This window comes from Malania oleifera, chromosome 10 (genome assembly GCF_029873635.1).
Source record: "Malania oleifera isolate guangnan ecotype guangnan chromosome 10, ASM2987363v1, whole genome shotgun sequence".
Lineage (NCBI taxonomy): Eukaryota > Viridiplantae > Streptophyta > Magnoliopsida > Santalales > Ximeniaceae > Malania > Malania oleifera.
This window is the reverse complement of record NC_080426.1, coordinates 56,855,924-56,928,012: the sequence shown is the minus strand read 5'-3', so window position 1 is coordinate 56,928,012 and position 72,089 is coordinate 56,855,924. Positions and strand designations below refer to the sequence as shown.

General features: G+C 34.1%; 1 protein-coding gene across 2 annotated transcripts; it reads left to right on the top strand.

The window, feature by feature from the left end:
• The first annotated feature begins 33,006 nt into the window (after positions 1 to 33,006).
• LOC131165240 (uncharacterized protein At4g00950) lies at positions 33,007 to 49,544 on the top strand. 2 transcript variants are annotated; one of them, XM_058122846.1, is made up of 2 exons: positions 33,007 to 33,841; positions 49,208 to 49,544. In XM_058122846.1, exons 1-2 carry the CDS (start codon positions 33,206 to 33,208, stop codon positions 49,214 to 49,216), a joined length of 645 nt encoding a protein of 214 aa, XP_057978829.1. In that variant the 5' UTR covers positions 33,007 to 33,205; the 3' UTR covers positions 49,217 to 49,544. The 2 variants fall into 2 exon arrangements, with proteins under 2 accessions (XP_057978829.1, XP_057978828.1); XM_058122845.1 differs by lacking the exon at positions 49,208 to 49,544 and adding an exon at positions 37,356 to 37,701.
• The last annotated feature ends 22,545 nt before the right edge of the window (positions 49,545 to 72,089 follow it).

Genomic DNA, 72,089 nt, shown 5'->3' with positions numbered 1-72,089 from the left:
AAGCAGACTTTGAAATACAGTATGAATATTCTCAAAATCAGTTTAGGGTTTCAAAGATGCTACCAAGATGATTCAAAAAACCACAATAATATGTTTTTAATATACTAAGTACAGGAGATGTTTGAATACAAGCTTAAAGAATATTTTGGCACACCAAAAACTATAGGCTAATGTATCTTGCAATATCAACGCAAGAACCTACAAGCCACTAAGTTTTTCCACACAAGATTTATTAGATAAAATTAGTGGGAGAACTTGAGCTTAACTCTCACTATCAAAATCAATCAACAAGTACAACAAACGAGAGTACTAACCAAAGTGGAATGAAGCACAAGCACTCTTAACACACTCACAACACTTGGATAATCAAAGAAATTGAAGCTTTTGAATTTATGGGAGTAGTATAAGCAAAAATAAGATTTGAAAATTTGAGAGTGTTTTGGCCTTAATGATCTTGCTAAATCCCTCTAATTTTTGCAAATGAACTTGTATATATAGGCAAGGGCAATTTTATGACCGCTGGGGACTTAATGGGCATTATTAAAAAGATTTTAAGTGAGCTTAATAAATTAACCCATTTTAACCCCTAATTAAGGAGGTAAAAATAAAAACAACTAGAGAGTTTTGGGTGCTCGAGTCCAAGTTCAGTCGACCGAATAGACACAGCAAGAAAAGTTATTTTCATGGTTCGTATGCCTGAAATAATGTTTGATTTGCTGAATGAGGCGATTCCTCAAAAAGACCGCATTTCAGGTGCCCGGTTTGAAGTTCGTTTGCCGAACTCAGAAGTTCGGATGCCCAAGGCTATTTTGAATGTGATGTTTGGGCTGCCGAGTTGGTGGGAAAGTTCCTCACACAAGTTCGGTCGACCATGGACGATACGTATATTTTAGTTCGATTTTTTGAACTCAGGTCAAGATGTTGACCGATCCATGGTTCGGGCGCCCGAGGTGTCTTGAACACCAAGGGTTTGGTCGCTCAACCACTCACAATTTTTACCCTTTCAGTTCAATTATACTCTAATTAATTCCCCTGATAAATTATGTGATATTTGGGACTTAGTGCACTATGTGTAGGAACCTAAAGTCCAATTAAGGTCATGTTTGAGCATATCTACTGACCATGCATGATGCAGATTATTACAAGCCATATTAAGGTACAATCCATAATTAAATTACAGCCCAGAATGAAAAATATAAAAATAATTACAAATACAATACAATTTTCTTCATTCTTCTGCATGATCACCATACGCCATCATGATGTAACTTTCTGTTCAAATACATGCGTAGGGTGAACCTGCAAGCAAGCCTTAGTGCAAACATCAGTACCATGTGTATTTGTCATTATCAAAATATGATATGACCACCTAGGTTAGCAATATCCCCATTTTCGATGATGACAAATACTTTATGTAAAAATGGATATAGCCGAGAAAGGCTCCCCTTGAATATATGTATGAAGAGAATTAAAGCTCAATTTAAATTTATTAATGTTCCCAATTTTGCCTCTTCTCTCCTTTTTGGCAACAACAAAAAGGGCTAAGAAATATAGTATGAAGGAAAAAATCATTTAGATACAAAAGATAAGTTGGAAAGATTTCTAAAAAATTTGGCAGCAAGACGTTTGAAAATAGAGCATTTCCCAAAATACATTTGTACCTGAGTGACCTGTTTTGAGTTCAATAGTCAATATATAACAATTTTCATCCAACAACTCAAATAGTTCAGTATTGATCATGTCGAAGAAATAAAATGATCATTTAGCACAAAATGATACCACTTGTTAATTGTTACCACTTGTTAGAAAAATATGTATTCCCACAAGATATAAGGTAAAAAGAGATATAAGATGAATTTAATGTTTTAGAGTCGTATATATCAAGGTGAAGTGGCTCCCCCTAAGAATATGAATTCTCTTTAAACTTATACCTTGAACAAGATACACAAGTACTTTAAAGCTTTTAAATATACTACATCACACAGGATTAACTTTTAGGACCAGTTCAGCACATGTGATTTTAAAAGAAATTCCCCCTTTTTAAAAAATTGATACCGATTGTTGTTTTGAAGATACAGTTTGCCAAAAAACACAGTGAATTTTAGTTCAGCAAATAGAGTGAAGTGAACTAGAACCAAATCATATTAAAATTGTTCATGACGCACAAAGATAATGTTCTAGAAGCACAACCTAAGTTTTAAAATATTTAGTATTTATAAAAGTATAGGATATGTGCAGGGATTTTGAAAAATTTCGGCAGCATTTTGTCTAAAAATGTGACTTATCCCGTAAACACCTGCCAATTTCAAAACCTTTAAATGTGTATGCACAAGCTTTAAATGATTCAAATTTAAATTTAGCTAAGTGCAAACATTTTGAAATCTAAACCAGAATTTACACACACATCCATTATCATTTTACAAAACGTTTGAATATTTCGGGAAAATGTCTACCAAAAATCTGGCAACATGTTATCTGTAAATAGGACATTTCCCATATTAACTTACACAAAAAGTTCTCAAGCAGACAGTATATCACATAGTTTTGAGCATGCAAGAAGCTAATATATCTGCCAGTAGGCAATTTTACATAAACTGCATCTGCCATGTAGGAGGCTTTCAATCAGGCAATCATATACATATATAAGCATGCAAGCCAATAAACATCATATATGTATATAAAAGTATAAGAAAAATGACAATCACCACAATATAGCATCTATAGGTATCTGTGTAAGTGTATGTGTGTGGTGAAAGTGTACAGCCTAAAAAGAAAAATAAAAAAGTGTTTAATTATTACAAATCCCAAATAAAAATGTATGTGTGTAGTAAGAGATGCAATAGATAAAAGGTAAAGAGCAGCTAAACTCCAAGGACTCCTATAAGTCTCACCATCATTGTGCTCGTCGTCCTTATCACCACTCACTTCCATCTGATCCTTGCCAACGTCCTCATCATTCATCTCTCTCAGGCACTCACCGAGGATATGGAAGTTCACCCGCACATCGGATTGGAACTCAACGAACTCGCCATAGAGAGCATCAAGGCTTGCCTGGGAGGAGGATTCCTACTTTGTCATGGAGGTTCTAAACTCCTCAAATGAAGCAGTGAGACAGGTGATGGCTGCCATGATCTCAAATTTTGACAAAATATTGGGCTACTCCTGTGGAACCCCTTAAGCCCCTGGACCTCTCTCAGGAATAGTAGGCAACCATATGTTTCTAGCGAGCTTGTACCCCATTAACTTCAGAGTAGTGGAGGAGAAGACATTTGTGCTCTTGATCTTCTTTAGTACTGCATATGGAGTCCTCGTGACTCTCTCTGACAAACATCCTAGATAGGATGCCTCCATATGGCAGTATGATCCTCTTCCGTATAGTCTTCATGAACATCCACCTGAGGATCAGTCGAGGTAGGTCTAGCTTCTTCCTTGTGAATAAACACTACATCACAAAAAAGTCAAGGTACGAGACATGATCCCTCAATCGGGACTTCGGCAATACGTTGCCTCCAAAGTCAACGAACTATAGCTAAGTGTGTGATTTAGATCCACAATAGGATGAGACAAGACTAAATTCACAAATGCACTCACAGTGAAGTCATGCTCATTGATCTAAGTCGAGGTGGAGTCAAGACAGTCAAAGTCACCTCTCTGGATATCAAACACCTCAGCCAGGTATGCATCATTAAACTGAATGTCCATCTCAAACACCCTGGAGTAGCAACCCTGATCGTCCTGCCCAATGTTGGCATAGAATAGCCTGACAAGCATAGGGTTGATCCCCCTAGGATGGAAGCTCACAAACTCATACCATCCCTAGTATCTAAACATGTCTAACACATTATTAAAATACGTTTGCACAAATTGAATGTCCAAAACCTTACCAAGAATGGGATCCTTAAGTCGGAAGGCCTTATCGTACTTGATCCATCTTTCAGGCATACGAAACCATTGCTCAAGAGCAATGCCTGCCTCCGTTCGTCTTTGATCTCTAGACATGATTAGGAGAGGGTTTTTCTAGGAAGTGATGGGCTAGGAATGAAAAATGGAAAGGCTGGAAGAGAGGAAAACAAGAGGTGCTCTCAAGAATGGAGTGAAAATGAGGTTGTTTCTGCGAATAAGGAGATATATGCAGTGCGATTCGGTCGTGTAATGCCCCAACCTGGGTCTACCAGGGAGCACTACGTCTCTCCTCCTCCACCTGAACCAGACAATAAGGGGCGGGTCTTATCAGACTAATAACTGGCTCCATAGACCAACACGTCTCCTTGTCAGTGTGTTTTGTCCTCACTCACACACTTCCTGAGAAAACTTCCCAAAAGGTCATCCAACCCAAGATTACTTCAAGTCAAGCACGCTTAATAGTGAAATTTTACCCTGTGGAAGAAAGGCTTAAAAGGATTAGATGTTACAACCCATATCAACAAGGTGCACCTCTCTTTTCGAGAGCCTTACCATAAGAACTCCACAATTAAGCATGCTTGACTTGGAATAATCTTGGGATGGGTGACCTTCTAGAAAGTTTTCTCAAGAAGTGTGTGAGTGAGGACAAAACACACTAAAAAGGATACATGTTGGTCTGTGGATCTAGTCATTAGTCCGATAAGACCCGCCCCCTGTTGTCTAGTCTAGGTGGAGGAGGAGAGACACAGTGTCAGACCCAAGTTGGGGCGTTACAGTTCGCCTAAACTGAGATTCAGTCGCCCGAATCATAATAATTACCTAGCACTCTATGTTTGTTCGGTTGACCGAACACATTGTTGATTGGCTGAATTTGTATGGTCTTCTCATATTCCAACGCTCGGTAGCCCGAAATAGAGTAGTTCGTTTCAGTTCAGTTGACTGAACCGATGATTCGGTTGCCCAAAAATCAGTTTGATTACCGAATCATGTTTGGTGGCCCGAAAATTTTTGAACTGAAGCGTTCAGCTACCTAAATAAGGTCAACGTGCCGGTCAAAATTTCAAGTTTAGTCACCTGAATTGTCAAGGCACAAAAGGTTCAGCAACACAAACTTGGTCAACACTTTTTATTTTGACCTTTTTTCATATTGTAGGGCTCCCTATGATTTAATGAACTCTTTCATCATGTTGTTTGTTTTTTATTCAAGTTCTACAATAAGAAAATATTTATTATTATCATTTGATGCTTGAGATCTTACTGCATTCAATTCCTTCTCTAACTTTTCATTCTTGTTTACTAATTGTTTAATCTTCAAATCACTTTCCTTTTCAACAAGAACTTTTGATTCACATTCTTTCATACATGCCTCATTCTTGTTCTCCAAAACAATATATTTCTTATTAGATTTAACAAGTAACTTATGAATTCTAACATATTCAAAAGTTCTTCTTAAGTAGACATGCTTTCACTATCACTACTATCACATGATTCAGAATCAGATACATTATTCAAATCATCACATGAATCATTTAAAGATTTGTCTAATAAAATGGAAGGAGTTGAGATTACCTCATCATTAGTCAAAGCAACAAAGCACTGGTTACCTCCTTCAAGATCTGTAGAGCTTGAGTCACAATGAGTGATCACTTTATTTTGCATGGATACTTCATGTCTCCTCTCAAGTTCATCCCAGATCTCTTTAGCACTGTTACATGTCTTAACCTCATAGAGAATATCATAATCTAAAGCATGCATCAAGGTGTTCATAGCATCAAAATTTATCTGCACTAAATACTTGTTATCATTATTCAACTCATTTTCTAATTTGGGAACGTCAACACAATCAATGGTTTTCATAGGCACAACATTCCCATAAGCAATGACTTTCCAGAATCTCCTATTTAAAGCTTTCAGAAATACAGTCATTCTAAATTTCCAAGCAACATAGTTTTCACCACAAAATACTGGAGGGTTTGTGACCAACCTTCCCTCACATAAAGGGGATGCACTAACACGAGCCATCATGATCTTTTACTAAATAATGTTTAAGTCTAAGTGATGAGGCTCTGATACCACCTATTAGCCTTGGTTCAATCCCAAGAGGGAGGGATGAATTGGAGATTTAAAAAATCTTCCTAGGTTTATCAAATCCAACAATTGGTATTACACAACCTAGGGGCAGTCTAAGCAATTTCAAGCTCAAACATATATTTAACCAATAAGCATAAACATACAGGTGCAAAAAATAAAGTGCAAAAAATGAACTGACACTAGATATGTTATCAGGATTCGGCCAATATTGCCTACGTCCCCACCTTGGCTCACCAGCAGAAGGATTCCACTACGGCTCAACGGGTGGAGCGGCATTGGTTACAACTAGGTCAAATAGCGGTACTAACCTCAACCTACACCTTACTAGGATAGTGCACCTAACTTTCCTAATCGGGTCTAAGCCAATCTAGGACTATTCCACAGGGCTAGTCTCCCTCTTCAGGCCCACGCCTAGAATACAAAATATATGAAATTTTGTATACATGGAAATATGCTTCTCAAAAGACGAATATGTACCAGAGTATAGCTCAAATAATAACGCAAGCACGAATGATAATAAATATGCTCAGTACTTAATAACGTGTGCTAAACACTCAATCTAGTGTAGATAAGCAATCAAGATCTAGAGTATATTTCTAAGCAGACTTTGAAACACAGTATGAATATTCTCAAAATCAGTTTAGGGTTTCAAAGATGCTACCAAGATGATTCAAACAACCTCAATAATATGTTCTTAATATACTAAGTACAAGAGATGTTTGAATACAAGCTTAAAGAATATTTTGGCACACTAAAAACTATAGGCTAATGTATCTTGCAATGTCAATGCAAGAACCTACAAGCCACTAAGTTTTTCCACACAAGATTTATTAGATAAAATTAGTGGGAGAACTTGAGCTTAACTCTCAATATCAAAATCAATCAACAAGCACAACAAACGAGAGTACTAACCAAAGTGGAATGAAGCACAAACACTCTTAGCACACTCGCAACACTTGGATAATCAAATAAATTGAAGCTTTTGAATTTATGGGAGTAGTATGAGTAGTATAAGTAAAAATAAGATTTGAAAATTTGAGAGTGTTTTGGCCTTAATGATCTTGCTAAATCCCTCTAATTTTTGCAAATGAACTTGTATATATAGGCAAGGGCATTTTTATGACCGTTGGGGACTTAATGGGCATTATTAAAAAGATTTTAAGTGAGTTTAATAAATTAACCCATTTTAACCCCTAATTATGGAGGTAAAAATAAAAACAACCGGAGAGTTTTGGGTGCCCGAGTCCAAGTTCAGTCGACCGAATAGATACAGCAAGAAAAGTTATTTTCATGGTTCATTCCTGAAATAATGTTCGATTTGCTAAATAAGGCGATTCCTCAAAAAGACCGCATTTCAGGTGCCCGGTCTGAAGTTCGTTTGCCGAACTCAGAAGTTCGGTCGCCCGAGGCTATTTTGAATGTGATGTTTGGGCTGCCGAGTTGGTGGGAAAGTTCCTTACATAGGTTCATTCGACCATGGATGATACGTGTATTTTAGTTCAATTTTTCGAACTCAGGTCAAGATGTTGACCGATCCATGGTTTAGGCGCCCGAGGTGTCTTGAACACCAAGGGTTCGGTCGCTCGACCACTCACAATTTTTACCCTTTCAGTTCAATTATACTTTAGTTAATTCCCTTGATAAATTATGTGATATTGGGGACTTAGTGCACTATGTGTAGGAACCTAAAGTCCAACTAGGGTCATGTTTGAGCATATCTACCTACCATGCATGATGCAGATTATTACAAGCCATATTGAGGTACAATCCATAATTAAATTACAGCCTAGAATGAAAAATGTAAAAATAATTACAAATACAATACAATTTTTTTCATTCTTCTGCGTGATCACCATACGCCATCATGATGTAGCTTTCTGTTCAAATACACGGGTAGGGTGAACCTGCAAGCAAACCTGAGTGCAAACATCAGTACCATGTGTATTTGTCATTATCAAAATACGATATGACCACCTAGGTTAGCAATATCCCCCTTTTTGATGATGACAAATACTTTATGTAAAAATGGGTACAGCCGAGAAAGGCTCCCCCTGAATATATGTATGAAGAGAATTAAAGCTCAATTTAAATTTAATTTAAATTTATCAATGTACCCAATTTTACCTCTTCTCTCCCTTTTGGCAACAGAAAAAAGGGTTAAGAAATATAGTATGAAGGAAAAAATCATTTAGATACAAAAGATAAGTTGGAAAGATTTCTAAAAAATTTGGTAGCAAGACGTTTGAAAATAGAGCATTTCCCAAAATACATTTGTACCTGAGTGACCTGTTTTGAGTTCAACAATCAATATATAACAATTTACATCCAACAACTCAAACAGTTCAGTATTGATCATGTCGAAGAAATAAAATGATCATTTAGCACAAAATGATCCCATTCATGTGAGGGTAGGTTAGTCACACACCCACCAGTATTCTATGGTGATAATTATACTGTATGGAAATTCAGAATGACTGTGTATGTGAAAACTTCAAATTGGAAATTTTGGAATGTCATTAATCAGGGTGATAGTGTGCCTGTTAAATTCAATGGTTGTATTAGTGTTCCTAAATCTGAGTGTGAACTGAATGATCATGATAGGAACTTAGTACAAATAAATTTTGATGCCATGAATACCTTACTGCATGCTTTAGATTCTAATGTTTTATGTGAGGTTATGGCGTGTAGTAATGCTAAGCAGATTTGTTATGAACTTGAGAGGAGATATGGTGCACCCATGCAAAACAAGGTGATCTCTCCATGTGACTCAAGCTCTACTGATCTTGAGGGAGGTGATCAATGCTTTATCGCCTTAACTGATAATGAGGTTATCTTTGTTCCTTCTGCTTTAGTAGATAATTATGAAAATGATTCATGTGCTAAATTGAATGATGCATTTGATTGTGAATCATATGATAGTAGTGATAGTGCTAGCATGCCAACTTATGATGAATTGCAATGTGAATATGTTAGGACTCATAAGTTACTTGTGAAATCGAATAAGAAATACTCTATGCTGAAAAACAAGTATGATGCATGCATAAAAGAGTGTAAATCTAAAATTCTTGCTGAAAGAGAGAATGACTTGAAAATTAAAAGATTAGTAAGCAAGAATGAATCATTGGAAAAGGATTTGATTATCTTGAAATCTAAAATTTCTAATGATGATAATAAAGACCACTTCATTGCAGATCTTGAAAGTAAAGCAAGCAATATGTCTAAAGAATTTTTGAAACTTCAAAATGCTTGCAAAAATTCGGAGAACTCAAAAATTAAAGATCTAGAGAAGAAAATAGAAGACCCATCTAAGATCATCTACACATTCACTAGAGGCAAGGAAAATTTTGATAAACTGCTAGGTGCACAAAAGATGACCTTAGATAAGGAAGATATAGGTTATAATGGGATTGAAAATAAGAAAAGAAAGAACCTATACATGGGGTACTTTGTAAAAGAATCGAAACATTATGCTAGTACCTCCTCTAGTCCATACACTCACACCACATGCATCTTATATAAAAAGAAGGGGCACACAAAATATGATTGCCCATTTAAAAGAAAAGGTGTGAAACCCAAACAAGTATGAAAAATTAAAGAATCACCAACTCTTAACTTATCAAGAATAAAAGGTAGAAAAATGATATGGGTTGTTTAGAAAGAAAACCCCTTGAAATTCAAGGAAGAATTTGCTCAAACAGGAATTACATGATCACATAATTCTTCCTTAGAAGTTAGGATTAACTATCAAGGGTAGTGTCTTCTAAAGGTTTAGGAAGTGGTTCAGGGTTGAAAATGTAAAATCTTAGTATATGTCCACTATTTAAAATCTTACATACTAAGTATTTTGAAAAATCAAGCAAATCTGCAAATCCAAGTATATAACCAATCTGAACTTAATGCATATATTCATTGATTAAAATATGAAATTATTGGCGGCTTGAATAAAAATTCACTTCCAAATGGACATGACATGTTTGCCTTGTATTTAAATTTCAAATTACTTAACTCGTGCTTAAATATAAATATCTAAAGTTAAGCATACTCTGTCCATTGCATATATTTGAGTTTTAGGGAATCCATCTCAATATATATCAGTTAAACCTAAACTCATTTTTGAATATAGAAGCCTTAACCTTTGTTTAGTCATCATTCTAGGCGTAAAGCACTATTAATCGTAAATTCCAAATATTTTTGGTACTTATTAAAAGACATCCTTCCATAATCAAAATTAGAGGCAACCACTAAGGGTTTCTAGTTTCACCAATTAATCAAAATATTCCCTTGCGTGCTTAAAATTTAAAAATCTTCTAATTTTGGTTCACCGTATCCTCCACAGGGAATCTTTACCAACCACGATCACTTCAGGTAAAGATCCACCTTCTCATTGGTTCGTATCCTTGCTTTAAAATTATGATCATATCTAAAGGATACATTCCAATCACCAAAGAGCGTCAGTTCCTAGTTATTCATATCCTCCACAATGCTCTTTGCCAAAATAAGTTAGGACATATTCTTTAAAATGCTTATATTGTACAATGTCCTACTTTTGAATACTCTATTGAACTTAAATAAAATGTTTAATCTTTAAGAGTATTCAATTTTCTTCCAAGCTCTCAAACTTTATCTAAAATCATTTAAGAGCTTTATCCTCATGAATTGAGTTAAAATGGCTAATTTAATTGATATAGGTTTCAATCTAGATGATAGAACAAAAATTCAAAGAAATCTATGCATGAACCTTAAAATGAAAAGTCATTTAAACTTAGGCCTCTCACATGCATTAAAATTCATATCAATAGAGGTAAATATAGGCTTAGAAATCTCAAAGAAATATCTATTGTAACCTTTTGGTCTTCTAAGCTGAAAGAATCTAAAGCCATGATATATATCATTGAAAACCTTAATACACTTGGCTAAAGAACTAGAAAATTAAGAAAAGACATAAATTGAATTAGTGCATAACTCAGGGGGAGCATATATTCTTTCATGATTATATAAATTAAAATGCTCTCATATATTTATTTCATGCCTAAATGTCCATATGAGTATTGCACTGAATTCCTAACTATCCATGGTTATTTATTGTTCATAGTATCTAGTTGGATGGTTTACATTTTATATGGACAGTTGATTATACTACCTGATTGCATGCTGGTAGTGGATTATAGGTTTTTGTGTGCCTTGAACTGAAATATAAATTACTTGTTTGAACCTATTAGGTACAGTTTTTATGGGAAAATGCCCTATATACAAACGGCATGCTGCCGAAATTTTGCTAGGATTTTCCCATATAAAACCTTGTGTTAAAGATGATTGTGATAAAATTAAAGTTAAAATTTTTTTGAAAGGATGAGTGAAAACTTATTGAAAATTAAAATTTCGTCCTTGCATAATCATCAAGCACTTAGAGAGCTGAGCACCAACCCTATAGAAAGAACTTATATTGGACTCATATGCATCACTATTGTTTATTGAAATATTGAGGCTCTTCTGATATCCCTGAACATTATTTCCTACACGTAAAGTTATATGATTTGATATGAAATGTTCTTGGGTCATGAGTTGCATTGAGTGCCTTAATATCTATTTTCGATGCACTTGTTGTCTATAGGTATGACTATACTGATTTGAGATAAATGTTGTTAATAGACATCCAGTATAGTTGTTGAAGAATGGTTTGTGTGGTCACTTATACGTTGGCATATTCAATGAAATCAATCCCTTGCAAAGTATAAGTAATTTATAGTATCTAAGCAATAATTCAAATTGATAGGGGGAGCATCTAAAATTGAAATGTCTATCATATTATGCTCACCAACTTTTTAGCTTAGATCTGTTTTGAAATCATGTGCGGCATATGCTTAAATGCATTGTACTTATTGAAAATCATATTCTGAAATGTGTTGCTTTGCCACATGCTATTTGTGTTTGCCATGCGATCCTTGCTCTAAACTGTTTGACATATTTAGGATCATCATGGTTGTGGCTTTTCTAGTTATTTTTCAGTATGTGCTTTATTGACAAATCAGAAAATCTGTTGCTTGCTTGCATGATATTTAAATTATTTTTGGCAAGCAACTCCCCAGTATTTTAAGCAAACATTATAAGGGGGATATATGTGTATATTTATATACATATGTATTTATTTTTAGTACTATGGCAAGAACTAATTTCAAAATTTTTTTTTTTGCCTTATTATAATTATTATTATATACATATATGGTTATAAAATTGGATAACTGGTTCAGTAATTTCATATGAAAATGCATGCGAACTCGTTAGACTATTTTTATACTCAAACCTCCTTGGGTCTTATGATATGTTTAAATTGCAAATGGTTTGTGCATATTTGTGGTCTAATTTTTTTTTCATGTCATTTAAATCATTTTTATAACTAGTTATATAGCTTGTGTGCATAACTACTAAACCAGTCATTGCTTTATACTCTATAAATTTGTCCGTGCTATGAAATGCATGACTATTCTATCTCTTGAATGACTAAAAGTTATACTTCTATTTAATGTTTTGAGAATACTGGATTGTTTGAGTAAGTAGTTGTAGATATCTTGAATATATATTACTCTATCAAGTCACTTGTTTATAGAAATGTTTGGAAAATGTTCTGTTTTCAAAGGGCATGTTGCTGAATTTCTAAAACCCTTTTCCTAAACATTTTCTCTATTCAGATGATTATTTTCCTATACGCTTTGTAGACACCCCATTTTTACCCAGGCCCAATATATGTATTATTATTATTATTATTATTATTATTATTATTATTATTATTATTATTATTATTTTATTTATTCTTATTATTATTATTATTATTTTTCGTTAGTATTATTGATATTACTTTTATTTTTATTTTTTTATTTTTTTTACGTCTATTTTATTATTATTATTATTATTTATTATTTTCATTATTATTTTTAATTTTTATTATCATTATTATTAGTATTTTTATTACTATTATTACTATTATTTTATTTATTATTATTATTATTATTATTATTATTTTTCATTAGTATTATTATTATTACTTTTATTTTTATTTCTATTTATATTGTTTATTATTATTATTATTATTATTATTATTATTATTATTATTATTATTATTATTATTTCCTTATTTCTATAATAGTAGTATATATTATTTCCAAAAAAAAGAAAAATACCATAAACCAAAAAAGGAAATGTTTTTAGGGTTTTTTCAAAATTATTTTTATAAGAAGGTTGGGGGGGGGGGGGGGGGCGCAGCGCACAAGAGCCGGGGGCCATTCATACCAAAAAGAAAAAATTTGCTTCTTCTTCTTCTTCTTCTTCCCCTGCCTCCGGTCTCTCCCTCTGTTTTTTTTTTTTTTTTTCTTTGCTTCTTCATCTCCTTCCCATCATCCTCCGCATACCATCACTCATCACAGCTCCCCGTTACCGCCACCATCACCGCAGTAGCCTCCCGCCTCTCTCTCGTTGTTCCAGGCCACTGCAACAACAGCAACCTCCGGCCATCTTTCTGGTAGTTCAGCAGAACCACCAACCCAAACAGATTCCAGCCGGCTGCCCCCTTTGTTCCAGCTGCTCCAACCCCGGCGCCTCAAGCAACCTCTGCTGCTAGCCCCTTTACCCCAGCACTCAGACTCCCACGGCCGCACCCGTCGCTGCTCACGGCCACGACCCGAGGAGCAACCTTGACCTGCAACCGCCCTCACGCCAGCACAGCCGAATCACGGCCTCCTCTGTTTCTGTCATCGCCGGCACGCATGGCTGATCTCCTAGTCTCTCCAGTGATCCCTCTCCGGCCATCTACTTGCACTTTCCGGCACCCCCCCTGTTCTCCAGATCTCCACAAAAAGCCCACGCTCCCCCGCTATAAGCCTCCCTGCTCTCACGCACACACGCACACTGTTTGGGTTTTAACATTTAAAATTTTAAGTTTTTAAATTATACATGTATATTATATGATTAATACTAGTTATTTTATATGGTTACTATATATTTATATTATAATTGTTGTATTTATAGAATTTTTGTTGTAAGAACTTGTTCTAATATTTAAAGTTTAAATTTTTTATCATATTTGTTACATATATAATATTGTGGTGAGATCTTTTAGCTGATACTCGTGTTTATATTGTTTCTTGTTGTATTTATTATTAATAAATTTATTACTGTTATGAAATATTAATCGTCAGAGTTTGTGTTTAAAGGTCATATATTTGTATTCGTTGTACGTATTAAATATTTAATATTATTGTATAATTGTTGTTGTATCATGTGTGTGTGTATATGTATATATACATTGAATTGGTATTGTGTTATTTAGGGTCGAGTATTGATAAGATAATATTTTGAGTTTTTTTTAGTATGTTTTATTATTTATATGTTTAGTATGCTTGATTTATTTTTATTATTTAAGTTAAACTTTTTTTTTATCGGTGTTGAACTAGTCACATTATTTTTTGTTTATATTTATCTAGGGTTTGAGATTATTAATTGATTGGAGTAGTTTCAAAGTTTTTTTTATGATAATGTGTACATATACTCTAGGGTTGTTATTGTAAGGTTTTAGGATTATAATGTTTGCTTTAATGTTTAATATATATGCTTTGTTTGTCTTGTTGTTATACATCAATTAATATTCATGGTGTAGGGTTTATAACGCTGTAATATTTGTTTAAATGTTGATATTCATATTTACATTTTTGTTGTGTTTATGGTTGAACGATTATTATTATTATTGTAGAATTTTTTGTCGTTTTAATATTCGAAGTTTGAATTTGGTTATTGATGTTAATGTTCATATTGTAGGGTTAGATTTTTGTGGTATCTATTGTATATATATTAAACGATTAATGTTAGTGTGGTAGAATTTTTATTGATATCATATATTTATTATATTAATTAGCATTTTTATAATATTATAAATTTATTATTGTGATAATGTGGTATTACATATTTCATAGCTTGGTGTTTCATTGACATTATATGTAAATTAATAATTTTAGTTATATGTATATCACATATTAGCATATTGGTAAATATTACATATTTAGCCTTTTTTGTATTTTCTTTTTAATATTATATATTTAGTGATTTAGGGTTTAATGGATATTATATGTTTAGTAAATTAGCATTTTAATCACATGTTTAGCATCAATTATTTATTTATTTTTAGTATATTAATATAGTTAGTATTAATTATTAGTATCCTAGTATTTTTAGTATCAGCTATTTTTAGTATATAAATATGTTTAGTAATAATCATTATTAGAATCTTACTATATTTAGTATTAAGTATCCTTAATATATTAATATATATAGTATTTAGTTACTTATTTTGACATTCATAATATGTTAGTAGGTATGTGAGGCTTATTATTCTATTATCATATATTAAAAACCTTCCATGTTAGTATTTTTCTATAAAAATTTTATATATAATTTCAAAATTTTGGGAGTTTATTTTCTTAATTATATCCCTATGATTTTATTGCAGGGGTATGAGCCTTTGGGCATCACGTACCCTAAGCTCTGAGGGAATATATATGTGTATATTATATTTGTTTATTTATTATTTTATTTATTTATTATTTTTCACATGTATTTATAAATTCATGAAAAGAAGTAATTTAAAGACTTATTAGATTAACTTAGGGATAATTTCAACTTAATTAGGTACCGTTAGTAAGAACGGGCGCGTAGGGGGTGCTCGTACCTTCCCCTCGCGTAACCGAACTCCCGACCCCAACTTTGGTGATGTAGACCGATTCTACCCCTAACGGGGTAGTAATGCTGTGTTCTAACCGCACTAAAGGTTAGTGGCGACTCCGACTCCCAACATTTTTCCTGAAAATTTTAAAATGATTTTAATTTCGCCCAGGGCACACGCGCTCCTGGGACGTCGCGACACGCTTGAATGTTTATTTAGGCCTTTTTTGCTGTTGCCAAAAGGGGGAGAAGTAGGCAAGTATTTGTCATCATCAAAAAGGGGGAGATTGTTGACCCTATGGGTCATACCCTGTTTTGATTATAATAAATACTCTGGTATTTAATGGTTTGATGAGTTTGTGTGCAGGACTAATCGAAACATATCATATGGTGCACGCACATGGATTTGTAGAAGATGAAGACTAAACATGTGTATTCATTGTATTTTATATTTATCATATTGAGTCTATAATAGTAAATAAGAAATGGTCTGTAATAATTAATGTCTTACCTGCATGGTAGGATCGATAAGCTTATAACCATAGATGAACCTTAGGGAACACCCTTCAGTCGACCGATACTGGACTTTTTCGATGTCTTCAAATTGGACCTCAAGTGACCCTAGGACACACACATTTACACATATGTTTTTCGGGCACTTCATTAGAGTTTGTATGCTTCAAGATTGGACCGAAATGCACATATGGTGCACTTTCAGTCGACCAACACAATCAGTTCATTTTGGCTTGGTCGACCGAAACTTCCCTAGGTCAACTGATTGACCAAGGCCCTGGTCGACCGAACAAGAATAGTTCAAAAAGCCCCTGTTGACTGAAACACTCAATGGTCAACATTTTGACCACCTGGTTGACCAAACTAGGTAGTTCAAAAAGCCCTAGTAGACCAAAACCTTCGTGGGTCAAAAGTTTAACCATTTGGTCGATTGACCCTTTTTGTACTCCAACTACCTGGTCGACCGAGGGTCCTCGAGAGAAATCCCAGTGGTTTGGTCGACCTAACCAACCAGTTCAAAATGGATTGATCGACCAAACCTCGAAAAATTGAGAAATCACCCTCTCCTGGTCGATCGAGCCCTCAGTTCAAAAGTCCCCTAGTCGACCGAACCAAATGAGACTTGGTTGACCGAAAGTGTTCTGGTCGACTGGACCTCTCGGGTTGCCCCATATTTTTTACCGCAGTTAACTTTTTCAAACAAGGTTAATTAGGGTTAAATTGGTTTAAAACAATATTAATAATACTCTACATGTCCTAACAGCTATAATTTTTCCTATCTCTATATATAGGGCTTCATTTGCAAAAATTAGTAATGAGATTAGCAAAAACAATTAGCAAATATCCTCTGATTCTCAAAAGCTTTATTTCTCACATCCAAGCTTCATTTTTCCATTCTTACTAATCCTCATTGCAAATCTTGCCAAGTAAGAGTGCTATTGTGAGTATCTAGTTTAGCTTACTCTCTCGTTTGTTCTAGTTGATTGATATATATATTTTGATCCGAGAGTAAGCTTGAAACTTTTCTAGGAGACTTCATTAATAAGTCTTCCATAGGAAAACTTCGTAGAGCTTGTGAGTTTTGCATCATCATTGCAATACTCAAGAGTTCGTATTACTTTTTGTTTGTGAAATAAATTTTTGCAAATCGATTTCAAATATCTCGTGTGATTTACTTTGAGAAACATTTTATTGAACTTTTTGTGCATACGCAAAAAGATCTTTGTTGAAATATCCTTTGATTGATTTTATCTTCTTGAACACAAAGATCAAATTATTTTAAATCTGAATATCTCTTGAGCCTTATATATTGAGAAATATCATTTAAGATATCTGAAGTATTGCTATCATCTTGCCTTGAGCATTGTGATTGAAATATTGTGTGATACAAAGATAGCATTATTTGCACTCTCACGCACTGATTGAAATATTTGTATAATTATTTGAGAGTAGACACTTAGACTATACCGAGCTTATCTAATCCTATCTTTTGGTAGTATATTGATTATACTGTGCGTAATTGGATACATATATGCTTTACACGAAAGTACAATCATTGTATCGTTTGATTGTATTTCACATCTGTTGAATTTCTAGGCACGGGCCTGAAAAGGGAGACTAGCCCTGGAATAGTCCTGGATTGGCTTAGACCCGGTTAGGAAAGCTAGGTGCGTCGTCCTGTTAAGGCGTGCAGGTTGAGGTCAGCCCCGCTAATTGACCTGGTTAAGGTTGAGGTCAGCCCTGTGTTAATTTGACCTGGTTGTTTAGGTGTCACTCCACCCGTTAAGTGAGCCTATAGTGGTAATCCTTGTGCTTGTTGGCCAAGGCGGGGACGTAGGCAATTTGGCCGAACCTTGATAACATTTCTGGGTGTCGTCTCCTTTACTGCTTTATTGTGCATGCTTGGTTAAATGTTTATTATAGTTTAAATTCCATTGTATATCTACATTGATTTATTTTACATGCGCTAGATTGACCTTAGGCCTTTGTAATATTGTTGTTTGTGGATTGACCCAAGACAATAAATTTTAAATACCAATTCACGCCCCCTCTTGGGATTGCACCAAAGCTAACATCATGTGTATTTGTCATTATCAAAACGGGATATGACCACCTAGGTCAATAGGATATGTAGTATAATTGATTTCCAAAAACTTAATTTTTTGTGATGGACTACAGTTGCTTAACTTAAGATATTTTTCTTTAAGCATGAGTTCTTTAGTACGCACTAGCCAATGTTTTCACATTTTAACCAATCATTATGATACATATTCGTTTAAGTTTGGATTGGATGTATGTTACTTGAATGTATACATATTGGCTTGATTTTCTCTAAGATTCTTAGTATACAAAATTATGTATAATGGATGCAAATACTAAGTTTTGATATTTTAAGCTGAGCCACTTCCCAAGCCTTCGTTCATCACTACTCCTTATAGCTAATCCTATGCTCTAGGGAAGAATAATTATTTAATTTCTATTGGAACCCTTCCTTCCTTTTGTGTTATGGGATTGGCCACCATAATTACCCACATCATTTCCTTGTCTAAGTCTCTAGCACTTCTTGATGGACAAGTGAGCTGAAAGAGCCATTTCATTTTTCGACATAAGCAAAATTTGTATATCTCTGAAGGATCATGCTTATTTGTTCTATTTTTGCTCGATGAGGCATTTTCATGACAGTGGAACTTATAATATGAACCCTTTTTGAAAATATTATTTCTTTTGACTTCTAAGGGTTGATTTTGGTTATCTCTTTCATTTGTGGGTTTGAAAATCATTTCAACATAGTATTCAATTTTTCTCTTCAAACAAACGATTTTCAAGACCTTTTTAATCTTTTTCTCCTCTTGGATAGCATGATGTTCCTTTAATTCTTTTAAATTTTTAGCTATCCTCTTATTCTCATTTTTCAAAAATATTTTCTGTTTATTCATCCTAACTAGAAACTTACGTATTTTGAATGAGGCTTTTTCTAGTTATTCATACACATGCATGTTTTCATTATAGGGTTTAACACATGATTCATCACAAAATTTAATACAATCATTGCATGTGTCATCAGTAGGATTATCATAAAATTCAACAGATGATTCATCGCATAATATATTCCTGTATTCTACATGAGAATCATCAAGTGCATCAATAAAAGAATTATCACAATATTCAATAGATGATTCGGTACATAAAACAACACAACATTCAACACACGAGTCATCAATCGAGTTAGAGTGAGAACCATATACCTCCTGTTCTGATAATTCACTATCCATGTGATTTACCACTTTCAGATCATTTGAGCTTGACACTTCCAAAGTGGTGGTCTCCTATTCCTAGATCTCTCCATACTTCTTTTCGAGCTCAACCCAGATCTCCCTCGCATTTGTATATGCCATAATCTAAAGAAAAATATTAGAATCCAAAGAGGAGTATAGTAGATCCATGGCATGTGAATTTGCATGCATCAAATTAATATCATTTTCATTTACAAGCATACCAATTCCCTTATCAATCACCTACTAGACCCTCCGATTCATAGATTTTATAAAAACACTCATTCTAATTTTCTAGTGGGTGTAGTTTACACCACAAAACAATGGAGAGCTAGTAGGTGACTATCCCTCACCGAATGGGGATACACCAATTTAAGCCATTGTGATCTTTTGCAAAAACGTTTAAGTCTATGCAACGAGATTCTAATACCAGTTGTTGGAATTGGTGTATTCCCAAGAGAGGGGTGAATTGGGAACTTTAAAATTTTCTTCCTAGGTCAACAAACAAACATCAGTATAACACAACCTAGGGTCGTCTAAGCATTCCCAATAACACAGATACACTACTGAGCAAATATCTAACCTAATAAACCAATCTCAGTATTATCAATCATTCAATGTATATATGTAAAACTATCAGAGCAATAAATAATAACATGCAAGTGCAGAAAATAAATTGTGGAAAAATAAAAGTTGCACTAGATATGTTATTGGGGTTCGACCAATACTACCTATGTCCTCACCTCAAGCTCACAAATAAGAGAATTCCACTAAGTCTTGCTTAACAGGTGGAGCGGCACCGAATACAACACCTTACAAGATGGTGCACCTAGTTCTACTAACCGGGTTTGAACCAGTCTAGTGCTCACCAAACTAAGTCTAAGAAATTCCGGGCTTTTCACAGGACAAGTCTCCCTCTTCTGACCACACGTCAGGAATACAAAAGATAATCAAATAATTTTTGTTTACAATACAGATGCTTGTTACACTAAGCAGATATGTACCAATCTAGCACAATGCACTCATAGATGATGAGAAATTAAACTCAATGTGAGAATGTGATTTTGTCAAAATGATTTTATAATCATTGAAAACTGATATGTAAGACAATGCACTTCAAATATTAAACCCCAATTAAATCTTTCTCCAAATATATTTTTCAAATAAAGTATAGGAGAACTTAGGGTTGTGCTTTCACAAAGAAATTAATATGATCTTTGATTTTAAAAGAAATATGCAATGAATGTTTTTCAAAGATCTTGAAGACCCAAAAGCTTTCCTCTAAAAATAATATTCAAAACTATTATTAATGAAATCTAGGGTTAAAAGCTCAAAAATATTTCGCAATCAAGAATGTGAGCTTTTGAAGTCTTGCAATTAATGTGCAAGATTCACAAGCTATAATCTGTTCACCTAAAAAATATTTATCAAGTAAAATATATGGGGGAACCTCTAGCTAACACTCTCAAAAAGATTTTCAACAAATTAATATGAGTAAGAGTATTAAGCCTAAAAAAGAAAGAATGCCAAAAGATATATGCTCTCCAAAAGAAATTTTCCAAATGAAAAGTGTAGGAGAGTATTAAAAATGAACAAGAATAAAAAAATATATTAGAAGGATTTTCTCTCTAATTCTCATCATTAAAATTTGAGTAATGAGGGGGTATATATAGACCTTGGGAAAAATATAGTTGTTGGGGACATATTAGGGATATTATAATTTGTTAAATAAAAAATTAACCCTAATTACCACGGTAAAAATGTGCCAACCAGAGAGGTTTGGTCGAACGGTGGATAGGTACGGTCACCCAAGCACTGAAAATGGCTCACAGGAAATTTTCCAATTTGGTCGATCGTGGCTAATGGCGGGTCGACTGAGCCACAAAATTTACCAAGGCTTTGCGGTTTCAATTGCTCGGTGAGAGGCTTGGTCTGCTGAACCTTGAAGTTCGGTTGACCGAGTTGTTTTTGAACTACAAGTTTGGTCGCCTGGGGGTGGTAGAAAAGTCAAGAGCCCATGGTTGGTCGATCGTGGAAGCTTAGTTCAAATTCGGTCAGTTGATCGAGGAATGGTCAATTTGTTGACTCTGGGCTGGTTCAGTCGATTGAATTGTTTTAAGTTGAAATGGTTTTGTTGACTGAGGCTTTTTAATTAAGCCTAAAAATCCGACATCGGTCGAACTTGTTTTTACCCCGATTTTGATCCTATAGTTATTTCAAAAATCTTGTTTGATTTTAACTTTAACAAAAAACTATTTTTGATAAAAAAAAAATTAGTGCCTTAAGATCATTCTAGGGTCATGTTGACCTTATCGTCCACATCATGCATGCAATGCATTATTACAGACCAAAATATAAAACAAAATGCAATACAATTGAAAATATATGTCTTCTTCTTCTGTCTTACTCTTCGAACTTCATGGAATACGCCAGGATATATGATATTGAGGTCTTTTTGGTTTTCATTTTCCTTTTACCTCATGTGCATGTTAAGATATAGACATGTTCATACACTAAATGCACACATGAGATACAAACGCTTTGTCAGCATCAAAACAGGGATCAAACTCAAAAAGTCAACAATCTCCCCTTTTTTGATGATAACAAATGCATAAAAAAAAAATGGGATAAGCCTAAAAGGCTCCCCCTAAGAATATGTATAAATTAAATTTAAACAATATAGCACACACATATTAATGAAAGAAGACAATTCAAAATATTTTCATGCAGTTTTATCATTGTAGCACAAACGCATACATGCATGCAACTTGAATATTTAACCCATTAAAAACATTTGCCTTAAAAAAGAATTCCCCCTTTTTTTGGTCAAGCATTTTGCTCTCATGAAAATTCTCCCCCTTTTGGCATCAGCAAAAAGGGATAGGTTAAGTGAAAGAAATTTGGTGATTTTAAAAACAGACTTAGCTTCGGAGAACTCCCCTCAATAAAAAATGTTCCCCCTATTTAACGTTTAAGCACGTAAAAAATCTACCCCTTTATCATATAGCATTTGGGCATAAACAATTTTATAACCAAAAAGTATAGCATTTAAGTCCATAAGCAAGAAAACAAAAATGTATCACATGTAAAAAGAAACTTTTCTTGCTAAATAAAATATATGTAAATATATATATATACTTATAATATTGTCAAAAGGTACTGGGAGTGTGCTTGTTGAAAAAAAAAAAAAAAAAACTTTAAAAATCAAGCAAGCAAAATTTTTCTCGTATCTCATTTAGGCCCACCCAAAATATGACCAGAAAAACGCAGCTATATGGATCCTAAAAGTTAACAATCAAAAGCAAGATCATATGGCTAAAACAAACAACCTGTGGCAAAGTAATATATTTTCATTTAAAAATATTCAAAAAAGAAATACAATTAAGCACATGCCACAGTGATCACAAAACAAATTTAAGCTAAAAGTGTGGGTGAACATGATATGATAGGACTTTTAATTTTGTATGCTCCCCCTATCGTTTTGAATCCTAGCTCATATGTTTTAAAGTGCTTATGCTTGTTAGAGACTAATTTCATTATGCCTAGTAGTATTAAGCCTTTGCCAAGAACACAACTATATTGAGTATAAATTGATACTATCTTTATCACTTGCCTAGTATAGTCTCCCTATAGACTGTAGATGCATCAAAAAGTGTATATTGAGGTATGCTTTAGAGTTAATGACCCAAGAACATTCCATATCAAATCATAACGCTTTAAAGCGCAGGATATAATGTTTAGGGTTTTCAGAAGAACCTTAATATTCTAAAAACATAGCAATGCATGTGAGTCCTTTAAGTTCTTTCTATACGGAAGGTGCTTAGCTCTCTAAATACATGATGATTATGTGAAATTCAAAATTTTCAGTTTTCACTCATCCTTTCAAAAAGATTTTAACATTAATTTTATCATAATCATCTATGTGCAAGGTTTTATTTTGGGAAAATTCCTGTCAAAATTTCAGTAGCATGTCATTTGTAAATCGGACATTTTCCCATAAAACCTGTATCTGACAAATGATTGTTCTTAACAAAATATTCGTATAAAGCATGTAACAACCTAAATTCCACTACCAGCATGCAATCCACATGACTGTATCCATTATGCAGGAGGCTTTCAACACAAGTACGCAATCCAGTAGTAATCAATAGTTCGTATGAAAAAAAAAAGTTATCCATCAAAGATATTTAACCAGTTAGTATGTTATAGATAGTAATTTGCAATGCGTTTATCATAAGAGCATATGGATATAAATATCATGAAAGCATTCAAAGTACATAGCCATGAAATTGAAAGGCTTCCCCTGAGTTATGCACTTATTCATTTTATGTCTTTTTGAATTTTCAAGTTTTTAGCCAATGCTGCTCCCCCTAAGGTCATTCTAAGGTCATGTTGAGCTTATCATCCACAGCATGCATGCAATGCATTATAACAGACCAAAATATAAAACAAAATGCAATATAATTGAAAATAGATGTCTTCTTCTTTTGTCTTGCTCTTCAAACTTCATGAAATACGCCAAGATGTATGATCTTGAGGTCTTTCTAGCTTCCATTTTCCTTTTACCTCATGTGCATGTTAAGATATAGACCTATACACACGCTAAACGCACACATGAGATACAGACGCTTTGTCAGCATCAAAACAGGGATCGAACTCAAGAATTCAACAAATATGTCTCCTCATAATCAATTACGGGTTCCTACGAGAAATTTTGTACCACAAGCCTTGCTTTGTATTGAGTAATTTCATTGTTTTCATTTTTCTTGCGCACAAATACCCATTTTTATCCAACAAGTCGGACATCTTCTGGGGTCTGGACTACAGGTCCAAAAACTTCTCTTTTTGATAGAGAGTTTAATTATGATGTGATAGTCACTTTCCATTTTGGCCAATCACTTCTATATTGACATTCATTAATAGATTTAGGTTTAGGATCCTCATTACTTCCAGTAATGTTAGTAACTATTGCATATATAAATGTTTTATTGGCAATAACTTGATTTCTATCCCACATTTTTCCTGTGTAATGAATTGAGATTCCATTATTATTTTCAGGTACCTGTCCCTATTCAAGAGATGTCTTTTCAAGAGTATTCTCTTCAGAAGATTCCTCTTTAGGAGGTTCCTCTTCAGGAGGTTCCATAATAGGGATTTCATTTTCAGGAGAAACGGGTTTGTGAATGTCGAATGGAATATCCACCTCTGTAACCTCTTATGGAGTGTTTATAGATTTCAATTTTCTTGTTCTAGCAGTTTTATCTTTTGCACCAATAGGCCTTCCACACTGAACTTGTGGTTTTGGTTCATTAGTTGGTTGTTGTCCTTCAAGGACATTAATACGTGTTAAAATATTTGTAGCAAGTATATGAGATTTTAATATGACCTTGATATCTACAAAAGAATCTGGTAACTGATTTGCAATCCTATGCAAATATATAATCTTTTGAACTTTAAGTTTATTTTTGATTTGTGCGAGAATCTAAATGAGATAAAATCATGGCATTCCATGTGATTTCATGTTGTGCTTCACGCACTGATTTTGCTCCCCCTAATGTAGGGAATACTGTTTCATCAAAATGACAATCTTGAAATCATGGTTTAAACAAATCACCTCTTAAAGGTTCAAGATATCTAATAATATAAGGGGAATCAAAACCAACACAGATACCAAGCTTACATTGAGGGCCCATTTTAGTTCTTTGAGAAGGGAAAATATGAACATATACTGCAGAACCAAAAGTTCTTAAATAAGAAATATCGGGTTATTGCCCAAAGACTAATTGCATAGGTGAAAGATTATTGTAAGCAGTTGACCTTATATGAACTAAATATGGAGCATGAAGAATAGCATGTCTCCAAATAGATAAAGGCAATTTGGCTCTTATAATCATAGGTCTAGCAATCAGTAGAAGTCTCTTAATAAAAGATTCAACTAAACCATTTTTGTGCATGGGTATGAGCGATGGGATGTTTAACATCTATCCACAGTGACATGCAATAGTTATCAAAATTTTAGAATGTAAATTCACCAGCATTATCCAAACAAATTAATTTAATTGGATAATCGGGAAAATGAGTTCGTAATCTAATCAATTGAGAAAGAAGTCTAAAAAATGCAATATTGTGAGTAGAAAGTAGAGAAACATGTGACCATTTAGTAGATGCATTAATTAAGACCATGAAATATTTAAATGGTCTAGATGGTGGATGTATTGGTCCGCATATATCACTATGAAATTTCTGTAAGAAGCTGGGAGATTCAAAACTAACTTTTGAAACATATGTTTTGATAATTAATTTTCCTTAAGAGCAAGCAATACACATGAAATCATTTGAAAAAAGAATCTTCTAGTTCTTTAGTGATGACCATGTGAATTCTCAATAATTCTTTGCATCATTACATCTCCAGGACGTCCAAGACGATCATGCCAAAGTGTAAATAACTTTAGGTCATTAGCACTTCTAGTGCAAGACATTATATGATTCAACTGCTTCAATCTTTATATAATACAATCTAGAAGATAAAGTTGGCAGTTGTTCTAAAATTTGTTTCTTCCCAGAAACAATATAAGTAATATAAAGGAATTCTTTATTGCCTTCATTTGTAGTTTCAATGTGATATCCATTGAGTTTTAAATCTTTAAAGTTTAACATATTTCTTCTAAATCTATTAGAATATAAAGTTTCATCAATTTGTAATGAAGTACAATTAGGTAACTTTCTATTAACTCTTCCGGAGTCTTCAATCAAACTTGTAGAACCAGATATTGTATTAATATTTGTTGAAGATATAATCAAGTAATGGAAATATTTCCTATCTCAAAGAATTGTATGTGTTGTAACACTGTCAACAAAACAAACTTCTTCTAAAGACATCTTATAATCGATCAAAGCTTTAAGATAATTCACACTATAATACATTTTTTAAAAATCCATTATTATAATTGATCATAACAACAATAAATACAATAATTTATTAAAATCAAAATATAATATTGCTTACTTTATATCTTGAAATATTACATCATTATTTTCGTCTTGCTTTACAAGGAAATCAGTCACGTTAAGATAAACAGAGTTGGCTGGTCTAGCATTAAGATCTATTGGAACAACATTATTAGCAAAATTTGTTTCAACTTCTTTACTCTTTTCCTTTTCTGTTATAGAGTCTTGGTATAGATCTACCAAGTGCCTGGTCGTACGACAGGTACACGACCAATAACCTTTTCCTCTGTATGTGTAACATTCAGTTTCATGCTATCTGGATCGATGATTTTGGTCACTAACCCGCTTCTAGGGGTCACCCCTCTTTTGGGGGTTATCCCTTTTCTGGAGGATTGCAGCCTCACATTGATGTCAATGATTATTTCAACCACGGCTACAACCACGCCAACGACCATGCCTGCAGCTTCGTCTTAGACTAAGAGATATATTCATATTCACTTCAGGGAATAGGGTCGAACCAGTTGGACGAGTTTGGTGATTTTTCATCAAAAGCTCGTTATTTTACTCAATGACAAGAAGACATGATATAAGTTAAGAAAATTTAATAAATTTTCTCTCCCTATATTGTTGCAGGAGCATATTAGTGGGATGAAAAATAGTAAAAGTTTTTTCAAGCATGTCTTTATCAATAATATTTTCACTGCATAATTTTAGTTTCGAACTAATCTTATACAGAGTTGGGTTATATTCGCTGACGGTTTTAAAGTCTAGCAACCTTAGGTGCAACCATTCATATTGAGTTTTTGGTAAAATAACAATTTTTTTATGGTTAAATCTATCCTTAAAATTTTTTCATAGGATAAATGAGTCTTTAACAGTGAGGTATTCAGTCTTTAATTCTTCATTTAAATGATAATGGAGGAAGATTATAACTTTTGCGCAATCTTAAAGAGATGCGGTATTTCCATCTAAAATAATGTTTCCCAAGTTCATCACATTTAGATGGATATCAACATCAAGAGTTCATGATAAATAATTGTTGCCTTTGATATCAAGGGAAACAAATTTGATTTTTCTTAGATTCGACATTTAAATAAACTAACAATAATAAAGCAATTTAGAAAACAAAATGTAAAAACTAAAATAAAACATAGATAATAATATAATATTATTTCCACCCTTTCGGGGTACTTAAATAAATTTCTTTCAAGAACATTATATTATTTTTCTCAATTTGTACTCTTTAGGAATATGATTCCAATTTACAATAATAAATTGAGTAATAGTTTATTACTTCTTCTAGAGGTTAAATATGCTACCACATCTGAAGGATATACGTTTCACCTCTTCAAGAGGTTGAATTTAACATATTTGTGGGAGGTTAAAAATATACCCTCTTTAGGAGGACTATCTAACCATCTCTTTTGGAAATTGGTATTCTTTAAACTTTAAAAGACATATTCTCTTCTGGAGAATATTATACTCTTGTAGAGTAAAAGTTACAAGAAATAAATTAAATAGGATTTAAAGAAATATCTCATATAGTTAGAGTCACATGCTAATAACATGTTATAAAAGATATAGAAAAATAAATAGAGATGAGACAAAAATTTTACGTGATTCGGATATACCTACTCCATAGGCAGATGAGATAAAAAACTTTACTATCTCACACAGAATTACAAAATGAATTAGAACTAGCCTTGTACAAAATATTGAAACCAGTCTTGTACAAGATATTTGTAACACTCCGACTTAGGTCTACTAGGGAGCACTGCGTCTTTCCTCCTCCTTCTAAACCAGACAATAGGGGGCGGGCCTTATCGAGCTAATGACAGACCCCACAGACCAACACGTATCATTTTCAGTGTGTTTTTTCCTCTTTCACACACTTCCTAAGAAAACTTCCTAAAAGATCACCAATCCCAAGATTACTCAAAGTCAAGCACACTTAACTATGGAGTTCTTATGGGAAGGCTCCCGAAAAGAAATGTATATCTTGTTGATATGGGTAGTAACATCTAATCTTTTTAAGTCTTTCTTCCATGGGATATTATATTATCCCCCACTTACAAAACGCAATGTCCTCGTTACGAACCCGCATTTCCAAACCTAGGCGATGTGAATCTCGTCATACTTCTGGTTGGGTAATCTCTTTGATACCATTTTGTAACACCCTGACTTAAGTCAGTCAAGGAGCATTGCGTCTCTCCTTCTCTACCTAGACCAGACAACAGGGGGCGGGTCTTATCGGACTAATGACTAACCCTACAAACCAACACGTGTCCTTTTTAGTGTGTTTTGTCCTCACACATTTCCTAAGGAAATTTCCTAGAAGGTCACCCATCTCAAGATTACTCCAAGCCAAGCATGCTTAATCATGGAGTTCTTATGAGACGACTCTTGAAAAGAAATGTGCACCTTATTGATTTGAGTAGTAACATCTAATATTTTTAAACCTTTCTTCAACGGAATATCACAATATCTCTCTTCTCTTTATATATCTCTCATCTTCTTTCTATATGCCTACTTACTTCAAGCATGCTAATGTGTATACAAACATACAAATATGTGTAATCAGATGAGAAGGGGAGGGTGCCCTTATATAGGGCAATAATGATAGATAAGCATTTATTGGAGTGAAAAACAAAAGGGTAGAAGATGAGATGACATTCATATTTTTCATAATAATGATAAGATTTTTTGAATGAATTTTGTAATTAAACCTGTAATTGATATTTATGAGAAGTGCAATTGCTCGGTCAGTCTTAATCATTTTATACATGCTTTAGATAATACTCAAATAATCAAATAATTTTATTTTAGAGACCAATATGTATATATACAAGTACTAATCATTCCATCATCATCCTTGGAATTATTAGCCTATCTTATTGATTTAGTTTCATTTCCTAGCAACTTCACAACAACTTGTCGCTCAAAAATTACACATAAGGTTAAAATAATCCAAAAATTACCCAACAATAGAAAAAAATAAATAATAAAGAAACAAAAGTTTAAAAATATCACTTTATTTTTAAATTAGATGGGACAATTGATATATCCAAGATATCCTAACTCAAAAGGAAGAATGATTACAAAACCACTATTAAACCTCTCTACATAACCACTGCAAACCTTAATGCACACGCATTGATAAGAGGGAATGGTTACAAAACTATTTTAAAATCTCTACATAAATGCCCATAAAACCTATGTAACCCCCACAAGCATAATAGTGTCCATCAATACCGAATTGATGCTTCTTTCTATTGTTACAATTCAAAACCTCTCATTAGTCCCTTACTTAGGCATCAGAATGATCTCCCGAGTACACTCAATGTCCTCCAAGTCATTTTTACTTGATCTATTTTAGTTGGTCGTGATCGGGAACGATTCGCGAAGATCTTTCGATTTTCGGACAACAACAGGTTATATATGTACGCGCGCGCGTGTGTGTATGTGTCTATATATATTCCATGTGTGTGTGTTTTCGGTTGCGTATATAATATCTAGAACTAGTCTATTTTGAGGGATGTGACTGGATATCTCAGTCTTTGCTGGCAAACGTATTAGATAAGTTTATGGAACTTAATTTTCATGTCAAATTGATTAAAATGTTTAGTCTTCAATCATTGTCCAATCAACATGTCATATTTAATTAATATTAAAATTCATGCTAGAATTTATATGCTTGGAACGTAAAAGTTGACATGAGTGGAATTGAATGGGAAGGGAAAATTAATAAGGAGCATCTCAATGACAGTAGGTTTCGAGCTTTAAATTTAAATATGAGTAGATATGGATAAATTACAATATAATTTTAGACAAATCCTCTATTTGGAGAGATCTTTGATTTGAAATTGTATTGAATTTAAATAAAATATAATATAAAATTATATTGAAATTTATTCAAATTCACTCAAATTTAAATTTTAGATCTGAAATCCATACTCCCAAACGCACCATAATTTTTTTTCAAATTCAATACAACTCCAAATCTAACGTCTTTTCAAATATAAGAAAAGAAAATTTAACAAATAATTTTTTCACTAATTTCATGACCTAAGAAAGAAATATCAATTACATTTTTTTTTAGTTCGTTGAATCTTACATTTATAATCAAGCTCTCGATATTTGGAAGTAGTATGCAAAGTCATAATCTAGTAGAGAATTCATTTCATTGATGAAGAAAACTAATTGTGCATTCACATAGTTTAATAGAAAAGGAACATAAATGAATGTGAATCACCGGAGGTCTTCATTGTGTCTTCCCAGCTAACGTGTGCCAAGAGAAATAATTATTTTTGCTGCTCAATTTAAATTACAGATTGACTAAAAAAAAATTTATTATTTTTTTAAACTAATTTAATACTAGTCAACTAATAATAAGAGGATGTCCAGCCGAAATTGCTCAAATGGTAACGGCAAATTTATGACTTTGGTAATCTCAAGTTCATGGATTTGATTCCCCACTTATGGTTTGCACAGTGAATTACCAAGAGTGTGTCAATGAACGGGCGGCAATATTTTTACCCCCATGGATTTGGCACCGCACCGGGGTCCAAAGGGCTTGTGAGTGTTGTCTACAAAAAATTAAACTTTGTACTTTATTTTTCCCAAAACTTTTGAAAAATTAAAATGGTGAGTTATTAGTGTCAACAACATGATGGTAAGATATTTTGAATGAATTTTGTAATTAAACCTATAATTGATATTTAAGACAAGTGTAATTTCTCATAATTTCCCACGGGTATGGCGCGGTAAAAAGGTATCAACAAGTAAGAAGAAGTATCAGAAGTTTAATTCTAGGTAAATACACTCATGGAGTCATTAGTACCTGTGGATGGTGAAAATTTACTCTGTGAGTCAACAGAGACCGTGGATGGTAATGGAGATTTGTCCTGGGAGTCGAGTTGGTTGAACGTCCAACTGATGCACAGAAGCCGTATTCGCATTTCGGACTTTACCTTATCAACGAAATCTAGGGGAAGGACGCTGATTCGTAGGTTTGGTGCCGTACCAGGGGGTCCGAAGAACTTGTTCGTGGCTGAAATTCCTATGTAATAAAAAAAAAATCAAATAATTTTATTTTAGAGATCAATATTAAAACACTAATCATTCCATCATCCTTGGAATTATTAGCCTGTCACCATTAGTATCATTTCTTACTAACTTCACAACAACTTGTGGCTCATACATTACACAAAAGGTTAAAATAATCCAAAAATTACCCCACAATGGCAAACAATAAAAATAAAGAAACAAAAGTTTAAATAATCTATAAAATATCACTTTATTTTTAGTTTTATTCATTCAGTTTTATATAATAGTAAAAATTGTCACTTCGTGAATAATATTGTGTACAATATTTTAATAATTTTTAGATTTATATATTTAAGATGAGTTAATAATATATTGTCATAAATTAGTTTACAAAGATAAATATGAATATTGAAAGTTAAATACAAATATCAATATGCAAACATATGGACAAAAAAAAATCTTTAAAAATACAAGACATGATATGACACAAACACCCCAATTAAAATTATGAGAAATACTAAATTTTTTAATATTTACATAATATTATAGATAAAAACTAATAAGTATATTTTTTATTATTTTTATTTTATAAAAATCTCAATATATGATTTCTTCCCATGAAAATATTATAACTTTATTTTTTAAAAATTTTAATTTGCTGCATAAAATTTTCATCGTTATTTTTTTCGTTTACTTATAATGAGTTTTTAAAATTTTAGATAAATTTTAAATTAATTATTTTTCAGGGTATATATTCTAGTAAAACAATTTCATGAATATTTTGAAGGAATTGCTCAAGGAACAAGTGATTCCTTCTCTAGTCACCAATTTCTAAAATTTATTTTTTAGAAATCATATTATTATTTTTATAAAAGATATTAAACACTTAACAGTAATTTTAATAAATAAGAATTTAACTATTTTATTTAACATTTTTAGTACCCTTGCATTTATTTTATTTTTTGAATGAAATGAATTTTTTTAGGTCCAAATCTTGACCTATTTAAAATAAAATTTTTAAATGTAGATTTATCTAATGTTATTTACTACAAATACTAGTTTTACTTCTAAAATACAATAATATTGTTGTCAAAAAAAATTATTTACACATTGCACTTTTGTATATGCATCTGTGCACACTGTCAATTTTTTTTGTTGGTAATTAAATAGATTTTCTTTTGTCAAAAAAATAAAATAAAAAAAGATGAGTATGGATTGACTTGCAACCTTCTTCTCGGTCAAATAACATGTCTTATGCGTAGGGAATAGGAGAATAGAACAGAGGAAGCCCATTGCCATTGGGCATTGGAGGAAGCCACAGCCTGGCGCGTTGTGGTGCATCATTTGTGGTGCATCATTGACAAGCTTTGCGCGGAGCATTGCTTTTGAGGATGGCTAGGCTAGCTGGTGTTGAGTGTGTGGACATGAAATTAATTAATGGCGGAACATAGGTTTGACCATTCCTCTTCTCTCTAGGCACGCCCTCTTTCCACGAATCACCAAAAAGGCAAAAGGAAAAAGGATAAATGGAGGAGGAAAACGGACAGGAAAAGATTTAATTGCAAAATATAAGGACAAAACACAACGCCAACAAATTTCCCGTACCCTTCACTCCTAAAATGTAGCTAATTGAAATATTTAATATATAAAAAAAGGCTACCCTTTCCTAATTCGTCATCTGCTTTAGTGATTAGAGAGATCGATCAGCGAGAGAGAGAGAGAGAGAGATGGCGTGCGAGGAAGAAGCAGAGGCAACAGCAGCAGCAGCTTCTGGTGCAGACCCAAGTTCAACCCCAAAGCTTCCGCTCTTCTCATTTCTCCCCCCACCCATGCAGTCTCCTGAGCCCTCCGGAACCCTAACCCCCCCACTCCACGCAACCGCCTCCGTTCCCTTCCGGTGGGAGGAGCAGCCCGGCAAGCCCCGCCCATGCTCCGCCCTCTCCGCCGCCCGCACCACCTGTTTGCACCTCCCTCCCAGGCTCTTCTCCGAATTCAGAGTTCCCAAGATGCCCTCCCCCACCACCGTCCTCGACGGCCCCTACGTCGCCAAGTCCCTCTCCTTCGGACACACTCCGCAAGCTGGGTACCCCTTGAGTATTTGCGGCAGCCGCAGCAGCCCCGAAACAGGGCAGCGGCTTGGGACTATTGTTCTTGGCAAGGGATATGCATCGTCGGGGCCGAGGAAGGGATCGGGGCTGTTTGGCTCTTGGGGCTGGGGGAGGAGGAGGGCCCTCAGCCTCAAGGGCAAAAGAGACATCGACGGCGGCGAAATTGGCGGAAGCAATAACACGGCTGTGAAGGTGGCTAGAATTGGAAAGAAGGGGAGCTTTTTGAATCTTCCCCATGCGGAATCTCACTTCTGGGTAAGCTTTTCACACATACCTATTTCAATTTTGCATCTATATAACTGCAAATTTTGCATTTTAAATTTGATGGTGATCACAATTTTACATTTTCAAACCTTCAATTTTTATTTTTTTTATGCATCAAGTTTATATTTTTGTTGGGAAAGGTGAAGAATTTAAGCCGTAATGGCGATGAAATTTGAAGCAGCTGAATCAACTGATGATGGGCATGAGAAAATGCCCCTGCCAAATTATGGGAAACCCCTTTGGATGGGTGATGGGATCATAATTTGCAGGGGCATTGGGCAAAAAATTGGGTCGCTTTATAAGTTGTATGGGCCCATGGGGTTGTGGTAAGCTTGGCCTGCAGGCCTTTTTTCTTTTTTTCTTCTGGAGAAAAGCCCTGCTGTGGAACCCCCCGCCCCCCGCCCCCGCCGCCGCCGCCGCCGCCGCGGGGGTGGGGGTCCCTATCTAAAATCTCTTCATTGTTATTACTCTTATTTTTCTTTTACTTTTGCCATTTCACACTAATCTCAAAATATTTTTTTCAAAAATTACTTGCCATATGTTTGAGAGCTACCTAAGATTTGGGTGGATGTGAATTTGGATAAAATGCAACATAAAGTTATATTAAATTTTTTATTTAAATTTGCTCAAATTTAAATTTTGTTAGGATTATCTCACATCAATTATGGAAGGGGCTAGTGGTTAGTTATTAATTGTGAGGAAAAGTTTCACCCCATAAGCTAACTTTTGAGGTTAAGAAAGTTCAAAACCACATATTGGTATCAGAACCCATAGTTCAACATTCTCATCGGGATGTCGGGTTTGTACTATCGTCGATTTGGAGCCCGATGTGTGAGGGGGAGATTGTTGAGATTATTTCACATCGGTTGTGAAAGAAATTGGTGGTTAGTTATTAAGTGTGAGGAAAATCCTCATCTCATGAACTAGCTTTTGGGGTTAAGAAGGCGAAAATCACCCAACAAATTTAAGATCCCATATGTTTTAGAAAAAAAATAAATTTATCCTATATTTAGGGAGATTTTGAATTTGAATTTGAATTTGAATTTGCATTAGGTTTGAATAAAATGTAATACAAAATTGTATTGAAATTTGTTTAAATCTAAAATTCGTGCTTCCAAATACAGTGTTACCCTTTCTTGAGAAAGTATAGGAGAAATTATATTAATTTATTTAAATCCAAAGCTATCTAAATTTAGACATGATATTCATATTTTTTATTTTTTATTATAAATATATATTTTTTAATATTTAATAGTATGGATTTTAAGTTGTGTGGATTTAGACAAATTATAGTATTAAATCATACTAAAATTTGTTCAAATTCATACAATTAAATTTTTAAGATTTGAAATTTAATGTTTAAACTTTTTAAGTTGACAATTAAATCAGTTAGTTGAAAAATTTTCCGGTCTCTCCCTCTAATTAATAAAATTTTAAAATGAAATTGACCTTTTGTTAATAAATAAAGAAAAGGGTGAGTATTATTTTGTTTGTTTTAAGGTTTCATAATATGAATTATGATAACATTAAATGCTTAAAAGTTAGATATAATTAGAGGCTTATTTGATATGTTTTAATGGCCTACTTTTAAATTCTATGACAAACATACAACCTATTTTTAAATTCTATGATTGAATGAATGTAAACGCCGGCCTTCATAATTGTAATGGTTTTCTCATAAGGATCTCTTTATAATTCTTGAAAAGAAATTCTTATTTTTTGGAGCGTAATTTATATAAACATCCAAAAATAGGCATTATTATTATTATTATTATTATTATTATTATTATGTCAAAAAATACTCCAATGCATCGTTTACTCATTCAATTTGTGCGCATCATGTGATCTAACAATAACATGGATTCATAATTTATATATTGCATTTAGGAGTAAAGGTAAGGTTTCGAACCTTATATTTATATGTGGATATATTTACGTAAATTTTAATATAATTTTATGTTACAAACTTATACAAATTTAATATAAATTCAAAGCTAAAGTTTCTCCAAATCTAGGATCAATATTTTTCTATTATTCATGATTATGTCACTAAACATAATTTGAAAAGAAAAGGTATTTTGTAGTTAAAAAATAATTTAATTAATTCAAGTGCATTTTGTGTAGGCTTAAATTGATATTTTTAATAAGAGAGATAGTGTAAAATCAAAAAGTATAAAATTTTTTTTATTGAGATAAGAGTTCTGTTTGGAACTTGGAAAATATGAAGGAAATGAAAAGAAAAACATACATGAATCCAATTTTTCATGTTCAGATTATCAAGAAAGTAAAAAATGGTTTTGTACTCCATTAAAGTTTTTTTTTTTAATGATATTGAACTAATTTTTATTTTTAATAGTATTTGGTATTGCGATTCGGTTATGATTCATATCATAGTGATCTGACAAATTTTACGCTGTTTGTCAATTACCTAACGCAACCCTCCTCCTTTACCCGGACTTAGAACCGGTTGTGTGTGAAAAAACTAAGACATTAAGTGCATCATAGGTGAAAATATGATAAGGGAGGGACGGCACGAATGGTATGAACACTTACAACTTATGCCACATAATGCGCCAGTGTGGAAAAGTGAGTTAGTTATTGCGGAAGGCAGTAGAAGGGGTAGGTGTAGGTCTAAAATAATTTGAAAGAAAATAATGAATAAGGATTTAATATCCCTGAATCTATCAAAACAAATTGTTTATGATCACATAAATTGACGGAAAAGGACTTGTATAGTCGATCCCACCTAGTCGGTTCTAAGGCTTATTTTGTTGTTATTATTGTTATTATAGCTAACTTCACCTAATTGGATTTAAAATTTATTTTGTTGTTATTGTTGTTGTATTTAGTATTGCAGTTAAAATATAATTTCATTAAAAGAGAACCCTAAAAGGGTAATATGGTCATTTTCAGCTCATCTAGTTGCAGTAGCTAATGGTCTTGACTTGGATGTAGCGGTTTAATGCTGTTACTTTATGGTGCTCATATTGACCGCCTTAATTGACACAATAGATCACAAGATTTTGTTGCTCCCCACCCACCCTGCCCTTACCCTCATTTTTCTAATTTTCTCTTTTGTGTTTAAAAATTTTTGACAAGGACTTTTTAAGATTTATATATATATTTATTTATTTATTTTTTTGCGTCCCTACCGAGTCTTTTTAACATATTGACTGAGCGTCATCTTCACGTAGAAGTGAAAATGAATGAAACATCGATAAATTTCCAAATAAAAAGATTTGGTGTGATATTTGAGAGTATAAATAGTAAATTTAATTTTATGATATAATTTATTTAAATTTACGCAACTTAGATTCAAGCTCTTAAATTTTTTTGTTCAAGAATAACTTGAATTAACTTTGAGAAATTCCATTATATTTTATGATATATTTTATTCGTAAAAATTTTCGAATTGGAAACTCCCACAACGTGGTTCTCACCGCCGAAGTGTAGCCCATATAAAGTTATTAGTATCGTTTGGTCTTATGGGTTTGCGCATGTGCAGGCTACAGTGTATGGAAATCTGAAACAGGCGATCCAATGGAAGACCAAAAAGCAGAAGAAAGATGAAGGGGCCGTGCAGAGCATCTGACTTTTCCACCCACCATCTTTCTTTCTTGCGACATGCTGCTGCATTATGTTCCGATAGGGATCTGCCAATGACTATGGCACTTTTATTTTTATTTTTCAAAATGTAATTTAAAGCAAGCCAGCGTCACCTTCATCTTCTAACCAAGTCCTGTATTATTTTTGTTAAGAGTAGGATTATTTTAAGCTAGTTTTTTCTATCATCATGTATAATAAATTGACATCATCATCTACTTTTTTAAAAGATTTGATTGTATGGTAAATGGTAAATGCCTTATAATTAGTCTATCTCAACAGCAGTCACCCCGGGGGGCGGGTGACTGTGTTAAACTTGCATTTTGTCGAGCTGAATTCAGCCTCGAGTTTTATGAGGATTGCTTGAAGTTAAAATCAATCAAACTAGGTCAAGCTACCATAAAGTTGGGCATCATATGAAGTCCAAGATAAAGAATCCATTTCTACTCCAAGTTATTTTTTGACCCATGGCTATGGTTCGTGTCCTGAATCTCTTTTGCTAGCAAAATGCTAGTTTTTGCTATTCATTCTTTGATATGCTAAAAAAATGTGCAACCAAAAAGACAACTGTAAATGCCTTATTTGATTCAGAAACTTTTTTTTCTATTCATTTAAGTGTTATTTATTATCATGTATAATTGTGAGAATAAAAGTCAAAATCAAGGCTGGTAAGTTATATTATAAAAATATTTATCCCTCAGCTATATTTGGACCTCTCTCTTTCGGGGAAAAAGTTAAGTCTTTTGAAAAGTTCAACGTAATTCTCCCATTACATCATTTCATTTAATGAAACGATGAATCTTACATAAAAAGCCTCTATTTATAATTTGATGGGAATAGTAAGTGACATCAAATTATAGATGGAGGCTTTCTTTGTTTGATGAGGGTGATGTGGAAAGATCTTTTTTCTTCCTTGTGCGTGCACACGTACATACTGTTAAGATGAAAGTAGGAGATGGTTAAATGTTGCAGCCACGTTTATTCAATGGCAGTACTAATGGGTGATGGTGGGCGAGATGGTGCAATCGGAGAAATTTGTTGGGAGGGATTGGTAGTTTGAGTGCTGCAATTAATTAGGAATGGTGGAGGTGTCGGCTGCAAATTAGCGATGGGGCTGTGAAAGTTGAGGTAGCTACCAACCTACAACTGTAGGTTGAGTGTGTAACTCACCCAAACCAATCCAAACTGATGACATTAATAATAATAATAATAATAATGTTATAAATGGATGGTTGTCTTTATGCGGATAATCCATTCGACATTCACAAAGTCATTTCTCCTAAAAAATGAAATCCTCATTATGGAACTTCTTGAAGAGAAAACTCTTGAAGAGACATCTCTTGAAAAGGGACAGGTACCTAAAAATAATAATAAGATCTCAATTCATTGTACAGGAGAAATGTGGGATAGAAATAAAGTTGTTGTCAAAACACATTTGCATATGCAGTATCTATCGTATTACCAGAAGTAATAAGGATCCAAACTAACATTACCAGAAGTAATGATGATCCTTTACTGGCATTACTAGAAGTAATGATAACATTACCAAAAGTAATGAGGATCCTTAACCTAAATCTGTTAATGAATGTCGATATAAAAGTGATTGACCAAAATAGAGAGAGACTATCACATCAGAATTAAACTCTCTATCAAAAAGAGAAGTTTTTGGACATGTAGTCCAGACACCAGAAGATGTCCAACCCATTGAATACAAATGAGTATTTGTGCACAAGCGAAATGAAAATAATAAAATTACTTGATATAAAGTAAGACTTGTGACACAAGGTTTCTCACAAAAGCCTGTAATTGATTATGAGGAGGCATATTCTCCGGTAATGGATGAAATCACTTTCGGATTCTTAATTGGCCTAGCAGTCGTTGAACGACTGAGCATGTGTCATATAGACATAGTAACAACATGGATCATTGAATAGTGAAATTTAGATGAAAAATCTCTGAAAGATTTAAATTGCCTAAAGCAAAATCTAGAAATTTATGTTTAGTTAAACTCCAACGTTTCTTATATAGATTAAAGCAACATAGACGCATGTGGTACAATCGATTGAGTGCCTTGTGAAAGAAGGATTCATAAAAGATTAAATTTGTCTGTGCAATTTTATCAGAATCCATATTTTCTATAATTGTTGTTTATGTTGATAATTTGAAATTTAGATGTTGGCTTGACAAGGCTTGATCTCGTTTTAATGATAACAAATCAAGGATACTTAACATGTCTATATAAGTTTGAGTTTCAGGACTTAAGTGTTGTTGTGAGCATACTTGAAGAGATTAGTGGACTTGAACACTTAAAAGTCATGACTCATGAAGAATATACAACTATGTGAGATATGAAGCTCATTGAAGTAGTGCATAAAGAAAACTCAGACACTTAGATAGAATAGGTTGATGAAAGTCTCATGTAAATACTTCAAAACTCAATATTAATTGATTGAAGCTCTAAGGATATGTCATTGGACTTAGATACCTATTTTTATACGTGGAAAATATTTTCATTAAGTCCAAATTAAGTTTTCCATTACATGAATTAAGTTTGGAACCAAAAATAATGAAAAACAAGTGTTGCTATGATATCCTGTGGAAGAAAGGCTTAAAAGGATTAGATGTTACTACCTATATAAACAATGTGCACTTTTCTTTTTGGGAACCTTCTCATAAAAACATCATGGTTAAGCATGCTTAACTTGGAGTAATCTTTGGATGGTGACCTTCTGGGAAGTTTTCTTAGGAAGTATGTAAGTGAGGACAAAACACACTGAAAATGACACGTGTTGGTTTGTGGGACTAGTCATTAGTCCGATAAGGCCCCCCCTGTTGTCTAGTCTAGGTGGAGGAGGAGAGACATAGTGCTCCTTGGCAGACCTAGATTGGGGCGTTACAAAATGGTTTAAGAGCAATTACCCAGCCGGAAGTGTGATGAGATTCACATCGCCTGGGTTTAGAAATGTGGGTTCGCAACGAGGATGTTGCGTTCTGTAAGTGGAGGAGAATGTGATACCCCGTGGAAGAAAGACTTAAAAGGACTAGATGTTACTACCTATATCAACAAGGTGCACTTTTCTTTTCGGGAACCTTCCCATAAGAACTTCACGATTAAGCGTGCTTAACTTGAAGTAATCTTAGGATGGGTGACCTTTTGGGAAGTTTTTTCAAGAAGTGTGTGAGTGAGGACAAAACATACTGAAAAGGAGGCGTGTTGGTCTATGGGGCCAATCATTAGTCTGATTAGGTCTGCCCCCCTTAGTTTGAAGTAATCTTGGGATGGGTGACCTTCTAGGAAGTTTTCTCAGGAAGCGTGTGAATGAGGATAAAACACACTGAAAATGACACGTGTTGGTTTGTAGGGTCAGTCATTAGTCTGATAAGGTCCACCCCAGTCAGAGTGGAGGAGGAGAGACGTAGTGCTCCCTAACAGACCTAGGTTGGGGCGTTACAGTTGCTAAAAGGACAGACGACTGATGTTAAATCATTAGGCAACTGTGGAGCTACTGAGTTTGAAAAATATATAAACAGAATAGGCACAGGCGACTGACCTATCGGGCACAGTCGACTAATCCCATTCTGACTTTCAGAGTGCACTAATTTTAAAAGAGCATAGGCGATTGATCCTTAGAGGACATGCGATTGATGCGTATATTTAAACGAGTTACAGCGGTGATCTTATTTCCAAATCTTGTTAGATTAGTTTCCAAATTGAGAGAAAATTCAAAGGAAACTTTTTGAAACCTTATAGCACAATTTAAACGTATTATTCTTGCACTTTAGGGTAAGAGAGTACACAAACGGCACGAACAAACTCTGAAAATTCTTTTGGTTATACTCTTTTGAAGAGCTGTTGTGTTCTTGTTGAAATCTCTCGTTAATCTAATTAGTTCTTTCAAAACTCACACTCGTAAATCAGATTTTTTGGTCATATACTTTTGAGCTTCAGCATTCATATTGATTATTTGAAGTATTCTTGATTCAAAACGTGTACTAATCTACTCATTTGAAGAGCTTTTCTCTTGTACAAGCAATTGTTGTTGTTTGTTGTATTGTTTGATGATTCAAGTATTGAATCGTTGCCTAGCGAGAGGGGGTTCTCGTTGGAGAGGCGAACTCCACCTTTGAGGGATAGAGGTTGTAACTTCGCTTGGTAATGAAGTTGGGAAAGGAAATCTTTGCAGCGCGTTGCGCGAGGCAAGGATGTAGGCTGCTTGTCACAACCCCAAATTTTTACTATATATTTTTTCCCACATAATATTAATAATACTCTGATAACATAAAATGTAGTCAAAGTCAACCTGGACCCATAGGTACCGGGCATTCACCTGTTTATACATACATGTTAACTAAGTAGTAGAAACCATAAAATACTCAAACTTATATATATATAGACACATCCCAAAAAAGACCGAATCTTAGAGTCATACCTAGAAATACATCCTAATCCCGACTCAACTATTTACCCTACAACGGGGGTAGTACCAACGAACTTCTCTATCTCAAAGCTCTCTCCACTCGTCTGTCGGGGTTTCCTGAAATGTTTGTATTGTTAGGGTCAAAGACCTCTCAGTAAGGGAGATAAACTAATATCAGTGTGTGGAAATATGAGTATTATTGTGTTATAAACATATACTGCAAGTAATATGACTGTAATATATTAAGTTGTAACTGTTAACTCATAAAATTTATACTTTTAAACATAAACATACTACATCATAATAAATTTTCGTAACATGTAAATCATCTGTTATATCTGTATATTATTGAAATTATGCCCCGAATGGATAACTGTATATCATGAATTAACCCCACATGATCTGGTTGTGCGGCTCGAGAGCTGAACTTAACTCTGTCTGGCCTACCAAGCTAAATCAATCATGACATAACTATGCAAGATTGCCCACCCAACCTGGTCCGCCCATCCTATTCTTTGCAACACTTCTTGGGTTGGCATATAGTGGGTATCCTACTCTCTACAACACTTCAAGGCTAATCAGCCTCCGACCCAACACTTTCTGAATAGTGTGATTGCACTATCGGCTAATGCCAACCTGGTCCGCCCATCTTACTCTCTAAAACACTTCTCGGGTCAGCACACAGATTACACTGTCAGCTAACACCAACCTAGTCGGTCCATCCTACTCTCTGCAACACTTCTTGGGTCGGCATCACTGTTTGATATGGTTAGGTAGCTATGGTACCATGCTCATAACATACTTAGTCCATCAGAGTCTAATACCATATAATACTATGTATAATACTATTTTATTATGATTATGTATAAGCTGAAATATCATGATTCTATAATATCTATAATAATACTATTTCATGACTCTATGTAAAATTTGTCATAATAATAATATCTTTGAATATCTGTTATAAATATATCTGATCACGACATCTGCGTTGGCTGAAAATCACGGCATTTGCGTCGACTGAATATCACAGCATCTGACCGCCTATATATCATGGCATCTGCGCCGGCCGAATATCACGGCATCTGCGCCAGCTATATATCACAGCATCTGCGCTGCCTATATATCATAATATATCGAAATTATAATTTCTGTACTGTTTGTAGTTTTTCTAAAATCTATTATCAAATCATGCTTGTTCTATGAAAATATAAAATATTCTGACATATCATTATTTATAGTAAAATTTATACTCATGCCACATACAAGTAAGTACTACTCTGTATTATATTAACTAGCCTGGAAAAATAAGTTTTGCTGACAACATAATATTGAATCTGTTTTCAAAGTTTCCTCACTTCAACATCAGTATTCCCAAAAACTATACTAAATCATATATATATATACTTTTCTGAATCAAATATTGTATATTCAATGATAAATTTACTGAAAATACCTGACTTAATATATCCCCTTACTAGTTTCCTGAGAAGCCTGTTGAAAAATGCTAAACCACGCCCGCGGCGTTCAGAACTCCAAACCTTGAAATTGCATTATCCCCAGTTCAATCAGCTCAACCCCAAAATATTTATCATCTAACACATTCCCTGGATCCACATATCCCAAATAATCATTTATATCCTAAAATAACTCACTTACCCTAATTTTGGAGTGGTGCCCAAGGACTCCAAATCAATAATCCGCTCTGGTTAAGTTGTAGAGAATCTCCCCATGAACCCCGTGGTGGTTCTTGATGGTCGAATCGGGGAAGAATTGAGCCAAAAATGAAGAGAGAAGGTGGAGAAACCGAAAGCTAGAGAGATAACGGAGGGGAAGATATTTTTCTTGCTGAAATCCATTTTAAGGATATATATATATATATATATATATATATATATATATATATATATATATATAGGCTACTGGCCACGTGGCTTCGTCAACAAAGATAATGAGTTCGTCGATGAACCCTTAATGGCCTGAATATCTTGCTCTCAGTATCTTTTCGTCGACGAAATACATGTACTCATTGACGATACCAAGAAGGACGTTCATCGACGAACCCCTACTAATGCCCCTTTAAATTTCTTTCCCCTTCTTTTCTTTATCATTTTCATTTATTTTTTTTCTGGGTCTCTACACTGCAGCTGAACCTTGTGAAAACAATGGTGTTCAACTTCTTCTTCCCTACTCTATTTAATTTCTGCAAGATATAAACTATGCATGATTTTATTTTAATAAGAACTTATCGAATATTACCTCTTGCTGAATATTAAGCTTTGTTGAATATTTGAGATTGTGTTAAAGAGTTAAGAACCTATTGAAAAGAAAAATAATGTTGAAAATTGTGAACTTGTTGGACATATTTTTGTGATCAAATATATATCAGATTACTTGCTTAATGAGTTGATTTGAATACTCAGAAAAGATTACAACTCTGAATTTATAAGTAAATGATCTGAGATTAACTAGTTGTAAATTGATTTTTAGAATTGAAGCTTAAGTGCTAAAGTTAATCAAGACTTTTATAGAAATTGTTTTTAAGGAGAAATATTATCCTTACTGAAAATCTGATCTTAATATTGATTATATTATTAAGATATATATATCTAATCGCTGAATTCATTTGTCTTGATTGTAAATTTTATTGATTCAAACTGAAGGTTAAATTTTGAATAAGTGATTAGGTGAATGTGTTAACTCATTATTTCATTTTGTAAATTCAAATTTTGCATTGATCTCTACATTCAAATTGAATACTTCCTATTGATATAGTAGTGTAGCGAATAGAAATAGTGTTTGTGTTGGAAAGGGTTAAAGTAAATAAGAATTCCGCAAATAATTTTTTTAAATAACCCAATTCACCCTCCTTTTGGGAATACATCCTAATTTCAATTGGTATCGGAGCATAGGTTGTAGAGTATTCTAACAAGTAACTACATAAAGATCCCTATGACACAGTTAGGAGTATCCCCTTTTGGCGAGGCCAATCATAATCTAGATCTCCCATCTTTTGCAGTGTAAACTATACTTTCTAGAAACAACGAATGAGGATATTTTTGCAAACTATGGATAATAAGGTATTGAAAGTGGTCACACATAGTGACTTGATTCCCACCAAAAATATAGATAACAAACTAGTCCCAAAAGAAGAAAAGGAATTAACTGACACAAACATGAAACAACTCCAAATTAACTTTAGTGCAATGAATGCACTATATTGTGCGTTAGATGCAAATGAATTCAATAGAGTCATGGGTTTTAAATCAGCTAAGGAAATATGGGAGAAGTTAGAGGTTACCTATAAAGGAACAATAGATGTTAGAAATAGAAGAATAGACATGCTCACTAGCGAGTATGAGGCCCTTAAGATGAACCCAGAAAAATCTATCATTAGCATGTACACTAGGTTCACCCATATAATAAATTCTCTCAATGCACTAGGTAAACATTATTCTACGTATGAAATGATTAGGAAAGTTCTTAGAGGATTTCCTCCTGCTTGGGAACCTAAGGCCACTGCCATAACTAAAGGCATAAATTTGAAATATACTTCCTTAGATGAAATAATTAGCTCACTTCTCACATTGAGATGGTGATTAATGAAAGAACCACTAAGGGTGATAAACAAAAGAAAACCATAGCCCTAAAAGTCTCAAAGGAGAGTTCTAGTGAGGAAGAAGACAATGAGGCAGATAACGATGATCTAGCCTTATTCACTAGGCTCTTAGGTGAATTCTTTAATAAAAATAAAAGATTTGCTAGAAAATTTAGAGGGTCAAAAACAGATAAGGGTGAGACAAATAAGAGAGAAACAAAGACCGAACCCCCTACATGTTATAACTGTAAGAAAATAGGACATATAAAACCTGATTATCCACAACTCAAGAAAGATGTCAAGAAGAAAAAAAAGAGAGCAATGAAAGCAACTTGGGATGACTCAATGTAACAACCTGAAAAGAAAAAAAAAAAATTCCAAGCTCTGATATTACAACTGTCATGACCCCATTTTTTTTTCATAATTATCACAATATTACATATATTCAAAATATTCTAGAATATTACATCTGTACCATTGCACAACCAGCGTAAGAAAAAATAAACCTTCCAAACATTATACATATTGGAGTACTACCTCATAACCATTACCATACAATTTCCCCAAAACCATATTGTAACCCAAAAATTACCAAAAACATTTATATACACAAATCCATACCAGCACTTACCCTATCTGTATTATCTACACCCGGACCCTGACGTCCTAGGATTGATTTCTTGACGGTCCTCAAAAGTTGAAATATTTATTGGAGTTAGACACCTCTCAGTAAGACGGAATATATTATTATCAGTCTGTAGCAAATGAGTTTTTACGTAAGAAAATATATCCATTAATTAACTTTAAATGAAGTTGCATTTAAAATTTGTACTCACACCTATATAAGTGAAAATAAATACTTTTCTCAAAATCATGTTTTGCCTTTTTAAATTTCTCTGGGTACGTAAATCATCATATATGCACAAAAGAACCTCCTTGAATAGACAATCATATAACATCATGTATTAACCCCACATGATCGGGTTGTGCGATCCGAAGACTAGACTTAACCATGGTTGGCCTACCACCAGGTTAAGTCAACGTAATATATGTCTATAGTCTGATTTTCCTACCATAGCCTGGTCCGGACTCCAGGGGCAGTCCACAACACTTCGTAAGCCAAATCGACTGTTTACCACCTACACTTTCCATAACAGTGTGGCTGCACTAACAATTCCACTAGCTACGATATTGTGCTCTCAACATATCTGGTCCATCAGGATTCTTAAACCATATAATGCAATTTATATAATATTATATAATAACAATATAACGACCTCCTCATATCCTACCAACGTTATATTGCAATTTACATAATATTATATAATAACAATATAACGACCTCCTCATATCCTGCCAAAGTTATATTGCAATTTTCAGGATAAAAACAGTAGCATGATCTCATTTTCACAACTCGGTATAAAATTATCATATTCACAATTCGGTGTAAAACCGTCATTTCTCACAATTCCATATATCAATATAAAACCACATTCTCTGTATACAATCATAACTCAGTATAAAATCACGACTCTGTATATATTCATAACTAAGTATAAAATCCATACTCAGTATAAAATCATATTTCTGTATAAAATCACAATTTCCCTGTCTAAAATCTTATTTTTCTTTTACTTTTGCCATTTCACACTAATCTCAAAATATTTTTTTCAAAAATTACTTGCCATATGTTTAAGAGATACCTAAGATTTGGGTGGATGTGAATTTGGATAAAATGCAACATAAAGTTATATTAAATTTTTTATTTAAATTTACTCAAATTTAAATTTTGTTAGGATTATCTCACATCAATTGTGGAAGGGGCTAGTGGTTAGTTATTAATTGTGAGGGAAAGTCTCACCCCATAAGCTAACTTTTGAGGTTAAGAAGGTTCAAAACCACCCAATATTGGTATCAGAACCCATAGTTCAACATTCTCATCGGGATGTCGGGTTTGTACTGTCGTCGATTTGGAGCCCGATGTGTGAGGGGGAGATTGTTGAGATTATTCCATATCGGTTGTGAAAGAAGTTGGTGGTTAGTTATTAAGTGTGAGGAAAATCTTCATCCCATGAGCTAGCTTTTGGGGTTAAGAAGGCCAAAACCACCCAACAAATTTAAGATCCCAAATTTATGCTCCCAAATGTTTTAGTAAAAAAATAAATTTATCCTATATTTGGAGAGATTTTGAATTTGAATTTGCATTGGGTTTGAATAAAATATAATATAAAATTGTATTGAAATTTGTTTAAATCCAAAATTCATGCTTTCAAATACAGTGTTACCCTATTTAGAGAAAGTATAGGCGAAATTATATTAATTTATTTAAATCCAAAGCTATCTAAATTTAGACATGATATTCATATTTTTTATTTTTTATTATAAATATATATTTTTTAATATTTAATAGTATGGATTTTAAGTTGTGTGGATTTAGACAAATTATTGTATTAAATCATACTAAATTTGTTCAAATTCATACAATTAAATTTTTAAGATTTGAAATTTAATGTTTAAACTTTTTAAGTTGACTATTAAATCAGTTGGTTGAAAAACTTTTCGGTCTCTCCCTCTAATTAATAAAATTTTAAAATGAAATTGTCCTTTTGTTAATAAATAAAGAAAAGGGTGAGTATTATATTGTTTGTTTTAAGGTTTCATAATATGAATTATGATAACATTAAATGCTTAAAAGTTAGATATAATTAGAGGCTTATTTGATATGTTATAATGGCCTACTTTTAAATTCTATGACAAACATACAACCTACTTTTAAATTCTATGATTGAATGAATGTAAACGCTGGCGTTCATAATTGTAATGATTTTCTCATAAGGATCTCATTATAATTCTTGAAAAGAAATTCTTATTTTTTGGAGCGTAATTTATATAAACATCCAAAAATAGGCATTATTATTATTATTATTATTATTATTATTATTATTATTATTATTATTATTATGTCAAAAAATACTCCAATGCATCGTTTACTCATTCAATTTGTGCGCATCATGTGATCTAACAATAACATGGATTCATAATTTATATATTGCATTTAGGAGTAAAGGTAAGGTTTCGAACCTTAAATTTATATGTGGATATATTTACGTAAATTTTAATATAATTTTATGTTACAAACTTATACAAATTTAATATAAATTCAAAGCTAAAGTTTCTCCAAATCTAGGATCAATATTTTTCTATTATTCATGATTATGTCACTAAACATAATTTGAAAAGAAAAGGTATTTTGTAGTTAAAAAATAATTTAACCAATTCAAGTGCATTTTGTGTAGGCTTAAATTGATATTTTTAATAAGAGATATAGTGTAAAATCAAAAAATATAAAATTTTTTTGTTGAGATAAGAGTTCTGTTTGGAACTTGGAAAATATGAAGGAAATGAAAAGAAAAATATACATGAATCCAATTTTTCATGTTCAGATTATCAAGAAAGTAAGAAATGGTTTTGTACTCCATTAAAGTTTTTTTTTTTTTTTTTAATGATACTAGAACTAATTTTTATTTTTAATAGTATTTGGTATTGCGACTCGGTTATGATTCATATCATAGTGATCTGACAAATTTTACGCTGTTTGTCAATTACCTAACGCAATCCTCCTCCTTTACCCGGACTTAGAACCGATTGTGTATGAAAAAACTAGGACATTAAGTGCATCATAGGTGAAAATATGATAAAGGAGGAACCGCGCAAATGGTATGAACACTTACAACTTAGGCCACATAATGCGCCAGTGTATGGAAATCTGAAACAGGCGATCCAATGGAAGACCAAAAAGCAGAAGAAAGATGAAGGGGCCGTGCAGAGCATCTGACTTTTCCACCCACCATCTTTCTTTCTTGCGACATGCTGCTGCACTATGTTCCGATAGGGATCTGCCAATGACTATGGCACTTTTATTTTTATTTTTCAAAATGTAATTTAAAGCAAGCCAGCGTCACCTTCATCTTCTAACCAAGTCCTGTATTATTTTTGTTAAGAGTAGGATTATTTTAAGCTAGTTTTTTCTATCATCATATATAATAAATTGACATCATCATCTACTTTTTTAAAAGATTTGATTGTATGGTAAATGGTAAATGCCTTATAATTAGTCTATCTCAACAGCAGTCCCCCCGGGGGCGGGTGACTGTGTTAAACTTGCATTTTGTCGAGCTGAATTCAGCCTCGAGTTTTATGAGGATTGCTTGAAGTTAAAATCAATCAAACTAGGTCAAGCTACCATAAAGTTGGGCATCATATGAAGTCCAAGATAAAGAATCCATTTCTACTCCAAGTTATTTTTTGACCCATGGCTATGGTTCGTGTCCTGAATCTCTTTTGCTAGCAAAATGCTAGTTTTTGCTATTCATTCTTTGATATGCTAAAAAAATGTGCAACCAAAAAGACAACTGTAAATGCCTTATTTGATTCAGAAACTTTTTTTTCTATTCATTTAAGTGTTATTTATTATCATGTATAATTGTGAGAATAAAAGCAAAAATCAAGGCTGGTAAGTTATATTATAAAAATATTTATCCCTCAGCTATATTTGGACCTCTCTCTTTTGGGGAAAAAGCTAAGTCTTTTGAAAAGTTCAACGTAATTCTCCCATTACATCATTTCATTTAATGAAACGATGAATCTTACATAAAAAGTCTCTATTTATAATTTGATGGGAATAGTAAGTGACATCAAATTAGGAATGGTGGAGGTGTGGGCTGCAAATTAGCGATGGGGCTGTGAAAGTTGAGGTAGCTACCAACCTACCTACAGCTGTAGGTTGAGTGTGTAACTCACCCAACCAATCCAAACCAAATGTTGATGACATTAATAATAATAATAATAATAATAATAATAATAATAATAATATAAATGGATGGTTGTCTTTATGTGGATAATCCATTCGACATTTACAAACTCATTTCTCCTATAAATGAAATCACTATTATGGAACCTCTTGAAAAGGAAACTTTTGAAGAGAAAACTCCTGAAGAGACATCTTTTGAAAAGAGATAGGTACCTGAAAATAATAATGAGATCTCAATTCATTATACAAGAGAAATGTGAGATAGAAATAAAGTTGTTGTCAAAACACATTTGCATATGCAGTATCTACCGCATTACCAAAAGTAATAAGGATCCAAACTAACATTACCAGAAGTAATGATGATCCTTTACTGACATTACCAAAAGTAATGAGGATCCTTAACCTAAATTTGTTAATAAATGTCGATATAAAAGTGATTGACCAAAATAGAGAGAGGTTATCACATCAGAATTAAACTCTCTATCAAAAAGAGAAGCTTTTGGACATGTAGTCCCGACACCAGAAGATGTCCAACCCATTGGATACAAATGAGTATTTGTGCCAAGTGAAATGAAAATAATAAAATTACTCGATATAAAGTAAGACTTGTGACACAAGGTTTCTCGCAAAAACCTGAAATTGATTATGAGGAGACATATTCTCCAGTAACAGATGAAATTACTTTCAGATTCTTAATTGAGCTAGTAGTCGCCAAACGACTGAGCATGCGTCATATAGACATAGTAACAACATGGATTGTTGGATAGTGAAATTTAGATGAAAAATTTCTGAAGGATTTAAATTGCCTAAAGCAAAATCTAGAAATTTATGTTTAGTTAACTCCAACATTTCTTATATAGATTAAAGCAATATGGACGCATGTGGTACAATCGATTGAGTGCCTTGTGAAAGAAGGATTCATAAAATATTAAATTTGTCTGTGCGATTTTATCAAAATCCATATTTGCTATAATTGTTCTTTATGTTGATAATTTGAAATTTAGTTGTTGGCTTGACAAGGCTTAATCTCGTTTTAATGATAAAAAATCAAGGATACTTAACATGTCTATATAAGTTTAAGTTTCAGGACTTAAGTGTTGTTGTGAGCATACTTGAAGAGATTAGTGGATTTGAACACTTAAAGTCATGACTCATGAAGAATATACAACTATGTGAGATATGAAGCTCATTGAAGTAGTGCATAAAGAAAACTTAGACACTTAGATAGAATAGGTTGATGAAAGTCTCATGTAAATACTTCAAAACTCAAACTTAGACACTTAGATAGAATAGGTTGATGAAAGTCTCATATAAATACTTCAAAACTCAATATTAATTGATTGAAACTCTTAGGATATGTCATTGGACTTAGATAGCTATTTTTCCTATTTTTATACGTGGAAAATGTTTTCTTTAAGTCCAAATAAAGTTCTCCATTACATGAATTAAGTTTGGAACCAAAAATATTGAAAAACAAGTGTTGCTATGATACCCTGTGGAAGAAAGACTTAAAAGGATTAGATGTTACTACCCATGTAAACAAGGTGCACTTTTCTTTTTCGGAACCTTCCCATAAAAACTTCATGGTTAAGCGTGCTTAACTTGGAGTAATCTTTGGATGGTGACCTTTTGGGAAGTTTTCTCAAGAAGTGTGTAAGTGAGGACAAAACACACTGAAAATGACACGTGTTGGTCTGTGGGGCCAGTCATTAGTCCAATAAGGCCCGCCCCCCTATTGTCTAGTCTAGGTAGAGGAGGAGAGACATAGTGCTCCCTAACAGACTCAGATTGGGGTGTAATACAATGGTATCAGAGCAATTACCCAGCCGGAAGTGTGATGAGATTCACATTGCCTGGGTTTAGAAATGTGGGTTCGCAACGAGGACGTTGCGTTCTGTAAGTGAAGGAGAATGTGATACCTCATGGAAGAAAGGCTTAAAAGGATTAGATGTTACTACCTATATCAATAATGTGCACATTTCTTTTTGGGAACTTTCCCATAAGAACTTCATGATTAAGCGTGCTTAGCTTGGAGTAATCTCAGGATTTTGGGAAGTTTTCTCAGGAAGTGTGTGGGTGAGGACAAAACATACTGAAAAGGACACGTGTTGGGGTATGGGGCCAGTCATTAATCTGATAAGGCCCGCCCCCCTTAGCTTGGAGTAATCTTGGGATGGGTGACCTTCTAGGAAGTTTTCTCAGGAAGTGTGTGAGTGAGGACAAAACACACTGAAAATGACACGTGTTGGTCTGTAGGGCTAGTCATTAGTTCGATAAGGCCCGTCTTTTGTTGTCTAGTCCGGGTAGAGGAGGAAAGACGTAGTGCTCCTTAACAGACCCAGGTTGGGGCGTTACAGTTGCTGAAAGGACTGACGATTGATGTTAAATCATTAGGCAAATGTGGTGCTACTGAGTTTCAAAAATATATAAACAGAATAGGCATAGGCGACTAACTTATCGGGCACAATCGACTAATCCCATTCTGACTTTTAGAATGCGCTAATTTTAAAAGAGCATAGGCGATTGATCCTTAGAGGACATGCGACTGATGGGTAAATTTAAACGAGTTACAACGGTGATATTATTTCCAAATCTTGTTAGATTGGTTTCCAAAATGAGAGAAAAATCAAAGGAAACTTTTTGAAACTCTAAAGCACTATTTAAACGTATTATTCTTGCACTTTAGGGTAAGAGAGTACACAAATGGCACGAACAAACTCTGAAAATTCTTTTGGTTATACTCTTTTGAAGAGCTGTTGTGTTCTTGTTGAGATCTCTCGTTAATATAATCAATTCTTTCAAAACTCACACTCGTAAATCAAATTTTTGGTGATATACTTTTGAGCTTCAGCATTCATATTGATTATTTGAAGTATTCTTGATTCAAACGTGTACTACAAGCAATTGTTGTTGTTTGTTGTATTGTTTGATGGTTCAGGTATTGAATCATTGCCTAGTGAGAGGGGGTTCTCGTTAGAGAGGCAAACTCCACCTTTGAGGGAGAAAGGTTGTAACTTCGCTTGGTAATGAAGTTGGGAAAGGAAATCCTTGTAGCGCGTTGCGCGAGGCAAGGACGTAGGCTGCTTGTCACAACCCCAAATGTTTACTATATATTTTTTTCCCACATAATATTAATAATACTCTGATAACATAAAATGTAGTCAAAGTCAACCTGGACCCATAGGTACCAGGCATTCACCTGTTTATACATACATGTCAACTAAGCAACGGAAACCATAAAATACTTAAACTTTTATATATATATATATATATATATATATATATATATATATATATATATACACACATCCCAAAAAAGACCATAAATCCTAGAGTCATACCTAGAAATCCATCCTAATACCGACTCAACTACTTACCCTACAATTGTGGTAGTACCAACGAACTCCTCTATCTCAGAGCTCGCTCCACTCGTCTATCGGGGTTTCCTGAAATGTTTGTATTGCTAGGGTCAGACACCTCTCAGTAAGGGAGATAGACTAATATCAGTGTGTGACAACATGAGTATTATCATGTTATAAACATATACTACAAGTAATATGACTGTAATATATTAAGTTGTAACTGTTAACTCATGGAATCTGTACTTTTAAACATAAACATACTACATCATAATAAATTTTTCTAACATGTAAATAATCTGTTATATCTGTATATTACTGAAATTATACCCTGGATGGATAACTGTATATCATGAATTAATCCTGCATGATCGGGTTGTGCGGTCCGAGAGCTGGACTTAACTCTGCCTGGCTTACCGGGCTAAATCAATCATGACATAACTACGCAAGATTGCTCACCTAACTTGGTCCGCCCATCCTACTCTTGGCAACACTTCTTGGGTTGGCATATAGTGGGTATCCTACTCTCCGCAACACTTTGAGGCTAATCAGCCTCCGACCCAACACTTTTTGAATAGTGTGATTGCACTGTCGGCTAATACCAACTTGGTCCGCCCATCTTACTCTCCGCAACACTTCCCGGGTCAGCACACAAGGGTTACACTGTCAGCTAATACCAACCTGGTCTGTCCATCCTACTCTCTGCAACACCTCTTGGGTCAGCATATAGGGGTTACACTATCTGATCTGGTTAGCTAGCTATGGTACCATGCTCATAGCATACTTAGTCCATCAGGGTCTAATACCATATAATACTATGTATAATACTATTTTATCATGATTTTGTATAAGCTGAAATATCATGATTCTATAATATCTGTAATAATACTATTTCATTTCATGACTCTATGTAAAATTTGTCATAATAACAATATCTTTGAATATTTGTTATAAATATATCTGATCTCGACATCTACGCCGGCTGAAAATCACAGCATTTGCACCGACTGAATATCACAGCATCTGGCTGGCTATATATCATGGCATCTGCGCTAGCTAAATATCACAGCATCTACGCCGCCTATATATCATAATATACTGAAATTATAATTTCTGTGCTGTTTGTAGTTTTTCTAAAATCTATTGTCAAATCATGGTTGTTCTGTGAAAATATAAAATATTCCGACATATCATTACTTATAGTAAAATTTATACTCATGCCACATACAAGTGAGTACTACTCTGTAATATATTATCTAGCCTGGGAAAACATGTTTTGCTGACAACATAATATTAAATTTATTTTCAAAGTTTCCTCACTTCAACATCAGTATTCCCAAAAATTATACTAAATCATATATATATATATATATATATATATATATATACTTTTCTGAATCAAATATTATATATTCAATGATAAGTTTACTGAAAATACCTGACTTAATCTATTCTCTTACCTGTTTCCTGAGAAGCCTGTTGAAAAACCCTAAACCACTCCAGCGGTGTTCAGAACTCCAAACCTTCAAATCGCATTATCCCCAATTCAATCAGCTCAATCCCAAAATATTTATCATCTAACACATTCCCTGGGTTCACATATTCCAAATAATTATTTATACCCTAAAATAACTCACTTACCTTGATTTTGGAATGGTGCCCAAGTACTCCAAATCAACAATCCGCTCTGGTCAAGTTGTAGAAAATCGCCCCACGAACCCCATGGTGGTTCCTGATGGTCGAATCGGGGAAGAATTGAGCCAAAAATGAAGAGAGAAGGTGGAGAAACTGAAAGCTAGAGAGATAATGGAGGGGAAGATATTTTTCTCGCCAAAATCCATTTTAAGCATATATATAATTGGCCACGTGGCTTCGTCGACAAAGATAATGAGTTCGTTGACGAACCCTTAATGGCCTGAATTTCTTGCTCTCAGTATCTTTTTGTCGACGAGATACATGTACTCATCGACGATACCAAGAAGGACGTTCGTCGATGAACCCCTACTGATGCCCCTTTAAATTTCTTTCCCCTTCTTTTCTTTATCGTTTTCATTTATTATTTTTCTAGCTCTCTACACTGCGGCCAAACCATGTGAAAACAATGGTGTTCAGCTTCTTCTTCCCTACTCTCTTTAATTTCCACAAGATATAAACTGTGCATGATTTTATTTTCATAAGAACTAATTGAATATTACCTCTTGCTGAAGATTAAGCTTTGTTGAATATTTGAGATTGTGTTAAAGAGTTAAGAACCTATTGAAAAGAGAAATATTGTTGAAAATTGTGAACTTGTTGGGCATATTTTTGTGATCAAATATATATCAGATTACTTGATTAATGAGTTGATTTGAAAACTCATAAAAGATTACAACTCTGAATTTATAAGTAAATGATCTGAGATTAACTAGTTGTAAAAATGATTTTTAGAATTGAAGCTTAAGTGCTGAAGTTAATCAAGAGTTTTATAGAAATGGTTTTGAAGGAGAAATATTATCCTTATTGAAAATCTGATCTTAATATTGATTATATTATTAAGATATATATCTAATCATTGAATTCATTTGTCTTGATTGTAAATTTTATTGATTCAAACTGAAGGTTAAATTTTGAATAAGTGATTAGGTGAATGTGTTAACTCATTATTTCATTTTGTAAAGTCAAATTTTGCATTGATCTCTACATTCAAATTGAATACTTCCTATTGATATAGTAGTCTAGCAAATAGAAATAGTGTTTGTGTTGGAAAAGGGTTAAAGTAAATAAGAATTCCGCAAATAATTTTTTTAAATAACCCAATTCACCCCCCTCTTGCGAATACATCCTAATTTCAATTGGTATCAGAGCGTAGGTTGTAGTGTATTCTAACAAGTAACTACATAAAGATCCCTATGATACAATTAGGAGTATCCCCTTTTGGCGAAGGCCAATCATCATCTAGATCTCCTATCTTCTACGGTGTAAACTACACTTTCTAGAAACAATGAATGAGGATATTTTTGCAAACTATGGATTATAAGGTATGGAAAGTGGTCACATATAGTGACTTGATTCCCTCCAAAAATATAGATAACAAAGAAGTCCCAAAAGAAGAAAAGGAATTAACTGACACAAACCTGAAACAACTCCAAATTAACTTTAGTGCAATGAATGCACTATATTGTGCATTAGATGCAAATGAATTCAATAAAGTCATAGGTTTTAAATCAGCTAAGGAAATATGGGAGAAGTTAGAGGTTACCTATAAAGGAATAGTAGATGTTAGGAATAGTAGAATAGAAATGCTCACTAGTGAGTATGAGGCGCTTAAGATGAACCTAGAAAAATCTATCACTAGCATGTACACTAGGTTCACCCATATAATAAATTCTCTCAATGCACTAGGTAAAAATTATTCTACATATGAAATGATTAGGAAAGTTCTTAGAGGACTTCCTCCTGTTTGGGAACCTAAGGCCACTGCCATAACTGAAGGCAAAAATTTGAAAAATACTTCCTTAGATGAAATAAGTAGCTCGCTTCTCACATTGAGATGGTGATTAATGAAAGAACCACTAAGGGTGATAAACAAAAGAAAACCATAGCCCCAAAAGCCTCAAAGGAGAGTTCTAATGAGGAAGAAGACAATGAGGCAGATAACAATGATCTAGCCTTATTCACTAGGCTCTTATGCAAATTCTTTAATAAAAATAAAAGATTTGTTAAAAAATTGAGAGGGTCAAAAACAGATAAGGGTGAGACAAGTAAGAGAGAAACAAAGACCGAACCCCCTACATGTTATAACTATAAGAAAATAGGACATATAAAACTTGATTGTCCACAGCTCAAGAAAGACGTCAAGAAGAAGAAAAAAAGAGCAATGAAAGCAACTTGGGATGACTCAATGTAACAACCCGAAAAAAATAATAATAATAATTCCAAGCTCTGATATTACAACTATCATGACCCCATTTTTTTTTTCATAATTATCACAATATTACATATATTCACAATATTCTATAATATTACATTTGTACCATTGCACAACCAGTGTAAGAAAAAATAAACCTTCCAAACATTATACATACTGGAGTACTACCTCACAACCATTACCATACAATTTCCCCAAAACCATATTGTAACCCAAAAATTACCAAAAAAATTTATATACACAAATCCATACAAACACTTACCCTATCTGTATTGTCTACACCTCGACCTTGAGCTCCTAGGATTGATTTCCTGACGGTCCTCAAAAGTTGAAATATTTATTGGAGTTAGACACCTCTCAGTAAAACGAAATATATTATTATCAATGTGTGGCAAACGAGTTTTTACGTAAGGAAATATATCCATTAATTAACTTTAAATGAAGTTGCATTTAAAATTTGTACTCACACCTATATAACTAAAAATAAATACTTATCTCAAAAGCATGCTTTGCCTTTATAAATTTCTCTGTGTACGTAAATCATCATATATGCATAAAAGAACCTCCTTGAATAGACAATCATACAAAGTCATGTATTAACCTTACATGATCAGGTTGTGCGGTCCAAAGACTAGACTTAACCATGGCTAACCTACCACCAGGTTAAGTCAACGTAATATATGTCTATAGTCCGATTTTCCTACCATAGCCTGGTCTGGACTCCAGGGGTAGTCCACAACACTTCGAAAGCCAAATCGACTGTATACCGCATACACTTTCCATAACAATATGGCTGCACTAACAATTCCACTAGCTACGATACCGTGCTCTCAACATATCTGATCCATCAGGGTTCTTAAATCATATAATCCAATTTATATAATATTATATAATAACAATATAACAACCTCCTCATATCCTGCCAACGTTATATTGCAATTTACATAATATTATATAATAACAATATAACAACCTCCTCATATCCTGCCAAAGTTATATTACAATTTTCATGATAAAAACAATAGCACGATCTCATTTTCACAACTCGGTATAAAACCGTCATATTCACAATTCGGTGTAAACCTGTCATTTCTCACAATTCCATAGATCAGTATAAAACCACATTCTCTGTATACAATCATAACTCAATATAAAATCACAACTCTGTATATATTTATAACTCAGTATAAAATCCATACTCAGTATAAAATCATATTTCTGTATAAAATCACAATTTCACTATATAATATCATAAAAGGGATTCCAACCAATTTAATTTTGCAATCATAACAACTTGTTCTCATGCCACATAATTTAAATGCTTATACCATAATATAATAAACTGCGCAGGGAAAATATATTTTGTAAAAAACAAAGGTATGATCATCTCCATAATTTTATTTAACTCACAATATACATTTTTCAGGAAAACAAGAGATGATTACCCTACTCACTTTGGTTTTCCCCAAATACATATATAATAATAAAAAACCATCGTTTCCATATGCCTAAATAATTCATAAAATCATATATAGTATTTATGTATCCATATTCTCAATTTAATCGGTTCAATTTTGAAATTAAACTGACATAATCTATTTCCCTTACCTTATCCCTAGAGTGGTGCCTACGACGCCCAAATTATGAAATCTCTCCGGTTAAAATGTCGAGGATCAGCACTAGGACCTAGAAATGGTGTTCGTTCCTCAATTTAGCTTACAGACTGAGAGAAATTGAAGAGAGAGAGAGAGAGAGAGAGAGAGAGAGAGAGAGAGAGAGCAAAAATGGCGCAAGGGAGGGGGTGGGGGATTTCTCTATATTATATTATATTATATTATATTAATATATTATTAAATCAATAACAATTATTAATTAATCATTTATTTATTTAATTTAATTATTTTTTTTGGATCACTACATCCTCCCCTCCTTATAAAAATTTCGTCCTCAAAATTTGTCAAACATTTAATACCAACCAATACTAGAAAGAGCTGGTGGTCACCTGCATTGTGGCCCGATCCCAAGTTTATTAATAACCCCTCACTTATGGTGGAGGAATACCATGATTACATATACGACTTCTGGGAGGTTACAAGTAATCAATTAAAAATTCTCCTAAAACCACTCAAAGCTTAAAACCAAAATGTATATATTACCACCAAACAAACCTATCTAGACAACCTTCACAAAACAAGTTTACATTCAAAAACCAAGCACTTACTTGAACAATCACACTTACCTGACTAGCATTGGGTCTCGTTGAATAACTGTGGGTACCTCTGGCATATTTCCTCTTCTAATTCACATGAGGCTTCCTCAATGGCATGATTACGCCTGAGTACTTTTACCAACGTGATCTTCTTGGTACGTAATTCTTGCTCCTTCCAGTCTAGGATCCGAACTGGCACTTCATCATATGATAAGGTGTCACTCACTTCCAATGACTCATAGCTTATCACATGCAAAGGATCTGGGATGTACTTCTTCAACATGGACACGTGAAACACGTCATTAATCCTAGATAGTGCTGGGGGTAAAACTATACTGTAGGCAGTTGGACCAATCCTCTCCTGAATCTCGAATAGCCCAATATACCTAAGGCTTAGCTTACCTTTCTTCCTAAATCTCATAACCCCCTTCATTGGAGCAATCCTCATAAATATCTTATCCCCCACATCAAACTCTAGTTCTCGTCGGCGAGTATTAGTATAACTCTTCTATCGACTCTGAGCTGTTCTAATTCTATCTCGAACGAGTTTGATTTTCTCACAAGTCTATTGTATAATTTCTAGCCCCAAAATTCTCCGTTCACCAACCTCATCCTAATACAGTGGAGATTGGCATCTCCGACCATATAACGCTTCATATGGTGTCATTCCAATACTAGCCTAGTAACTATTGTTGTAGGCAAACTCAATTAACGGCAGATACTAAATTCAGCTTCCTATGAAGTCTAGCACACATGCCCGTAACTTTCTAGGATCTGGATTGTTCTCTCTATTTGTCCATCGGTCTAGGGGTGAAATGTTGTACTAAAAGTAAGCTGAGATCCCAAGGCCCTCTACAAACTCTTCCAAAATTGGGAGGTAAACCGTGGGTCTCAATCTGATACATTGGACACTGGTACGTCATAGAGTCTAACTATCTCCTGCATATAAAGCTCTACCAACCTATTCATGGAGTAACTAACTCTGATTGAAATAAAATGGGCAGTCTTTGTCAGGTGGTCAATGATTACCCAAATGGTGTTTTGCCCATGCAGTACTGAGGGTAACCTCGTCACAAAATCCACGGATATATGCTCTGACTTCCACTCAAGAATGTGGAGTGGTTGCAATGGCATTGCTGGTCTTTGGTGTTCAGCCTTCACCTGCTAACACGTAAGGCACTGCCCCACGAACTGGACAATATCCCTCTTCATATTGTTCCACCAAAAGGATTCTTGTAAATCTTGGTACATTTTAGTGCTTCCTAGATGCATTGTATACAGAGAGCGATGAGCCTCTTCCAGAATTGCTTTTTTTTTTTATCTCTGTATCATTAGGCACACACAATAAGGCGTGAAACTTTAAAACTCCATCATTTGAGATATTAAAATCTGTCCCCGGGCCACTTCGTACCTTACCCCTAATTTTTACCAACTCTGCATCATTCTTCTGTGCAACCTCAATTCGTTCCAGTAAGCTCGGTTGGAGCACCAAATTAACAATAAAAGCTTGATGATTTCCTTCCACTATTTCCACACCAAATCTTTTTAGATCCATCTGGATTTGATGTTGAGCTACCACTGTCGAGACCGCCGCATTCCCTAACTTCCAACTTAACGCATCAACTACCACATTTGCTCTCCCTAGGTGGTAGTTAATGATACAATCACAGTCCTTTATCAGTTCTAACAACTTTCGACTTAATGCATCAGCTACCATATTTGCTCTCCCTGGGTGGTAGTTAATGATACAATCATAGTCCTTTATCAGTTTTAACCATCTCCTCTGTCTCATATTCAACTCTTTTGCGTGAAGAAATACTTAAGACTTTTATGATCTATAAATATCTCGCACCTCTCACCATACAGGTAGTGCCTCTAGATTTTTAAAACAAAAACCACTACTGCCAATTCCAAATCATGCGTCAGGTAATTCTTCTCGTGTTCCTTGGGCTATTGAGAGGCGTACGCAATAACCTTCCCTAGTTGCATCAGGACGCACCCAAGCCCTTTCCGAGACGCATCATTGTAGATCACAAAATCACCTTCTCCTAAAGGAATTGTCAGTACCAAAGTAGTGATGATTCGCTACTTTAATTCTTGGAAGCTTTGCTCACATTCATCTGTCCACTCATATTTTACATTATTTCTTATCAACTTTGTTAGTGGACCTGATAATTTAGAATAACCTTCCACAAATCAGTGGTAATATCCTGTCAGACCTAAGAAACTCCTAACCTCGTGGACATTCTTCAGTCTCGCCCAGTCTACTACCGCCTCTTTCTTACTCAGGTCCACAAAAATACCACCTCTAGATATCACGTGTCCGAGGAATGCAACTTGTTCCAACCAGAATTCACATTTCTTAAATTTAGCATACAACCCCCTTTCCCTGAATACCTGAAGTACCATCTTCAAATGATTCTCATGTTCCTCAGGACTCTTTGAATACACCAAAATATCATCAATGAACACCGCCACAAACCTATCCAGATATTCATGGACAACCCTGTTCATAAGGTCCATAAATGCAGAAGGAGCATTAGTCAGTCCGAATGGCATAACCAAGAATTCATAATGGCCATACCTAGTTCGGAATGCAGTCTTTGGAACATTCTCTGCCTTAACCTTCACCTAATGGTACCCGAATCGGAGATCAATCTTAGAGAAAAATCGTGCTCTCTGGAGCTGGTCAAAAAAATCATCTATATGGGAAAGTGGATACTTGTTCTTAACAGTCACCTTGTTTATTTTTTAGTAATCAATGCACTTCCTCATCGACCCATCTTTATTTTTAATGAATAACACTGGTGCTTCCCATGGTGACACACTAGGTCTAATAAATCCTTTATCCAGTAACTCCTGTAACTGTTCTTTCAATTCCTTTAATTTTGCGGGAGTCGTCCTGTATGGAGCCTTAGAGATTGGTGACGTTCTTGAAGGTTGGTTGATAGCGAACTCCACCTCATGATTAGGAGACAACTTAGGCAAATCCTCAAGAAATACATTAGGGAATTTACTTACTACTGAGATATCCTCAAGTTTTAATCCTCCCTCTGGTGCTTCCTTCACATAAATTAGGTATCCCTAAATATCCATCCAAGATTAACCTTTTTGCCTGAATAGCTGACAGTATTTGTGGCGAGGTACGCACACACGACCCAAAAAATCTATACTCCTGCTCCCCTAGAGGTATGAACACTACTTTCTTTTTATAACGGTCAATACTGGCATAACTAAAGGCTAGCCAGTCCATCCCCAGAATTACGTCAAATCCATGCATGTCAAAAACTACTAAATTGGCTAGTAGCATCTTTCCTTGAATACAGATAGGATAGACCTTAAGAACCCTTCTACACACACTACCACGGTCCCTGTCGGTGTGACCACAAATAAATATATATCTAATAGTTGAGCTTTTATCCCACACAATTTAATATACTTCCGAGGTATGAATGAGTGTATTGTTCCTGAATCAAACAATACAACAACTTTATTTGACAATATTAAAATATTACATGTCACCACGTCGATCATATTTTCTGCTTCTCTTAGTGTAAGAGAATAAACCTGCTCTGGGGCAGTGTTCCTCTAGTAGTTGCCTCGGGGTGCCTGATTGTTTTCCCAGTAACGACTAGGAGTAGGCACATGATTCAGCGACACACAACAGTCTCGTACAATATCACTGGGTCTACCGAACCAATAGTAGATAATCACCTTGACCCGACATTTCCCTGAATGTCTCCTATTACACCTGGGGCAAAGAGGGCGTGATGGATTGCTCTGCCCAGTTCGATTCCCCATCTCTAGTGTCTAGCCCACAATATTTATGTTTCTTCTACATGGACCCTGAGTTGTACCAGCTTGAAAACCAAGAGGCACAGGCCTCTTCCTCTGATTAAGCATTTCCATACTCCTCTACGGACTGGTCTCCAAAACCATGACTTTATCCACCAGCTCTGAGAAATTATGAACTTGAAAAGCCACTACCTACTCGTATATCTCCTGCCTCAAGCCTTTCTCAAACTTTCTCGCCTTCCTCGCCTCATCTGGAACCATATATGGGCTGAAGCGAGACAGCTCCACAAACTTGGCCGCATACTGCTATAAAGTCAAGTGCCTCTGAGTCAAATTCATAAACTCCTTTGCCTTAGCATCCCTGGTGGTAGCGGGGAAGTATCTATCAAAGAAGATCTCTTTGAAATGCTTCCAAGTCATAACCGCGGGTTCTGACCTCTGTTCCTCAAGAAGCTTTACTGATCTCCACCATCGCTTGACCTCCCCAACCAATTTAAAAGTAGCATACTGAAATTTCTGTTCCTCTGTGTAGCACAGGACTGCCAGCAGCTCCTCTATCTCCTAAACCCAGTTCTCTACCTCAATTGGATCAGTTCCTCTCGCAAAAGTCGGGGGATTCATGTGGGTAAATTGCTCGATGGTGCATCCCTGGTCTGCAGGTGGGCAGTGTTGCCCCCTAGAGTCCCACCTAATTTCTTCCATAGCTTGCTGAACTAAACCTCACAGCACGGTAGAGGTATCAATGTCGTCCTTACTAGAGCCCCTAAACTGTTACTTCTCCCAACATCCACATTCTTATCTCTATGGTCCATCCTGAAAATAGGGCAAGAAAACAAATTTTAGAATCCTATTGTCGTAACACAATTAACTAAGAAACTATAAAATGATCTATATCTTCATACTAAAATACTTAGACTCTCCTTTATAGGCTCCACCCACACAAATAACAAATTTACCCTCCAAATTCCCAATTTTAGGTTCAGTCTTACTACTCAGAGACAAAATCATTGATGGTTTGCCATAATTTTCTTGAAACCATCGCCTCATGAAAATCATAGAATACCGTCACGGGATTTCTGCCTCCAGGCTGTGAGATGAAACCTAAAATTTCAATTTACTTAGGGTATTCCACTTTACTATGCATCCTATACCCAATCCATCATACAACACCTAACCTACCAATTCCTACCCATCCCTCAACTCATTCCTATACTCTGGTAGTATTATCCACTAAAGTCTGCATAACATAGCAACCTAGGCTCTGATACCACAACTGTAACAACCCGAAAAAAAAATTCCAAGCTCTGATACTACAACTGTCACGACCCAATTTTTTTTTCATAACTATCACAATATTACATATATTCACAATATTTTAGAATATTACATCTGTACCATTGCACAGCTAGTGGAAGCAAAAATAAACCTTCCAAACATTATACATTCCAGAGTACTACCTCACACCCATTACCATACAATTTCTCGAAAACCATACTATAACCCAAAAATTATCAAAAAAGTTTATATACACATATCCATACCAGCACTTACCCTATCTGTATTATCTACACCTCGACCTTGAGCTACTAGGCTTGATTTCCTAGCGGTCTTGAAAAGTTGAAATATTTATTAGAGTGAGACACCTCTCAGTAAGATCGAATATATTATTATCAGTGTGTGACAAATGAGTTTTTACGTAAGTAAATATAACCATTAATTAACTTTAAATGAAATTGCATTTAAAATCTATACTCACACCTGTATAACTAAAAATAAATGCTTTTCTAAAAATCATGCTTTGGCTTTATAAATTTCTCTGTGCACGTAAATCATCATATATGCATAAAAGAACCTCTCTGAATGAACAATCATATAACATCATGCATTAACCTCACATGATCGGGTTGTGTGGTCCGAATATTGGACTTAACCATGGCCAGCCTACCACTAGGCTAAGTCAACATAATATATGTATGTTGTACAATTTGCCTACTGCAGCCTGGTCCAGATTCCAGGGTTGGTCCCCAAAACTTTGTAGGCTAAATCAACTGTTTACCACCTACACTTTCCGTAACAGTGTGGTTGGACTAACAATTCCACTAGCTACGGTACCGTTCTCTCAACATATCTGGTCCATCAGGGTTCTTAAACCACATAATGCAATTTATATAATATTATATAATAACAATATAGTGACCTCCTCATATCCTACCAACGTTATACTGCAATTTACATAATATTATATGATAACAATATAACGACCTCCTCATATCCCACCAACGTTATATTGCAATTTTCATGATAAAAATAGTAGCATGATCTCATTTTCACAACTCAGTGTAAAGCCGTCATATTCACAATTTGGTGTAAAACTATCATTTCTCACAATTCCATAGTATTCTCAATATTTCCATTGATCAGTATAAAACCACATTCTCTGTATATAATCATAACTCAGTATAAAATTACAACTCTGTATATATTCATAACTCAGTATAAAATCCATACTCAGTATAAAATCACATTCTTTATAAAATCACAATTTCACTATATAATATCATAAAAGGGATTCCAATCGATTTAATTTTGCAATTATAACAAATTGTTCTCATGCCACACAATTTAAATGCTTATACCATAATATAATAAACTACCTGGAGAAAATATATTATGTAGAAAAAAAAAATCTGATTATCACCATAATTTTATTTAACTCACAATATACATTTTTCAAGAAAACGGGAGATGATTACCCTACTCACTTTGGTTTTCTCCAAATACATATATATAATAACCAAAAACCACTGTTTCCATATGCCTGAATAATTCAGAAAATCATATATAGTATTTCTGTATCCATATTCTCAATTTAATCGGTTCAATTTCGAAGATAAACTCACATAATCTATTCCCCTTACCTTATCCCTAGAGTGGTGCCTACAATGCCCAAACTCCGAAATCTCCCTGGTTAAAATACTGAGGATCGGTGCTAGGACCCATAAATGGTGTTCATTCCTCAATTTGGCTTGCAGATGGAGAGAAATTGAGGAGAGAGAGAGAGAGAGAGAGAGAGAGAGCAAAAATTACGCAGGGGGGTGGGGGATTTCTTTGGAAACAATCCTCAAGGATCTTTGATGCTTCAATTTACCTTTATATATATAATATTATATTATATTAATATATTATTATAATATATTATATTATTTAATTAATAATAATTATAATTTGATTAATTAATTAAATTATTTATTATTATTATTTATTATTATTATTATTATTATTATTTTGGATCACTACACTCAAGCTCAGGTGACTCAGAGAGTGAATCAAGTGATCATGAGATTACTAACCTGTGCTTTATGGCAAGAGACAACAAGGTAAGTTCCCATTCAACCTCATCTTATGAAACTGGTGATGAATCTTGTAATGAATCATGTGAAAGAATGCCTTCATATAAGGGAATTCAATCTGAATTATTCTCATTGCATAATAGATTCATAAAAGTTTCAAAGAAAAATATAGCTCTAAGAGAACAAAATGAAATACTTGTGAACTAACTAGAGTCATCAAGATTAGTTGAAAAAGAAAAGGACTCAACTTTTGATGAACTCATGATTAAAATCAATCAGATGTCTTAAGAACTAATTCAGTTACAAGTAATTGGTAAAAGTGCAAAAGACTCGGAAATTTGTAGTCTTAAAATTATAGTTGAGGATCAAACTAAAATCATATACAACTTCACTGAAGGAAAAGAAAATGTTGGAATTGGTGTGATCCCAAGAGCGGGGTGAATTGAGTTTTAAAAACTTTTTGGCCAATTTAAACAATTCGCCGATTCACCACAGTATCATATCTCATTCAACATGTATACGTGTATGTAAAGTAAGTTTAACAATAAAAGCAAACATACAAGTGTGCAGTATCTTATTTAAATCAAATGTGTGCAAGAAAATAATTTCGACATTAAATAAACATTCATACACATGCTGAAATTAAAATGCGAGAATTTAAATAAGATAGAAAGAGAGACACCATATTTGTTATCGAGGTTCGGCCAAACCAGCCTACATCCCCGCCTTGGGCTTACCCCCAAGGATTCCACTATACTTACTCACTTAACCGGGCGGAGCAAAAGCCTTTTACATCCTCTCCTTACGGGGCGAGGAAAACCCCAGCTTAATTGCTAGGCTGAGCCAAACTAGTCTCACTTGCGGGGTTGAGACTCCCCAGTTCAATTCCGGGCTGAACCGAACCGGTCTCACTTGTGGGGCTCAGACTCCCCAATTCAATTAATGGGCTGAACCGAACCGTTACAATAAAATCATTTTGTACATAAAATATGCTTCTGAAATACGAGCAGAGATGTACAACATTAAAATCTAATATGCATTCTCATATGATTTTGAAATGAAGCTCATGTAGAGTATGGGTTTTCTCTCAAAATATTTTTCAAGTAAAACTTGAGAGTTTGGAAAATGATTTTCTTTTCTAAAATGATTGACCTTTATAAAATAGAAGGAGAAGCCTCTCAAGCAAGTATATATTAAATTGATATATGCTCAAGGCTCCCTCTTGTATAACCCAAAGAAATTCTCCAATAAATGTATGTCAAGATAAGAGTAAGAGAATATTAGGGTTTTCTTCAAAATGATTGACCTTAGTAAAATTAATCCCAAGAAGGTATTCAAGCAAAATATATGAGCAGGAATATTAGCCCAAGCCTTCAAGACATTATTCACAATAAATTTCTCTAAAAAATATTTTTCCAAATAAAAGAATATGGGAGAAATTTAATCTTTGAAAACATGAAAAATAGAAAGGCCTTCAAGCAATATACATATAGAGAATGTTATATGCTCAAGCCTCTTCAAATATAACCCCAAAAATATTTTCCCCAAAAATGTTTTTCAAAAGAAGAGAATAGGAGACATTTTAATCTTTGAAAATATATCACAAATGAAAGAAGAAGGCCATCAAGCAATATATATGTATATGATATATGCTCAAGCCTCTTCACATAAAACCCCCAAGAATATTTTCTCCCAAAATGATTTTCAAATAAAAGAAGAGTAGGAGAAAAATGAGAATTTAAAGAACAAGTGGGGTATAGAAGTGTGGGAGAATCAAAGAATGATAAACTAAATTAACAAAGGGATTCTCCAACAATTTTCAAGTATTTTGGGGTTGTATTTATAGGCAAAAACCCCTTGTGACCATTATATAGTCGTTGGGACCTTAAAATCAATTTTTATTTTGAAAAATAGCCATTTTTCGACCGTTGGGACACTTTCCTGAGATGGTCGGTCAACCAGGCTCAAGGTACAGTCGACCAAGGCTTGAAATTAACGAGTTTCGGTCGACCGCAGTGAAGGTTTGGTCAACCAGCCTCTACTTTTCTGCGCAGACATTGTTCAATGTTTTGGCCATAACTTTTTTTATACAACTCAAAATTGAATTTTCTTGATATCAATAGAAAGATAAGAGAAAATACCACAACTTTCATGTTGACCATATTTTAGGATAATGACTTTTGGTTTGAGAAATATGTCCATCAATGAGACAGAAGAAACATGAAGGGAGTTTTTCTCTTACGGACACGTTTTAGTGTTTTGGCCATAACTTTTTCTGTGTAACTCCAATTCAAACGTTCTTGGTATCAAACTCTCAAAATGCGCTGGAAAGCCAAGAAAGTGCTCTACAACTTTTGTGTTTTGAGTTTTAAGAGATAAGGGTTTTAAGAAGGTCAAAATATTCCTTGTGATCTGGGAAACAAAAAAAAAGGAAGAAACAAGAAAAGAAAAGAAAAGAAAATAAATAAATAAATATGGTCTATTTGACCCGACCATGCAGCTGGGTGTGGGCGTCCTCGTGCGCGGGGTAGGGCTTCAAGTAGTGGCTGGGCTTTTTTTATTTGAGCAAGACTCTCTCGCCCCCTCTCCTCTGAGCCTCACTCCTCTCCTTCCTCTCTCCTCCCTTCTCTTTGAACTCTCCCTCTCGGCCCTCTCTATTTTCAGCACCCACTCCTCTCCCTTAGCCTCCGCTCTCAACTCTCCCTCTTCTCTTCCTCTCGGCTTCAACTCTCCTCTCTTCTCTCCCCTTCAACTCTCTCCTTCTCCTTTCCCTCTCTGTCTCTTTCTTTCTCGTTTTCTCATATTTCTTTCCCTCTTGTCTTCTTGATTCCTACTCTACCTTGTTGTCCGAGTGGCCATGTACTACTGCTAAAGGACCCGAAGCCCCTATGTGCTACTGCTATCTTCCCTCAACCCGAACCTCCTTCTTGTTGCTGCCTCAACCCCCTACTGCTACCCATGAACCTCCTACCGAAGCCACCTACTATTGCTACAACTCCTGAACCCAAGACGCCCTCCTACTTCAGCTCACAGCCAGCCACACGGCTGCACCTCCAACAATCTCTCTACGGGCGAGCTGCTCCCTTTCTCTTTCTTTCTCTTTTTCTTTATTATCTTTTTCTTTAGTTTTTTTTTTTTTTTTGTTCTTGCTTTTAAATATTTGAATAATTGTTATTTTTTAGTAGAATTTTAATTAAAGCTTTAAAATTTTGAATCTTGTTGGGTTATTATTATTAAACTTTATTTATTTTATTTCTCTTCTTAATTAATATTATTATTGGAGTTGATTTTTTCTTGGGTTATTATTTCTTCTCATTAAATTTTGGCTAATCTTAAAAAAAAAAAAAATCTTCTTTAGAATTCAACTTTTGTGGGTTCTATTTAATTTAAGTTTGGTTTAATTAAAATATGAATTTTTATCGTGTTTTCGTTTATTGTTTAGTTGTTAAAGTTTTAATTTTGGTTTAAGTTCTTGATTGCGTTAAAAATTTGGTTCTTGTTTGAGTTTATGTTTGATTTAATTTTTTTAATTGCATGCTTAAGTTTTTACTTAAAGTTATCGTCTATAGTCTTTTTCCGAAGTTTAAACGTGGGATTTTATTCTTGTTTGGCTGATTAAACGTAGGATCGTTTCTCATTGTTAATTTAGTGCGTGATTAGGATTCATAATTTAAATTTCACATTGTTTTTTTTAATTCTTCAAAAAAAGAATCTCAAACATCCCAGGAAACCCGAATCTGAACTGTGTTCAATAACCCTTTCGTTTCGTATTTTCTATTGGAATTATATGAAATTTGGAATTAAACTGCATTCCCTGAAAAGATGATCTGACCTTCGGATTATGTATTACACGACTAAACTCCTATACTTGGGATAGCTTCCGAACTGCTCATTTTTCGAGTGAGTTAAGTTTTTGGTACCATCGCCGGGGAATGTCAGTTTTAGTTTCAAGCTAGTGTTTTTCCCGTTATTTTAATTTTTCTCATGAAAAATAAAAAGAAAAAAATTTAAAAAAAAATTAAAAAAAATGAGTTTTGAAAAAAATATGGTTAGACTTGCACCACGCATGCTTATGGATTTTTTGCAGCTCACACGAACCACACAACCATCTTGCATCATATTGCCTGAGAATGCACAGAATTTTAACATTAAGCTTGTATTGTTATCTGTGATACCTCAATTTTATGTGATGGAGTGTGAAAACCTATATCAGCATTTAACTGATTTTGAGCTTGCATGTTTACATTCATAGATGGGGTTGCTACTAATTAGGCAATTAGATTGCGTTTATTTCCTTTTTCCTTGAAAGATAAGGCTAAAATGTGATTTAATTCTCTTAGGCCTAATTCTATCTCTAGTTGGGCTGATATGCAAAACGAATTTCTGCATAAATTTGTTCCCTTACAGAGAACTCAATTTTTGCAAGAACCAATCAGTTGATTCATGCAAGGAGTTGATGGGACATTTCATGAAAGTTGGGAGAGATTTAGAGATCTACTTAACATGTGTCCCCACCATGGATTTGAATCATGGCACCTGGTCAACTATTTCTACATTGCGTTGACTCTTGAATCGAAACAGTTTGTTCTTACTATGTGTTCAGGATATTTCTTCGATAAAAAGCCTGATGAGGCATTGGATTTTTTTGGATCATTTAGCTGACTATGCCCAACAGTGGAACACTAGGATAATAGAAGACCAATTGTAGCTCAACCATTGAGAACAGTACATGGTGGAGAGTGAGATGAACTGAAAGATGATTTTTATGTTGAGGCACGTATGGCTGAACTCACCTGAAGAGTGAAGGCTATGGAGATGGAAAAGGAGAATAGTATAGAGCAACTTTTAAATCAACCTTCCCATTCCTATGCACCCCCTTATCAGTCGTCATATCATTAGCCTGCCTTTTAGCATCAGTATCAGCCACAAGAGACATCTCAGAGTTATGCACCTTCAGGATTTCAATATAATGCAGCACCTGCTCCACTGGAGAAGTCTCTTGAGAATGCCTTTCAGCAGTTCATGCAGATTCAAGTCACAACTAACAATCAGTACACTCGGGCCATAAATGAATTGTAAGACACCATCAATGAGATGAGCACGCAGTTGAATATCTTAGAAAAAGGGAAATTTTTGGTAGAATCTCAGCCTAATCCTCAAGAATACCAACACCAACAATAACAAATACAT

Coding starts and splice junctions, on each gene's coding strand:
- LOC131165240 (XM_058122845.1), top strand. CDS start 33,206: ATGGCGTGCGAGGAAGAAGCAGAGGCAACAGCAGCAGCAGCTTCTGGT. Junction 33,842..37,355: donor ATGCGGAATCTCACTTCTGG/GTAAGCTTTTCA, acceptor GCGCATGTGCAG/GCTACAGTGTATGGAAATCT.